The 71,315-nt window shown below is 43.4% G+C and overlaps 2 protein-coding genes, 1 long non-coding RNA gene and 1 other non-coding gene across 6 annotated transcripts; 2 read left to right on the forward strand and 2 right to left on the reverse strand.

Annotated features, from left to right (window-relative positions):
• Positions 1 to 368: 368 nt before the first annotated feature.
• Positions 369 to 19,337, reverse strand: PABPC1 (poly(A) binding protein cytoplasmic 1). 3 transcript variants are annotated; one of them, XM_003903031.4, is made up of 15 exons: positions 17,726 to 19,337; positions 14,445 to 14,638; positions 14,131 to 14,246; positions 11,861 to 12,000; positions 9,511 to 9,605; positions 9,082 to 9,219; positions 8,794 to 8,889; positions 5,880 to 6,152; positions 5,553 to 5,643; positions 4,321 to 4,431; positions 4,085 to 4,239; positions 3,027 to 3,111; positions 2,355 to 2,485; positions 1,743 to 1,836; positions 575 to 817 (listed from the first exon to the last, which is right to left on the reverse strand). In XM_003903031.4, exons 1-14 carry the CDS (start codon positions 17,916 to 17,918, stop codon positions 1,744 to 1,746), a joined length of 1,911 nt encoding a protein of 636 aa, XP_003903080.1. In that variant the 5' UTR covers positions 17,919 to 19,337; the 3' UTR covers positions 575 to 817; position 1,743. The 3 variants fall into 3 exon arrangements, 2 of the variants coding, with proteins under 2 accessions (XP_003903080.1, XP_009211699.1); XR_002523913.2 differs by lacking the exon at positions 2,355 to 2,485 and having other exon boundaries at positions 369 to 817; XM_009213435.2 differs by lacking the exon at positions 575 to 817 and having other exon boundaries at positions 1,559 to 1,836; positions 17,726 to 17,918.
• LOC103887007 (translation initiation factor IF-2-like) lies at positions 18,325 to 26,221 on the forward strand. Its single transcript, XM_031669694.1, has 2 exons — positions 18,325 to 20,077; positions 25,874 to 26,221. Exon 1 carries the CDS (start codon positions 18,360 to 18,362, stop codon positions 18,996 to 18,998), a length of 639 nt encoding a protein of 212 aa, XP_031525554.1. The 5' UTR covers positions 18,325 to 18,359; the 3' UTR covers positions 18,999 to 20,077; positions 25,874 to 26,221.
• A 1,448-nt stretch (positions 26,222 to 27,669) lies between these two features.
• On the forward strand, positions 27,670 to 28,734 carry LOC108587461. Its single transcript, XR_001906052.3, has 2 exons — positions 27,670 to 28,038; positions 28,415 to 28,734. It is a non-coding gene; the product is annotated as an uncharacterized LOC108587461 (long non-coding RNA).
• A 7,583-nt stretch (positions 28,735 to 36,317) lies between these two features.
• LOC116268756 lies at positions 36,318 to 36,441 on the reverse strand. Its single transcript, XR_004175923.1, has one exon. It is a non-coding gene; the product is annotated as a U6atac minor spliceosomal RNA (small nuclear RNA).
• Between the last annotated feature and the right edge of the window lie 34,874 nt (positions 36,442 to 71,315).

Below are 71,315 nucleotides of genomic sequence, written 5' to 3' on the forward strand. Positions count from 1 at the left end.
TAAACTGGCAGGCCAGGCATGGTGGCTCATGCAGGAGGTCACCTTGAGCCCAGGAATTCAAGACCAGCCTGGACAAAACAGGAAGACCCCACCTCTACCCGCAAAAAAAAAAACCCATAAACTGGTTTATCTTCAAAAGCTGATGGGTGTCAGTCTTGTAGATGAAATATTAAGATCATAATCCATATGGAAACCTTAACTCATAAAATGCACTACAGGAATTGTCTTGTGCCTTTTACATAAAACCAATAGACCCCTTGAACTTAACAGTACATTTTTCAAAGATTCTTATGTCAGCTCAGCACCATTAAGATATTACCTATTTATGCATGGCAATTATAAAGACTTTGAAAAAAAGCAAAACCGTGCACTGTTTAAGGAATTTTTATTAAAGCAAGAATTTTATAATCCAAATTACGTTTCCTTGCTCAGTTATCAATTCTGTTATTTAAAACAGAACTGACATTTTGAGCTATTCCACAGTAAAGAATTACAAAATTAAAGAAAGGAATGCTTTAAATTTTTGTACTTTGCTGAAAATTCTTTTTCCCAGGGTCTATAAAACATTAATTTGTTTTTATATTTTACTATTTTTTTGTGTTTTTTTTTTTTGTTTTTAAATCAATAAGTAATCTAGGACTAGCATTATGTTTGCTAGACCTGGCATTTGCTCGGTACATAAGGTTCAAAGTTTCCTTTCCTTTTTTTATTTATTTTATATTTTGCAATGTTTTTTTTCCATAATATTTAAGTTTTTCGATGTTTAGATATTTTTCTTCGGTGAAGCACAAGTTTCTTTTCGTGGTCCCTGATCAATCTGTAAATGTTAAAAAAATAAATTAAGACCAGGACTATCACTTGTCAGTAGCAAATTAAAGCCCTTAGCCAAATCCAATGTAGCTGCCTGTTTTTATCTATAGTTTTATTGGAACACAGCCATAACTGTTCATTTGTATATATACTGTATACGGTTGTCGTGACATGGTAACATTGGAACAAGATCATTTCAGAGATAACATGGTCCTCAAAGCCCAAAATATTTCCTATCTGGCCCTTTACAAAAAAGATTTACTAATCCCTGGTCCTGATCCCGGCTGCACTACTCAATTTCTTGGGAGTAATGAAAGACAGCAGTAGAGACCCAAGGACATCACCCGAAAAGGAAAGGTGTAACTATGAAAGCCAACCTGTGACAGGCCATTTAATATATATTACTATACAAAATCTGGCAGGGCGCAGTGGCTCACGCCTTGTAATCTCAAGACTTTGGGAGGCAGAGATGGGCAGATCACTTGAGGTCAGACGTTTCAGACCAGCCTGGCCAACACGGCAAAACCCCGAGTCTAGTAAAAATACAAAACTTAGCTGGGCATGGTGGCATGGGCCTATAATCTCAGCTGCTTGGGAGGCTGAGGCAGGAGAATTGCTTGAACCTAGGAGGCAGAGGTTGCAGTGAGCCGAGATCGCGCCACTGCACTCCAGCCTGGGTGACAGAGCGAAACTCCATTTCAAAAAAAAAAAAAAACCTGAAAGTGCTGGGACTTTAAGAATCCAACAGTTAACGGCTAAAATTCCTTTAATTCCTCTATAGTTAGTTCTACTTTTCCTTGAAAAATTAGCAATACATTTAAATGACCTGTAAAATGATCTTTTACTACGTACATTTCAAAAATATGCTCAACAAACTTAATAAAAGATGAAGAAAATAAGCTTAAAACAATAAACCAGAGGGAAAAGCTCACTTTAAACAGTTGGAACACCGGTGGCACTGTTAACTGCTTTCTGGGCAGCCTCTTTAGCTTGGTGGGCTTGTAGTACAGCTACAGCTTCATCAACCTAAGAAAGGTGCAAACAGATAAACTGGTTCAGGAAAGGAAATAAAGAGTTTCATATTGGTAACATACCAATTCCCAACAAAGATAAGTTTCTTCCCTCAGATGAAAGTATAAATTGTTACGTTAAACTATATACATTCAATTTTGAGTTCCATTACACCATTATTCTAGAATTATGAATCGCCCCCTTGCACTTCTCTTTCCTTGTCCTCCCCATGCTCGAAAAATATTTGTCTCCACTAGAGAAAGCAGCAGCAGTTGAGAGTATGACTGTTGGAGCTGATGGGATTTGAAGCCAGGTTCTGCCACTTAAGAGCTGTGTAGGCATTTGGCAAATTACTCAGCCTGTTTCAGTTTCCCTATCTATAAAATGGGGATAATAGCGCCACAGGTTATTATGCAGACTTTACAATTGTACATGGCTTATATATAACATAAGTGTTCTGTACAATTAAGTCCCCATAAAAAGCCATGTAATAACTGTGTAAAGAGGCAACATGGTAAATAAATTTAAATCACCTTAGAACGGAGTGACTCAGGAGACTCGAGCATATGAAGAAGTTCTGAATTATCAATCTCCAACAACATGCCAGTGATTTTACCAGCAAGAGTAGGGTGCATGGCTTGAATAAGAGGAAACAGCCGTTCACCTAGGAACAGAAACATTCAAAAACTCCCTTCAATAAAAAAAAAGTTTTTAACTGCTTTGAATTACCACATTAAACTGGGGTTTAAGAACCATACTTCTGTCTTACGTATATAATAAACCATAATCCACAATTTCATTATGTCTTCATGGGAACAACATAGTTAAGAAAATCAGCCACGAGGCAATTAACTCTTGACATTATCGGCTTGCCAATTAAGCAATGTTACCATTAGATTGTCAAATCGGTGTTCAGGCAAAGTCACAAATTTTCTTCTCATTTGCTTCCAAATTCCTTATCTCAAAAATGTAGTGAGGGCCCACGGTGACTAATGCCCTACTACCCTATTTATTACTAACAATACATTTTCTTATTGGCTTTCCAGTGGTTTTAATTAGGCAGACCAACTGTGTATCATAATCATTCATGCCAATTCAGATCAATTCCCCTGCCCTAGTTGTCAATTTTAGGTACAAACGGTGCCTAAGTGATTCCTATATTTTCTAGTCTCTTTAAACTGGCAAGGTGAGACGAAAGTACTCACCCAACATTTGCTTTTGCTCTTGAGGAGGGGCAGATGCCAACATGGAAGCAGTCAAAGGTTCCTGACCTTGTACATGAACAGCAGGCTAGACAGAAAATGAGAACTTAAGTTTAAAGCACAGAAAAAAAGGCAAATACAGTCATCAATGGACATCTGCTGAAGTGGTAGACTTCCATCGAAACATGAGGTGGAGAAGTTGAGTGAGTGAATCAGAGGCCAAAGTAGTTATTATATATCATATACCATAGATAGATATATATATTTTTGAGATGGAGTCTCGCTTTTTCGCCCAGGCTGGAGTGCAATGGCGCAATCTTGGCGCACTGCAACCTCCGCCTCCCGGATTCAAGCAACTTTCCTGCCTCAGCCTCCCCAGTAGCTGGGATTACAGGCATGTGCCACACCACGCCTAGTTAATCTTTCTATTTTTAGAGCTGGGGTTTCACCCTGTTGGCCAGGCTGGTCTCAAACTCCTGACCTCAAGTGATCCACCCGCCTCAGCCTCCTAAAGTGCTGGGATTACATATAGGTGTGAGCCACCATGCCCGGCCCATAGCTACTTATAATAGTTGTTTTAGACCAGGCATGGTGATTTAGGATGTGAATTTCTGGCTGCTTGTCCAATTCCTGAAGCATAACACATCTTACGTACTATCACATTAGCAGGATGATCCAGATAGGCTAAGCTCTCAAAAATCTATCATGCAGGTGTCTTCACATTTTTTCTTTTGAGACAGAGTCTTGCTGTCACCCAGCAGGGATTACAGCTTGCTGCAGCCTCAAACTCCTGGGCTCAAGCAATCCTCCTGCCTCAGCCTTCCTAGTAGCTGGGACTACAGGCATGTGCCACCACATCCAGCTAGTTTTCTTTGTGGAGACAGGGTCCTGCTATGTTGCCCAGGCTGGTTGGTCCCAAACTCCTGGTCTCAAGCAGTCTGCCTGCCTCAGCCTCCCAAAGTGCTGGGGTTACAGGTGTGAGCCACTGTACCCAGCTGTCTTCACACCTTTGATTTCACCCAAGAAATGTGATTTTTATTAAGAAATCATTAAATCCATACCTGTTGCATTGTAACTTGTGGCTGTGCATTAAGATGTTGCTGAGGATTGCGAACTCCTGCAGCATATTTATACTGTGGAACGGTGCGGACAGCAGGAGTAGCTGCAGCAGCTGCAGCTGCAGGACGTGGACCCATTGTCTGTGTTGATGTGTTAGCTAAAAAATAAGAACGTTTTGTATTTTTATCTTGCTCTTTCAAATTGGTGATCAATTTTTAAAAGAAGGATTAAGACTCACCAACACGCTGTGTTGACATGACTCGTGGAACCTGTGAAGAAGCTGGTCTCATAGTACTAAATGGTGGTCTAGGAGCAGCTGGGCGGATAGCACCGGGCATATTTTGGAATGCTGCATTTTAAAGATTTGAATATACATTAACTGGGAAAATTTACTGACTGAAAAGTGTTCATGCTATTTTCTTCGATCTGAGGTTTGCATAAAAGACTAAAAAGTGACAAAGCTTTTTAAAGCTGAGTCTTACATCTGCCATTTTCCCAGACTCAAGAGCATCAGTAAGTAAAAACATTAATTCATACAGGATGAGTACTTATAAATATACTTGGAACAAAATCATGATAAAATTCTAAGTGCTCCCAGCCGGGCCAACAGGGCAAAATCCCGTCTCTACAAAAAATTTAAAAAATTAGCTGGGTGTGGTGGTGTGTGCCTGTAGTCCCAGCTACTTGGGAGGCTGAGGCCGGAGGATCACTTGAACTCGGGAGATGAAGGCTGCAGTAAACCAAGATCATGCCACTGCACTCCAGCCTGGAAGACAGAGTGAGACTCTGTCTAAAAAAATAAACTCTAAGTGCTCTTGGAATATAACGTACTGTTCCACAGGACAAGACTTAAAATGCCACGACTCTGATTCTCATATATGATTAAATGGAACGAGACCTTTAAAACTGTGGCCTAATAAAATACGAAACTGGCTGGGTACCACAGCTCACGCCTGTACTCTGAACACTTTAGGAGGCTGAGGTGGGCGGATGACCTGAGATCAGGAGCTCGAGACGAACCTGGCCAACATGGTGAAACCCCATCTCTACTAATAATGCATTAAGTTAGCTGGGTGTGGTGGCGGGCACCTGTAATCCCAGCTACTCCAGAGGCTGAGGCAGGGAGAATCGCTTGAACCTGGGAGGTGGAGGTTGCAGTGAGCCGAAATTGAGCCACTGCACTCCAGCCTGGGGCAACAGAGCGAGACTCTGTCTCAAAAATAAATAAATAAATAAATAAATAAATAAATAAGAGCTGTACCTATTCCCAAAACTCTTATAAAAGGAAATCAAACCACTGTAGACATTACTATCTTAGCACTGTTTTTAAATGCTATAAAAATGAACATCCATAACCACAAATTACGTGAAATGCAATAGTTAACCTAACATTGATATAGAAGAGCTGTTTTACCCAATGCGTATTTTTAAACTCAATCCCCAACCTTAATTAAAAGAAAAAATACTTACGATGAGGTCTGGCACCCTGAGCAGTCCAGCGAGGACTTGGTCTTAGTTGAGCAATTTGGCTAGGAGGATAGTATGCAGCACGGTTCTGAGTCTGCAGGGGAAAAAAAGCACATGAGTTTATCAGTTAAAGAAAAAAGCAAATAATGCAATAAATTATACGTACTTTTTCAAAACATTTACCAGGCCTTCACACTCAAGCATTTTTTCCAACTCAATCATAATTCACCTTTCTTAATGTTTCACATTTGGGGGGCATGGGGCATAAAAAACACTAGAAATGACCAAATATGAAATCCTTCATGGTTCTGGTTGCCTCCTAAAACCTACCTGTGGGATAGCTGCCATGAAGTAACCTGAAGGAGGTGCTGGCTGGTAGGGGTTGATTACAGGGTTGGGCACAGCTCGTACACTTGCCATTCTCTGCATATACTGGTTAGTGAGGTGAGCCTGGCGCTCTTCTTTGCGCTGAGCTAAAGCTACATACAATGGCTTTGTGGCCACAATTCTACCGTTCATTTCTGTAACTGCTTTAGTGGCTTCTTCTGGGGAGGAGAAACATACAAAACCAAACCCTTTGCTGCGACCACCCTCCATCATAACCTATTAAAAGGAAAAAAAAAAAAGTTAATGCAATGGTAGAATGAGGCACATAAAAAGAGTATTACAATTTAGACAATGATAAATCACCGAATCAAATAACTAAACCGTATTAATGCTTAATCTTGTATTCACCCATTGAGTTCACAATTTTTCCTTAATACCCAAGTTACTAAGGGCAAACTACACATATGCACTACCCTAGTCAAGCCAAAGTGAAGGCCGCACAGAAACTTTTAAAGATTTTAGATACTGAATTTGATTGTATCTTCAATATTAAAATTATCTAAATAAATACATCCCAGGTCTACTAAATGGGCTTTTGGGCACCACTGGAAGCATTTCCCAATTAAATTGTGACTACTCTAACAATTCAAGCTGACAAGATGCTTTACTATGCCTTTGAGAAAAAAAGTAGTTGCATCTTACAATACCCACATCTTAAAGTTTTCACATTCAAGAGCAGAGGATCCATAAATATTACACTACAAAGAACACTCAAGAGGAAGGTTCCTCTAAAATTGATTGCAAAGACCTTTTAAATGAGAAATGAAGACTTGCAAAGAACCACTCGCTAGGCCAGCAATATATATACGCGTGCTATAAAACTAAATTAACAGTATGCGAGTGGCACAGGAACAAATGGTAATAAAATAAGAGTTCAGGAATATACCCAAGCAATTATGGGAATTCACTGTGTTAAAAGTTAACATTTTAAAGTACTGGGGAAAAAGGACTTTGGGCTACTCAATGCATGATACACTGGGACAAATGAAAAAATGTAGAACTCTTATTCACATTACATTGAAAAATCTTAAATGCCAGGTAGATTCTGAGTCTGAATGTAAAATGTAGAAATAGAAAGCCTTTCTAAGATCTCACACACACACACACACACAAACTGAAGTCCATAAAGTGGAAAATCCGAAGAAAACATTTCCAATATAAAACAAATGTTCGGCCGGGCATGGTGGCTCATGCCTGTAATCCTAGCACTTTGGGAGGCCGAGGCGGGTGGATCACCTGATGTCAGGAGTTCAGGACCAGCCTGGCCAACATGGAGAAACCCCGTCCTTACTAAAAATACAAAAATGAGCCAGGCATGGTGGCAGGTGCATATAATCCCAGCTACTCAGGAAGCTGAGGCAGGAAAACTGCCTGAACCCAGGGGGTGGAGGTTGCAGCGAGCTGAGATCGTGCCACTTCACTCCAGCCTGGGTGAAAGAGCAAAACTCCGTCTCAAAAAAATAATAAAACAAATGTTCCCTCAATCAGTAAAAAGACAATCAGCCAGGCACGGTGGCTCGCGCCTGCCCAACACTTTAGGAGATCACCTGAGGTCAGGAGTTGAAGACCAGCTTGCCCAACACGGTGAAATCCCATCTCTACTCAAAATGCCAAAAATTAGCTGAGCGTACGCACGTCTGTAATCCCAGCTTCTCAGGAGGCCGAGGTAGGAGAATCACTTGAACCCGGGAGGCGGAGGCTGCAGTGAGCCGAGATTGCACCACTGCACTCCAGCTCAGGCGAGAGTGAGACTCATCTTTAAAAAAGGCAAAAAAATAAAAAATAAAAAATAAACCCTCCTAAGTTTAAGCATTTGCGTTGTGCCACATTAAAAGCACTCTTGGGCCGCATGTGGCCTGCAAGCAGCAGGCTGGACAAGCTTGGCATAAGCCCAGGAAAGGCTGAGGCTGCAGTGAGCTGTGACTGTGCCATGCCCCTGCACTCCAACCTGGGCAACACAGTAAGATCCTGTCTCAAGAAACAGAAAAACATGCATGCTTCATACATTCAAAATATGCTGATGCACAACGCTCAATTTAAACAACATCCAGGGAACACACTGAAGACAAAAACATTCAGGAATAAATTATATCATACTCTAAGTACTCTTACATAAAAAGCATAATCTGAAACACAAGACAACCATAGGACTTCCATCTTACTTGTATTCACACACCTTTCCCCTAACATTTCCTCACTCTCACAGAAGCTTCCTCGGGCTTGCCAGGAAAAGCTGACTAGAAAGATCAGCCACAGCGTCATTCCAGTTCAGTTGAGTTGTAATTTTTTCTATGCACTCTTCCCCAACCCCAGCAGAATTACATATGCACAAAACTTTGCATATAGAGGGACTCTTGGCCCACGGACACTAGACAAAAACATCTAGAAGAAAACTTCTTAAATCAAGATTTCAGAATCTGTACTAGAATACTACTGTTGTGTTTCTTAATCTCTCATTTCAAGTAAAAGAAAATATGATCTCTATTCTTACTGCTAGGGGGCAGGGGAAGGAATTGGGGCTTGACTACCCAGAATGAATTGTAGACATGAACAAACAGATCAGAACTATACTAACAATTATAAGTCCCTAATAAATTGCTTTAGTAAAATGACTAATTGTTGGAATACTGCATATCATGTGAGGATTATCAGTCGACCTTAGCAAAGAGTTCAGCACTTGCCATTTATAAGTTAACCCTTAGGCTACGACAACTACTTCAAATGTGAATATAAGTTTTAGAAGTAACGAAGCAAACACCTCTCTAGTGGCTATAATTAATGCAAAATTTATATACATATATCTACATGTATGAATTTTAATCAAACCTCAAAAAAACTGCACCATATGTTTTCTTACCTTTGCACTAGTGATTGTACCAAATGGAGAAAACTCTTTCCGGAGACGTTCATCATCAATACCATCATCAAGATTTTTCACATAAAGATTAACACCCTAAAAAGAAGAAAAGAAAACTATAGAAAAAGAAAACCATGGTGGTCCCCAATTACATCTCCTATTATTTTATCCCATGTTTCTTCTCCTATTCCCCTCTCAAACCCTCCAGTTACCTGGGAGTAACTGAAATCAACGTAAAATAGGTTTCCTCATCCCTGTCTTATTTTGCTTGTTCAATTAAAAATGAACCTGGTATCTGGTGATCCTATCTTGCTTCATCTGTTCAAATTTGCGCTTAAGTTCCGTCTGCCGTTCCACCTTTTTCTGAGCTCGACCAACGTAAATTTGTTTTCCATTGAGCTCCTTTCCATTCATCTCATCCACAGCCTTCCAAAAAAAAAAAAAAAAAAAATCACAAAACTTTCAACTTATAGTTCATTTCCTTAACAGTTAAGACGAATTTGTTAAGTCACAAAAGCTAAAGACAAACCCATCCCAAAATCTCAAGGTTTTGGGACAACATAGGTTACCAATTTATACTCTCAAAGCTAATGCATAAAATGCAAATAACTGAAAATATAAGAACATGTAAAATAGCTATTAGTATGCACATAAACTTCAACACAAGAGCAACTCAACTTTGCACCCCCTTCTTCCTGCTGAATACAGACCACTTACTTTCTGTGCATCTTCATGCCTTTCAAAGCTTACAAATCCAAATCCTTTGGATTTTCCACTTTCATCAGTCATTACTTTCACACTTAAGGCAGGCCCTAAAAAATTTTTTTAAATAAATCAAAAATATTCCATACAATATTCATGTTATACATTTCAAATTTCAATATGCAAAGACAAAGCCACGAAAAAAATGAGATAAAATTTCAAAACTCCATAAATTGACTCCTCCCTCCCACCTTGAAAGACCCTTTATTATTAAGAAGGTAAATACCTTCCCTCCCCTGAAGGATTCCTCCTTCCATTTAAGGAGGTTTACTTTAAATGGCTGTAGAAAGTTTCATTCTCAGCTCTAGCACAAAACAGAGTTGCGTTTTTTACCCAATAATTTGAAGCCTTCCCTTTTCTATATAGTATCTCATTCCATCACCCAGGCTGGAGTGTAGTGGCACAATGAATAAGCTCACTTTAACCTCAACTCCTGGGCTCAAGTGATCCTCCTGCCTCAACTTACCGAGTAGCTGGAACTACTGGCCCACATACCACCATGCTTGGCTAACTTACTTTTTGTAGAGATAGGGTCTTGCCATGTTGCCCAGGCTAGTCTCAAACTTGTGGCTTCAAGTGATCTTCCTTCCTTGACCTCCCCAAACGCTAGGGTTACAGGCATCAGCCACTGTGCCAGACCAATTTGATTTTCTTTGTATCAATTAAGACACAAGTATTTATTAAGCCTTGGCCTACCTGACTTTCAATAGGGAGTGGAGGGAATACATGGTTGGACTCTTTGGTAAGACACAGGTGATTTAGGAATTTGAAAGACAGGAAAAAAAATTTTTTTTTAAAGACACAGGTGAATTACCTGGAGGAGAAAGCATTTATTTCTGAAGACATGTTTTCCCCTAACTCCCTCTAAAGTGGGAGAGATAAGTAACTGAGGCAGGTGATCTCTCAAGCAAGTGGGGCAGAAAAGGTTAAAAATCACATTTGATTACAAAAATTTAGAAGACGTATGGGCCAAGGCAGATTTTCTTCTGAATGTGCCTCTCTCCTGAGGCCAAAGAAAATACGACATATTCACATATTTGTGGTCAACTTATGCAGCATTACTCATGGGATAGGTAGTTAACATCAACTTTTACAAATAGCTTCTAATTAAAAGATATTAAGAAACACGATAGTTGAAATATATAAAAGACAGTAGCTAAAGACAATTTGGGGGTTGAGCTGTGAAACATGATGTCACTTTCTACATTTTATATTATCTTTGTGCAAAATGGTATGTTTTTTGCTCTAGTGGAGGGCTCAATGTGATATGCTAGCATGGCAATAAGCTATTACATTTTCTGGCCAGGCGCAGTGGCTCACATCTGTAATCCCAGCACTTTGGGAGGCCGAGGTGGCTGGGATCACTTGAGGTCAGGAGTTGGAGACCAGCCTGGCCATCATGGTGAAACCCCGACTCTACTAAAAGTACAAAAATTAGCTGGGCATGGTGGCGCACACCTGTAATCCCAGCTACTCAAGGAGGAGATAGGAGAATTGCTTGAACCTGGGAGGTGGAGGTTGCAGTGAGCCAAGATCACGCGACTGTGCTCTCCAGCCTGGGTGACAGAGCAAGAGTCAAAAAAAAAAAAAAAAGTACTAGATTTAGTATTATATTTCCAAATTCTTTATTATTTGACATACTAAAAAAAGCAAGCCACCTCTAAGTTCAACAAAAAGTGCAAAGGGCAGGGTCAAGCAAATCATCTGCACGTGTACGCTTAAAAGTTATTTTCTGTTACACCCCTACCTAAACTAAGGCTGGTATGTGCTTCATTAATTTCAAGTTTTACGAAGTTATTTTTAAATGCAGGAAATAAGTATTTTAAATCCCAAGGAATCACTGGAAAATCTGGATTTTTGGCTTCATTGCTGAAAATCATTGTTTTAAACTGCTTAAACATGATGTTACTTAAACTGACCAGCTTTATTGTCCTATGAGACTGCATTCCACTGTAAGCTGGCTGTGTCAAATGTATGCTTCTGACGACACGGGATCTCTAATCACACACACGTGCACACACACATATATATATCTCCAGCCTCTTAATGTAAAATATTTTAAAATCTGTCCTAATTACTTAGTCATATCTTACTGTGCGAATCTAATGCTATTAACCTTTAACCTGGATAGAATTCTATTTATGTGTAATAGATGGCCAGCAGCTTAATTCTAATAACCACAAATATTTTAAAGTACCACGTAAGTCTAATTTTATTGCCTTTTTTAGTATAAAGTAATAGCTAAAATTAACATTGAGCACTAATTCAGAACTTTGTGTGTAAAAATTTAATTAAGACACATTACCAAACTTGCCAAAGAGATCCTTAAGGCGCTCATCATCCATGTCTTCTCCAAAATTCTTGATGTAAACATTGGTGAATTCTTTTGCCCTAGCTCCAAGTTCAGCTTCTCGTTCTTTACGAGACTTAAATCGTCCAACAAATCTAAGATATACAAGGACTATAACATTAGATACTATTTTATAAAGTTCAAATTAATTAAGCCTGATGGTTGGTTTTGTTATTGTTACTGAGAATATTCAGAATCCCTAATAAAGAGCACTCTACAAAAGAGAAATGGGGCCATAATTTAAGATATGACACCATGAAATACATGAATAAACCTCTAACTACAATCACAAAAAAGGAAACTTTTAATACACACTTCTCTAGCTACCCCAGGGTTAAAGGGATCACTCCCATCAATACAAATGAGTGGAAGTGCATGTGTACCGTGCCAATAAGAAGACCTCTATCAAATTAAAAAGCTTTCATCGTCATTTCAAAGTGGCCGTTGCGCTTTCTCTGCCATCTCCTAGAATAAAAATTTAAACTTCCCAATCCTGTACTCTAACATACAACAGCCTGACATAACTGCAGCATTTTCAACAAAATGACACTAAAATTTAATTTTTCCTGAATGTAACAGTAGTAATTCACAACAAGGATCACTGGGCTAGGCAGTGGCTCACACCTGTAATCCCAGCACTTGGGGAGGCCAAGGTGGCATAATCACTGGAGCCCAGAAATTCAAGTTCAGCCTGGCCAACATGGTGAAACTGTCTCTACTAAAAATACAAAAATTAGTTGGGTGTGGTGGTGTACACCTGTAATCCCAGCTACTTGGGAGGCTAAAGTACGAGAATCACTAGAACCCGGGAGGCAGAGGTTGCACCACTGCACTCCAGCCTGGGCAAGAGAGCAAGACCATGTTTCAAAAAAATAAAAATAAAAAGAATAAGTATCACTGAAGAAGAAAAGGTAGCACGTGTGTCATAGCATATTGTAATACACAGCAAAACAGAAGGAAAAACCATCTTCCATAATCTAACCCTAGTCATCTAAATCTCCTTATCTCTAACCTAGCTTTGGAATAAAAAGTAAAATAAAAATAATTGCCTTATCTCCCCACAAAATATGGTTGGTCTTCACTATGCTGTTAGTTTCATAAATGTTCTCAAAGGGAGTGTATTTCATTGTGGGCATCACTTTCTGCTTTGTAAATAAAGCTGCAACTTTTTTAAGAGACAAGGTCTTGTTATTTTGCCCTGGCTGGAGTGTAATAACTGTTCATAGGCACAACCACAGCACACTACAGTCTTGGCTCAAGCATCCTGCCTCAGCTTCCCAGTGGCTGGGAAGAAAGGCACACTGCAGTAAAGCTGAAACTTTATGAAAGACACTTTGTGTACTTCTTCTTAGGACAGTTACAAATTTCCAAAAGAGTTATATCACTTTTACTCCAAACAGCAATATAGCATTCTTTTCTGGATCCTGCCAGGGTTGGGCTTGCTTTTTTTTCTCCTAAAGCACTGGTGACAAGCATTTGTGAGTACTAATTTTTTTTTTTAGACAGAGTTTCAATCTTGTCACCCAGGCTGGAGTGCAATGGCGCAATCTCAGTTCACTGCAACCTCCGCCTCCTGGGTTTAAGTGATTCTCCTGCCTCAGCCTCTCGAGTAACTAGGATTACAGGCATGTGCCACCACGCCCGGCTAATTTTGTATTTTTAGTAGAGACGGGGTTTCTCCATGTTGATCAGGCTGGTCTCAAACTCCCAACCTCAGGTGATGGGCACGCCTCAGCCTCCCAAAGTGCTAGGATTACAGGCATGAGCCACCGCGGCCAGACTTGTGAGTAACGTATGTCTCTCATTTTACAGTACTTAAGAGCAAATTATTTTGAGTTTCCTCACCTATAAAATGGGCTAATTTAACCAGTACCTCAAGAATTATATTAGGTCTGAATTCCTCATTTTTCACTAATACACTGATTTTGAAAAAGCTTCATATTTCTGTTTACCTATCTTCTGTTTTCCTTTTGGCATGAATGTTAATTATACTAAACCTGTTATTTGTATGTTATACCTATTGTGTAAAAAATTCAATTATAAAAATCAAGATTAGCTTATTTTCACTCCAGTACAACTGTATTCAATTTTCTTGTTATTCATCTTTATTTTTATTCTTTTGTCTTACGTGTATCTAACTTCTCCCTGACAAATATTAACTTAAAATGAATGATTTAGAATTATTAAAAATAAGATTCAAAATATGATTAGTTACTTATACTTACACTTTGCGATCATTTAGGAGCATTCCATTCATTTTTTCAATAGCTCGTTCAGCTGCTTCCTGCGTCTCAAAGTGTACAAATCCATAGCCCTTGGAACCATTTTCATCACAAACCACCTAGGGAAAAACGTATACCCATTTTTCTTTATTTGCTATTGATTTAACATTTGTTCAGTGTTGAGAAACAACCTGTTAGCCATCTAACCTGGATATTTGTGAAATAAAGATATCCATTACAGCACAGTTCCTATTTCAAGCACTAAACTAAAAGTAGCTCAACAATATAAACATGTTTACCGGACATTTTTGGCTTACCTTACATGAAAGGATGTTACCAAAAGCAGAAAATGTATCATACAGTGCTTTATTATCAATGGATTTGTCCAGATTTTTAATGAATATGTTGCCTACTCCACTTTTGCGAAGTGATGGATCACGCTGAGACCACATGATGCGTACTGGTTTGCCCTTTATAACATCAAAATTCATGGTGTCCAAAGCACGCTCCGCTGCAGGAAAGACATTTTCAGAGTCAATATTATTTTTGCTGGCTACTTTACATAAACTATGGTGAGTGGAGTGGGTGGACACATGGTCTCACAGTTGAACACTTCCTCTTTAAGCTTCAAGATGGCTAGACCTTTTCAAGTATCACACACTAGTGTAGGACCTAAATTGTATAAAGCAAAGACAAATACCAGAAGCCCCCGAAATTTCTCACATATAAAAGGATGCCATATTGCTAATAATTAATGAGTTCCTGAAGCAATCTCTTGCCTTAATTGCCATTAAATCTAGAAGTACTTTTTTTCCCTAGTTAACAAAATCCAAATTCCTTCACATATGACCCATTTAATAGTATAAGACATTACCCAATAGATTTATCTACAAGCTGGAAGTAGTTTACAGATTTAAATAGTTTAACTTCTTCCCAACTACTTGCTAAAATTGATCATTTCATTGCTAATGACTAACAATATTATACGAAAACCAGCCCATTTCCTAAAAAATGAAAGTTTCTTAATTATTGGGAGGAGGGAGGATTTCAGTGATTCATGGCACAACTTCCATTTAAGAAAATGAAAGGCTAGACCAAGATTTGAATCATGCTTTCAAAAGCTAATGTGAAGTTGGACATACTCGGTTTCATAATCACAGAATTTTAAAAACACCAGGTCTGCAATATTCAGAAATCACTATTAACGCTTTCTTGACACATAAAATCAATTTCACTTTAGATCGCTGATTTTCTTAACAATTGATTTAGTTATTTCTGAATAGTGCTAGAAAATTTCAAAATCTACAATTACTTTCAGGGTCTATAAAGGATTGAATTGGATGTATTCCTGTACCATTAAAGGCTCTAAATGAAATAACACATCCTTAAATGAAAAGACTGGTCCCCCAAGAGAGGAAAAACAGTCCCTTTTAAGTCCTGAAACCATTTCCACAAATTCCATGCCAATGTAAATTTAAAATTATTCACAGGACGAATTTTCCAGCCACCTTTTTTATAAATGAAAGTTCCAGTTTCTAGAATATAGTGATAATCAGCTGTTAGCTCATTATCAAGTGACCACACCTACTCAGCTTCCCTAGTTTTTTTTTTTTTTTTAGCTGACTTTGCTTGAGCTATTTTTCAATGAGTCACCTCTTCCTATGAAATTGAAAACTGGTCACTTTCAGAAGCTATTCTGCCTATCAATGTAGCAATAAGGTTTTAAAAAAATAAGAACAAGAAATCCACTGAATTAGTTGGATGGCAAATTGTACACACAGAACTAGACAAATGGAAAACTGCCATATTCTTTTCAGTAGTTAGGGTACTGGTCTTACTGGTACAGACTGATAATATATACTGTACACTGTAACCACGGCAACCTGAAGTTCAACTCTTCGAACCCCAAGAAACGTAAAAACTGTTTTTTGGATTTAAAAACGTCAAGTTGAGAAAGAGTAACACTTTCAAGTTACCATTTTACGGTCTCTAGAATTCATTCCCGTCTTTTCTCTACCAACTCTTAGGTTGTGATAACCTGTCCCAAAGTTATCTACCCGCATCTGACACGCATTGATACATCCTGCCTAAAGTTGACAAGAACTGTTATGAAGTGACATTTGGAGTTACTGCTTACAGAGCAAAAGGGCAGGAAACCTGTAGTGCAGTTTTACAACTTCTGGCTCTGTGTCACTCAATATTCGCTTCCAAAATCAGTATCAATTTTACACAGTGAAGAGCTGATCAGTAACCTAAGTTCTACTGAATGAATGTTAATAGAAGCGTAAATTCCACCCTTAAGGCATTTTCTACTAAAATAAAAATGAATTCTTATTTCTATTATTTGACACATATTCAAGTGGCCAGCCTGTAGGGGGGAAAAAGGCAAAATTGGGCTGTAAAATGGAATGAAGCTGACTTCTCAAAGCCAATTGATCTAAAGACAAATCCTAGCAACTCAACAGACCATCATAGATATTATCTGTTTACAAAATTGTATTTCTGTTAACTGTTTAGCTTCCAAATAAAAGCACAAAGTTAGCTGCATTTCCCCCCCATAAATTTCAAGCTCAATTTAATCTCTGTTGGTTTGTACTCAGTCATTTCCCAAGATCTACAAGTATCATGGGCCACTTTTTTTTAAAAAAAAGAGAAACTTGAAGTTCTTGCATGCTACAGGTAAGACTGGTCCAGTTGGAATTAAAGTAATATTTTATAGCCAAAATTGACTATTTTATAAAGAAAAGCCCCTCAAAACGACAAGAACTATTTCAGAAGGTAACATATAATATACTCGAAAACTACCAGTATTGTGAATCTAAGGTAAAATTTAACTAAACATGGTCTAAGTTGCCTGAGAAAACTGGCCTTCAAAGTGGTCGGCTCCCACAACCCCTCCTCCCACTCTGCCCTTTTAATGTTAAAGAAATGCTTGATCTAGGGGAAACCCCCAAATGCACGTCTCCAGTAAATTCCATTTCTAGATCCATCAGTCACTGATGAGTTCTGGGGAGTGGACTCACAAGCCTGAGGACCACCACCACACCACACATCGCCACAGGAACTTTATTCTAAGGCCTGGTGGCTCCCCCAGGCGACTGGGCCAGGAGCAGGAGCAGGCCTCGGGCCTGCGAGGTTACAGGGTTCAACACGTGGTATTTTTTGAGCACCGAACTGCACTTCCTCCCAAGGCTGGGGCGCCGGCAGGAGCTCCGGGTGGTGGGAGCGCCTCCACCTCTTACCCACGAAGGGAGCTCAGCGCTCAACGTCCCAGAATCCCGGGGCCACCGGCGGGAGCGCGGCGGAGGAACCGAATCTACCCACCCTCCCGGCGCGTCATCACCCTAAAGTTTGAGAGCGTCTGAGGCCGAGAAAATGGTCGCAAAGGAGGAAGTAGCCGGGCGTGCGGCTGCCGGCAGCGCGAGTCCCCGCCGGTTCGGGGAACGTGACTCCAGGGGCCCCGGCGCCTTCCCGCTGGCCGTCGCGGGGTGACATGCCCTCCCGCCCCCCGCCCCGGGCCCGCCGGCCTACCCCGCCCGCCGCCGCCGCCCGAGCCTCATGGCCGCCCGCCCGCCCGACCGCGGAGCCCGGCGCTCACCGTCCGCCGGCTGCTGGAAGTTCACATACGCGTAGCCCAAGGAGCGGCGGGTGATCATGTCCCTGCAGACCCGGATGGAGAGGATGGGCCCGGCCGGGCTGAACTTCTCGTAGAGCATCGCCTCGGTCACGTCGGGGTGGAGGTCCCCCACGTAGAGCGAGGCCATGGGGTAGCTGGGGGCGCTGGGGTTCATCTCGGCACGGCTGCCCGCAGGGCCACAGGCCGCGACCTTTCCGTGAGAGGAGGAGAGCGAGTGCCGGGGCTGGGGGCCGGAGCCGGGGGGAGGGGAGCGGGAGCAAGCGCAGAGGGACAAAAATCAACCGGAATTGAAAACTACTCAACGGCCGCAGAACGGGGTCGATCCACTGCCGCTGGCTGCCGGCTGCCGGCGGGGAGGGAGGGTGGCGGTGTCGGGTCCGGGCAGCGGGAAGGCCTCGGTCTCTTGGTTCCTTCTTGGAGCTGCTGCGGGGCCGCGGGCGGGCGGGTCGGTCTCGGCTGCTTCACCGGGTTATTTTATAAAAGAGGAAGAAAAAAAAATAAAAGTCTCCGGCGGGGGAGACGCGGATTTTTTGTAAATTTTTTTGGGGTTTTTTAAAAGATTTTTTTAGATTTTTTTTGGATTTTTTAATAATAAATGTGTGTTCCGAGCCCGGAGCACACACTCCGCACTCTCAGCACTAACCGCCGGGGAGAAGGGGAAGCACCGCCTCCTGCACCCTGTACTTATACCCCCCGCCGCACTCGCCCCGCCCCCGCGCGTCTGACGCCAGGGCCCTACGCGAGCGTCAGCGCCGAAGGAGGAGGAGACGCGGAGGCCAGGGGGAGGAGGGAAGAGAAAACAGCAGGAAAGAGCAGAGAGGAAGGGAGAGGTGGCGGCGGCGGAGGCTGCGTTGTGGGGGTGGGGCTGGGGCGAAGGGGCGGGGCTTCTGCGCAGGCGCCGCGGCCGGGGAAGCGGAGCTCGCGCTGCGTCGCGTCCGTGGGGGAGGGGAGGGCGGCACGCGGGCGGTCCTCGGGGGTGTCGGCTGAGGCGGCCCCGCCTTCCGCCCCGCCCTCCCCCGCCTCCACCAGGAGGAGCGTTAACCCGTCACCGCGGCGGTGGGCGGTGCAAGGGGCTTCCGGGTTCCTACGCGCTAACCACCCCCCACGTGCGCGGCCGCTTGGGGCCTCTTCCCGCCGCGGCCGGCCCGGCTTCTCTCGCCCCAGCTCCGAGGGACGCCGGGCACGGGTGAGCGGGCGTGGTCCCCTCCGGGCCCGGTTTCCGAAACGTGCGTAGATGGATCCGGGGTGGCTCCCCGCTCTCTCCTACCCGGACCGCACTACGAGTCCCAGCGGGCACCGCCGCCACGCGCGTCGGCCGCAGAAGCGGTGCCTGCTGGGAGCTGGAGTCCCCAACGGCCGCGGCGCTCGCTGACCCCAACTGGCTGCGGGGGTCGTGGCCGCCCGCTCCGGGACCCGCAACCGTCCTGCGCGCCGGACCCCGGCGCCAACCCGCGAAGCTCCCGGCGGGGAGTTGGGTGGGGGGAGGGAGAGAGAGGGGAGGGCCCCTCGGGTTCCTCGTCCTCTGCTTTTCCAGCCCGATCCTCCTCCGTGTCTTCACTGGAGATTGTCGTTGGTCAAAGTGGATTTAATTTGGGATAGCTGTATTGGAGGTCTTTGATCACTTCTTACCTTAAGGTGCTAGATTGGAGTCAGTGATTTGTGCTGCTTCTGCCAGACATTTCTTGGCGATAGAAACCAGGAGTGGAGAAAAATGAATGTTTTTCCTGAAAGTATGGGTTTGTCATAATCACTACTATATGGCACCACAGCCCTGCAACCAGACAAAATTAGGAATAGTCTAAAACAACCTCATTATAGATAAATAAAACAATTCTGCACATTAGTAGTGGGTTTTAATAGGAATGCTAAATTTAACGAATTGATAGTAATAAAAATCGGCTGTAGGAATGACATTAAATCAACATACAAATTCCACTCGAAAGTAGTAAAGTGCTTTTACAGTTTTTAAAGCACTTGCGTAAACATACTATCATTTGTTCCTGAGAGCAATCTTGTGTGGGAGGTGGAGCAAGTAGTAATAATTTTATTTTACTGTTAAGGGAACAGTCTCAAAGAAGTTAAATGACTGTCCAATTTATTCTTTAATTCAATAAACTTTAATGGATGCCAACTGTATTGCTAGATGTGGAATTAAGTACTTTTTGTTCTCATTTAAATAGAATTTAAACCAGTGGAATCCCACATAAATACTATTTTGCTCCTATTAGGAAGAAGATAAAATGTGACCGGGCATGGTGGCTCACGCCTGTAATTCCAACACTTTGGGAGGCTGAGGCATGCGGATCACTTGAGGTCAGGAGTTCAAGACCAGCTTGGCCAACATGGTGAAACCCCGTCTCTTAATACAAAAAGTAGCCGGGCACGGTGGCTCATCCCTGTAATACAGCACTTTGGGAGGCTGAGGGAGGCAGATCACGAGGTCAAGAGATCGAGACCATCCTGGCCAACATGGTGAAACCCTGTCTCTACTAAAAATACAAAAATTAGCTGGGCATGGTGGCGTGCACCTATAGTCCCAGCTACTCAGGAGCCTCAGTCAGGAGAATCGCTTGAACCCAGGAGGCGGAGGTTGCAGTGAGCCAGGATCGTGTCACTACACTCCATCCTGGTGACAGAGTGAGACTCAAAAAATAAAAATAAAAACAGTAGTTAGGCTTCCAGAGCAGCTTGACAGGCAATGATGCCCTGGATGGTAAGTGGAAGCATTCTTATCACTAGAAAAGGATATTAGTGCTTTGTAGGAGAATACGTAGTTTGGGAAGGGAGTCAGTCATTAGGATGTCCGTGCAGCTGTGGCTCTTGGGTTTAGTAGATGTCATTGTCATATTTTATGGAGGTACAGTTGAGTAAGTGCAAGGGAAAGTAGAAGCAAAGTCCATCCCTGGGGAAAGGCAACTGCTATTTAATAGAATAGGAGAGAGAGTCAGAGCCCAGGAGGAAACAGGAGTGGGATCTGGAACTGAAACCAAGAACCTGTTCCCTTGATCCATCCATCACCAGCCGGCTCCTTTCGCTCAGATCAGAAACTGGTCAATTCGGATCAAAAAGAAAACAAACCAATCTTCTCTTAATGACATATTCCTCTCTCATTCACTTTTTTTTTTCATAGCCAAGCTTTTCATTTCTACTTTATCTCTCCTTAGTTCCTCAACACTACTGTATGACTTCCAGCTCCACTCAAATTGCCCCGTCAACAGTTGCCAATGATCCCTTTCTATTTGACGAATCCAGTGGACTTTCTTCAGGTCAATTTTACTGGACATCTGCAGAGTTTGACACTGTTTTCCTCCCTCTCTTTTGTCACACACACTCTTGGCGTGTGGACTACACTCTCTTGGTTCTGCCTCTCAGACTCCTCCTCCTCTCCCCCAGTAACCATTCCCTGACCACCAGGTAGGATTGGGCACCCCTCCTTCGGTTTTTCCCCTGCCCTCCCCACACCCTGACACTACATTTACTACATTATATCAAAATAGTCTGTTTATGAGCTGTCTCCCAAAATAAGTTGTAAGCTCCAAAAGAGGGCTTATGTCATGTTTATCTGCATCCCTATCATCTACCATGAAGCTTGGCACACTGAGGGTGTATTTTTTCTTTTGAAACCTAAGAGGAGAGGTTCTTTTCAAACCTTCAGGAGAGGACCAGCTAGGCCTTATGGACTGACCATATAGGATGAGGAGGGGGTTAGTTGGGAGGTCTCAACCTGATGGTCACGTGGGCACCTAGGGCCGTGTTCACCTCCAGACTCCTTGGCCTGCCGCAGCATGTTACCTCTCAACTCCACGAGCTGTTTCAGGGAGTGCTTCCTGACATGCCGGTTGGGCTCTCATTTCTAGTGCTGGAAGTAGTGGACTTTTAGTACTCAAAATCAGGCAAGGAGGGACAAGCAAGGACTCCTGGACAAAAGGAGTTTCTGGACCTCCAAAGCTGAGGACACTGTATAGTGGTAATCCCACTAATGTTCTGAGACCCCCTTTTTGATGTTAGCAGTCTGATTGCTTGTGATAGAAGTAATTAAGGCTACGAATAAAAGGCAGAAGATGAAATATTTGTTGATTCCTTCTGCCTTTTTGATTCACTACTCTCATTTTTATCTCCCATCATTTTTTTTTTTTTGTCTTAAAAAATGTGCTGTCTATGTTTATCTGGCTTGCCTGTGTTTATCTAATTTTAGATTGCAAGCTGTGGGACAGAATAATGTCTTTATATGTGCAGCATCTCACTGTGGGTGCCTAAGAATATCTAATGACATTAAAGTCATTCAATTAACCTGTTTTTATTTAATGAGTAAACTGTAAAGTTCTCCGGAGAGCTTATTCACTTGAACTTCACTAGCAATTTATAAGTAATTTTCAGGTTATATCCAGGATATGTTCAGAATATATCCAGGGTAATTTATAGTATCTTGTGTAATGTAAGATAAATTAAAGTTGCCTGGCCTTGTAAGAGCTTTAGGTAATATAGAAAGATATATTTGAAATGGATAATAAGTGAATAGAGCAGATCCCTCTCAATTGAAGGGGTATACTTTCTATAGATCCTTGACATAGAAAAAAAATATTATATGCTGTCTGTGATAAAATCAAAACTCTGCAGTGTTTCAGAAGATGAGCTACCCACTTAATTGCTTTGCCGGGTTGGTGAGGAACATAACACCTACTCAGATTTGCAAATTGTCAGGCCCATGATCGGAGGAATTCCTGAAATGAGACTCACTTCGAGTTTATGTTTTCTTCCGTACTCATTACATGTTTTTCTCATACCAATCAAGAACGAAGGAAGGAATTTATATGAGTTTGAAATGGGGTCCTGTTTCTAGATTGTGTGTCTGATGTTGTAACCTGACATTAGTTCTGAGAAAATGGCAATTAGACTGCTAACATCAAAGAGGGGATCTCAGAACATTAGTGGGATCACCGCCGTACAGCGTCCTCAGCTTTGGAGGTCCAGAAACTCCTTTTGTCCAGAAGTCCTTGCTTGTCCTTGCTTGCCTGACTTTGGGTACCAAAAGTCCACTACTTCCAAGCTAAGCACTAGAAATGAGAACCCAGGCAGCATGTCAGGAAACACTCCCTGAAACAGCTCCTGCAGTTTAGAGGTAACATGCTGCGGCAGGATCAAGGGTCATAAAGTCAAGGGTCATAAACACAGAGTCATAAACACAGAAACAATATTGGGAAAAAATGTGGTTAATGATTTTGTTGTAGAAGAGAATAAGAGAAATCTCAAAATACTAGGGTTTCTTACAAGGTGCTTTTCTAATGGCATAGCCATCTATGTTAAACCAGTGTAGTTGTTATAATAATCATTTAATCTAACAGGGATACTATGGCCAGGAGTGGCAGCTCACACCTGTAATCCCAGCACTTTGTCAGGAGTTCGAGACCAGCCTGGCCAACATGGTGAAACCGTGTCTCTACTAAAAATACATAAAATTAGCCAAGTGTGGTGATATGCTCCTGTAATCCCAGCTACTCAGAAGGCTGAAGCATGAGAATCTCTTGAACCCAGAAGGTGGAGGTTGCAGTGAGCCGAGATCACACCACTGCACTCCAGCCTGGGACAGAGTAAGACTCCATCTCAGAAACAAAAACAAAAACAAAAACAAAACAAAACAAGGATACTATTACCTACCTAATAGGATTCTTGTAAGACTTGAGTAAAATATTATATGTAAACCTTTTTTTTTTTTTTTTGAGACAGAGTTTTGCTCCGTCCCCCAGGCTGAAGTACAGTGGCACGGTCTCTGCTCACTGCAACCTCCGCCTCCCAGGTTCAAGTGATTCTCCTGCTTTACCCTCCCAAGTAGCTGGGATTACAGGCACGTACCACCAAGCCTGGCTCATTTTTGTAACATGTTGGCCAGACTGGTCTTGAACTCCTGACCTCAGGTGATCCACCAGCCTCAGCCTTCAAAAGTGCTGGGTTTACAGCGTGAGCCACCACGCCTGGCCTATATGTAAGCTTAAATAGCATAATATACAGTGCTACCACTTATTGAGTACCTCATATCTCTCTATTACCACACATCAATTGATTTGGTAGATACCGAGTTCAAATATATGACAGAAGTATTAAATAGAGACATACATGGGGGGGGGGGGGGGCAAAAAAAAAAACAAACAAACATACACATGCAGACACATGAAAGAGATACAACTGTTGGCCGGGCGCGGTGGCTCAAGCCTGTAATCCCAGCACTTTGGGAGGCCGAGACGGGTGGATCACGAGGTCAGGAGGTCGAGACCATCCTGGCTAACATGGTGAAACCCCGTCTCTACTAAAAATACAAAAAACTAGCCGGGCGAGGTGGTGGGCGCCTGTAGTCCCAGCTACTCGGGAGGCTGAGGCAGGAGAATGGCTTAAACCCGGGAGGCAGAGCTTGCAGTGAGCTGAGATCCGGCCACTGCACTCCAGCCTGGGCGACAGAGCGAGACTCCGTCTCAAAAAAAAAAAAAAAAAAGAGATACAACTGTTACTGTCCTGAACTAATTTAGAGAACAGAAAAATGCAATGACCCCATTGAGACAATATTAAATATTAGATGCATAACAAAAAAACTAACAAGAGGGGTCAAAGTGAGAATATTCTTGTGATGGGTCATATTCTAGGATCACTGTTCTTAAGGCACAAATACTTTAAGAACATAGGTTAAGATGTAAAGTATTTGGGGCTGGGCATGGTCACTCATACCTGTAATTCCAGTACTTTGGGAGGCCAAGGTGGGCCCATCACTTGAGGTCAGGAGTTCGAGACCAGCCTGGCCAGCATGGTAAAACCCCATCTCTACTAAAAATACAAAACTTAGTTGGGCGTGGTGGTGCATACCTGTAATCCCAGCTACTTGGGAGGCTGAGGCAGGAGAATTGCTTGAACCTGGGAGGTGAAAGTTGCAGTGAGCTGAGATCATGCCACTGTGCTCCAGCCTGGGTAACAAAGCTAGACTCCATTTCAAAAAAAAAAAAGAAGATATAAAATATTTGGCCAGGCATGGTGGCTGGCTCATACCTGTAAACCCAGCACTTTGGGAGGCCGAGGTGGCACAATTACTTGAGGCCAGGAGTTCAAGACCAGTCTGGGTAGCACAGTGAGACCTCATTTCTACAAAGTTAAAACAAAACAAAACAAAGCCAGGTGTGGTGGTGTGCATTTGTGGTCCCCCCTACTGGGAGACTGAGGCAAGAGGATCACTTGAGCCAGGGAGGTTGAGGCTGCGGTGAGCTATGATTGCACCACTACGCTCCAGCCTGGGTGACAGAGCGAGACCCTGTCTCTAAACAAACAACAAGAAGATATAAAGAATGACAAAAATACTTTTCAGATAAATAGAAGAAATTTTAATTTTATTAACAGCTAATATTAATGGAGCATGGATATTTATTGAACCTGGATAATTTTCTTTTCTTTTTTTTTTTTGAAACAGAGTCTCGCTCTTGTTGCCCAGGCTGGAGTGCAATGGCACAATCTCAGCTCACTGCAACCCCTGCCTCCTGGGTTCAAGCGATTCTTCTGCCTCAGCCTTCCGAGTAGCTGGTATTACAGGCGCCCGCCACCACGCCCAGCTACTTTTTTTGTATTTTTAGTAGAGCTGGGGTTTCACCATATTGACCAGGTTGGTCTCAAACTCATGACTTCGGGTAATCTGCCTGCCTCAGCCTCCCAAAGTGCTGGGATTACAGGCATGAGCCACTGCTCCTGGCTGAACCTGGATAATTTTATTGCCTCCTCACAGAATCCTAACAGGCAGGAAACTACAGTATTGCCAATGAGGAAACTGAGGCTTCAGTAGTAGAACAACTTTGATTCAAACACAGGCAGTGCAAATTTCAAAGGATGTCTTTGATGTGGGAATGACGGGGGGCAGACCAGCACTTGGAGTGAGGAAAGGGCATTGTAAGGTGGAAGAAATAACCTCAGGAATGTGGTGGAGGTGGAAATAAGCAGCATGTGTTGAAGGGATGATGAACCCTTGGCTGAAACGGTGAATAGGAGGGCGTAAAGGCAGGCGGGAGAGGGGGCAAGTACGATAAACAATAGATTAGGGCTTGAATGAAAAGGGAACACAGGATCTAAACTTTTGGCTTTCAGGTTTTTTCCAAAAGGTAATTCCAGCGGTGGTGTAAAAGTACTGGATTGGAAAGATGAGAGCCAAAGGAAGACCAGCTGAGATATTCTTGGAATAGCCTCACTTTCATCTTCCTGGAAGTCAAAGAAACAAGTTCCTAACTGTCTAATGAAAAGCAGCACAACAGTTTTATTCAGGAAGACTAATTTTTTTTCCTATAGTAAATCTTCTAAAGAACTTACTGTGTAGCTCTTTAAAGACATTGAATTATGTAAATCAATTATTCATTCACTACAGATCAAATGCTTTTTAGGCCTACAGCATGTGTTGTTATAAATGTTGTTATAAAACATTAAAACCACTAAAGTGTCTGCCCTTATGGAGCTTACTTTCTAGAGAAATTGTCTAGGGCAGTTGTCTTAAATAGTGATTTTTGTTTTTATTTGTTTTTATATTCTATTTTTTCTGAAACAAAAGCCACATTCAAGTGACTATTTTTAATGCAAGAACAATTTTTTTGTCAACTCTTTCCTTTTTCTCTCTCCCCTTTCCTTTCCTTTCCTTTCCTCTTTTTTCCTCTCCTTTCCTTTCCAGACAGGATCTCACTCTATTGCCCGGGCTGGAAATGCAGTGGCACGATCTTGGCTCACTGCAGCCTCTACCTCCCAGACTCAAGTGATCCTCCCAACTCAGCCTTCTGAATAGCTGAGATTACAAGTGAGTGCCACCATGCCCAGCTAATTTTTTATGTTTTGTAGAGACAGGGTTTTGTTATGTTGCTCAGACTGGTCTCAAACTCCTGGGCTCAAGCAATCTACCCTCCTCAGCCTCCCAAAGTGTTGGGATTACAGGCATGAGCCACCATGCCCAGCCTCTTTTGTCAACTCCTAATAATGGCATATCACCAGCTTCGCTAACATGGTGAAACCCTGTCTCTAATAAAAATACAAAAATTAGCCAGGCATGGTGATTCTCGCCTGTAGTCCCACCTACTTGGGAGGCTGAGGCACGAAAATCGTTTGAACCTGGGAGGCAGAGGTTGCAGTGAGCCGAGATCACACCATTGCACTCCAGCCTGGGCAACACAACGAGACTCTATCTCCGAAGAAAAATAAATAATGGCAAATTGTAATGTACTAGTGGCATTCCTGTTGAGAACTAAATTTAACATAAAGCTTACGAAATCTACAGAAACTGATGGTGGTGCACCCTTTAGGCAACATATCTCAAATATCAGTGATTTTATCTGGGCTTTTTAAAAGAGCTGGAGTTGGGCACTGTTGCTCACACCTATAATCCCAGCACTTTGGGAGGCTGAGGTGGGTGGATTGCTTGAGCCCAGAAGTTCCAAACTGTCCTGGGCAACATAGTGAAACCCCATCTCTACAAAAAATACAAAAATTAGCCAGGTGTGGTGGTGCACACCTGTAGTCCCAGCTACTTGGGAGGCTGAAGTGGGAGGGTTGCTTGAGCTCAGGAGGTGGAGGTTGCAGTGAGCCATGATCACACCACTGCACTCCAGCCTGGGAGACGCAGTGAGACCCTGTCTCAAAATAAAAAATAAAGCCGGGCGCAGTGACTCACGCCTGTAATCCCAACACTTTGGGAGGCCAAGGTGGGTGGATCACTTGAGGTCAGTAGTTGGAGATGAGCCTGGCCATCATGGTGAAACCCCATCTCTACTAAAAATACAAAAATTAGCCGGGCACAGTGGCGGGTACCTGTAATCCCAGCTACTCAGGAGGCTGAGGCAGGAGAATTGCTTGAAACCGGAAGGCGGAGGTTGCAGTGAGCCGAGATCACGCCACTGCACTCCAGCCTGGGCAAAAGAGTGAAACTGTCTCAGAAAAAATAAAATAAAATAAAATGAAAAATAAAAAAAATGATAATAGTCACCACTTAAGGAGCCCTATTGCTTAAAACAACAGCTCATGGAGCCTAGTGAGGCCCAAATAAGGTCGGCTCACAGCCAGACACAGGTCCAGGCTCACTAGCAGTGTGCTGAGTGGTAGCACTGCCTTCTCTGGGATAGGCCATGACAGAGGTGCCAGGCAGCTCTTGTGAGTCATAAATGACCTACCTATCAGATTAAATGACAAAATCAGTTCCAGCTTTGTATTACTAATTATGGGACAGCTCCTGTAACTATGGTTCGTTGGTTTGTTTTCTCTTCTAGGAAGCCAACCAGGTATGAATAACTTCCTTCTAGTAATCTTTCTTTTGGCTCCTTCACAGGCTGAACAAGAAAATATGTTTACGCTGAATGGTGGTAATGGCCTATGTCCTGACAAGTGTGTGTCGAATGATTGTCATGACAGAATGTTGTGTGTAGGTACCTGTCCAGTGTGTCTCTGTCTTGCAAATCTATAGTTGTATTGTCTGAATGATAACCTACTGTTAATTAGAATTACCTCAGGTTACCTACATTATACCATTTCCTTGTCATGAATAATTTTGGAACATTGTTCATTTCCTTCCATATAAAAATCTATTTTTAAAAGATAATGTGAAGGTAGCCTATCTGCCATTTAACTATTGATAAGATAATTTGCATTTTTAAAAAGTCCTAGCCTCTGAAGAGGAAAATTGAGACGCTGAAAGCCATTCCCGTCTAAGAACTCAGAGGTGTCAGTTGTTTGCCTGCCAGTGCTCTCATGTGAACTAAGAGGATGGAACCGCACATTCGTGAAGTATTCAGTAAGCAAACAAAATGAAGACTTCTTGTGAGGGACAAAATCATTGGTTTGGTCATCCTTAGTGAGATACATTATAAGAGAAAAGCAAATAATTTGAACGTTATTCAGTATTTTACTGTTAGTGTTAATAATTGCATTACTATTTCATGCTTTTTTATATTGCCAAATAAAAGAAGGGATTATGCTAACTTTGTTAAGAATTTAACATTTTTATTTAGAGTGATAATTCATGTTTCATTGAATTATAAAGAAAGAGAATTACAATTATAACTTGGAAGAAGAATAAAAAATTGGAGTAGACATGCAGTAACGTAAGAACTAAGTTGAAAATATTAATACAAACTAATAACATTTAATAGAATATGTCTTTTCTAACTTTGTTCAATGAAATTGTCAAGGAGCAATATTACACCACCAACGTGAGCCTGATCATATGCACTCCTGCTGGCTAAATTTTAAGGTCTAAAACCATTTTTCACTTAAAAGAACCAACATACCTCAGAAAAATGGCTGATTCCATGTCTGGGTCTAGGGAAGCACAGGTGAGTCTTGGAACCTTTTGTTTGGGCCAGAAAGCAAGTACTTTCTGAAAGTAATGGTGTTGGGGCCTGGTATGGTGGCTCACGCCTGTAATCCCAGCATTTTACAGCACGCCTGTAATCCCAATCCCAGGCTGAGGCAGGAGGATCATTTGAGGTCAGGAGTTCGAGTTCAGACTAGCCAACATGGCAAAACACTGTCCTACTAAAAATACAAAAATTAGCCAGTTGTGATGGTGTGTGCCTGTAGTCCCAGCTACTCAGGAAGCTGAGGTGGGAGGATCACTTGAACCCAGGAAGTGGAGATTGCAGTGAGCCAAGATCATGCCACTGCACTCCAGCCTGGGTGACAGAGCGAGACTCCATCTCAAATAAATAAATAAATAAATATAAAAATAAAAATAACAGTGTTGAAAATAATGGAAGAATACGGAAGCCAGTTTAATGGGACACCCATTGACTAAATTCTGTTAAACTGTGTATCAAAAGGAAAATGATGGCTATAGTTAGTTGAAATGCTTTAAGTAGGGAGGTGATGAATTCATAATGATAGCAAAAATGAGAAAAGTCGATGAATTGTACTAAAGAAATTGAATATAATCAATCTCATTATTTACCCTGTTATCATGTTAGTACTACTGACTCATTTATTGAATCAGTGCAGAATACCAAATTCAGTAAATAACAAGTATGTTAGTTTTAAGTTTACATTGAGAAAAATAGTTCTTTAACTCTTAGGCCATAACTACCTGTGTCTACTAGTGCAAACTGCTTTTTTGTAGTGATGAAATTATTTGTGTATGTAGGCACCTTCCCAGGGTATCCCTGGCTGCCTTTGAAATTGAGTACTGAGGGTTTTGATTACACCTCAAAATGTCATTTTAGTGAATCATCTCAGGAAAATTGGTGTTGGAATATATTCGAATTTGTTTCAGTTAACTAAGTTTTGTTTTATTTATGTATTTATTCTGAGATGGAGTCTCGCTCTGTCATGCAGGCTGGAGTGCAGTGACTCACTGTAACCCTTACCTCCTGGGTTCAAGTGATTCTCCTGCCTCAGGCTCCTGAGTAGCTGGAATTACAGGTGCATGCCACCACACCTGGCTAATTTTTGTACTTTCAGAAGAGACTAGGTTTCACTATGTTGGCCAGGCTGGTCTGGAACTCCTGACCTCAGTTGATCCACCTGCCTCAGCCTCTCAAAGTGCTGGGATTACAGGTGTGAGCCACTGTGCTCAGCCTGTCAAATAAATTTTAAGAGGTAGTTTGTAACCCTGGTGGCATTTTGTTTAAGTATATAGCAGGCTGTTCAATAGAACTTTCCATGATGATGAAAATATTGTATATCTGGGCTGACCAATATGGTAGCCATTAGTCACATGTAGCTAATGGTTACTGAACACTGAAATGTGGCTACTGTGACCAAGAAACTGAATTTTTAGTTTAATTTCATTTAATTTAGATTTAAAGTAAAATAGACACATGTGGCTAATGACTAATGTATTGGACAGTATACATCTAGATTTTAAGCCACTTTTAATTTTTTTTAGAGACAGGATCTCACTCTGTTGTCCAGGCTGGAGTGCAGTGGTGTGATAATAGCTCACTGCAGCCTCGAACTCCTGGCTCCAGCAATCCTCCCACCTCAGCCTCCCAAGTAGCTGGGACTACAGGCTTGTGCCACGATGCCCAGCTAATTTTAAAATTGATTTGTAGAGATAGGAGGTCTTGCTATGTTGCCCAGGCTACTCTAGAACACTTGGCCTCAAGAGATGCCCCTAAAGCTCTGGGATTATATGCCTGAGCCACTGCACTGTTCTATTAAACTTCCTTCAAATTAGACGGTTTTTCCTCAGTGTGGCCTCCTGAGGAAAAAAACAAAAGAAAAAGAAAACATAAAAACAAAAAAATAGATGGTTTACCCAGTGATGCAAATTTCTTCTCATCAATTCTGGAACATTGTCCATTTTCTTTCAGATAAGGATCTATACTGAAAAAATTTAAAATTTAAATTTTTTGTTTGAATAGGTAAATTCATACTGTTTCAAAACACTAAAACAACAGAAAGATGTATAGTAAGAATTCTCTCCCATCCTATCCCTCAGCAACCCAGGTCTCTTCAGCACAGGTGTGACCGATGTTACCAGTTTCTTATATATCCCAGAGATACTTTATGCATTTACAAGTAATGTTAGCACATCATTGTTATCCACAGGGCATTTTTAATTTCTCTTAACATATTTTAAGGGTTACTTTATATCAGTTCATCAACTGTCTCCTTCCTATGACTGTGTAGTCTTAAGAATCTGTTTTAAAAGATACCTGAAGGTGGCTTGTCTGCCATTTTGACAGTCAACGAGAGAGCTTGCATTTGAAATGTTAAAAATCCTAATTTTGACCGGGCACAGTAGCTCACTCCTATAATCCCAACACTTTGGGAGGCCAAGGCAGGAGGATGACTTGAAGCTAGAAGTTTGAGACCAGCCTGGACAATGTAGTGAGACCCTGTCTCTCCAAAAATAATTTCAAAAAATCATAATTTCATAATACAGGTGATAATAACAGCAAGTAGAGCCTATGACAGCCGCTCCTCAGTGCACCCTGCCCATATGCAGGAAGCTCGCATTTCAAAATACCTTGTCCTTTTTCTTTTCAAAACTTGTGTTTTGGGAACTGGGCATGGTGGCTCACATCTACAGTCCCAGCACTTTGGGAGAATAAGGCGGGCAGATCACGTGAGGTCAGGAGTTCAAGACCACCCTGACCAACATGGCGAAACCCCATCTCTACTAAAAACACAAAAATTAGCCGGGCCTGGTGGCAATGCCTGTAATCCCAGGAGGCTGGTGCAGGAGAATCACTTGAACTCAGGAGGTGGAGATTGCAGTGAGCAGAGATTGCACTGCCGTACTCCAGCCTGGGCAACAGAGCTAGTCTCCATAAAAAAAAGAAAAAAAAAAACTTGTATTTTGAACAAAATCTAGTTAAGTTTTGTGAAGTGACCCAAGATATAATAATAAATATGACTGTTTAAAAAATAACACAATTTAAATTTCAATACTATGTAATTTCCTTTAGTGGTTTTCCATTGCACAAAGAATAACATCCAAACTCCTCCCTAAGGCTCACCGAACTTTGTGTGATCTGGCTCCAGACTTCTTAATCAGGAGGCTCCAGCCACATAGACCTCTTAGCACAGCCAGCTCTTTGCTGCCCTAGGGCCCTTGCACTCACTCTTCTCTCAGCTGGCACGCTCCCTCCTGGGCTCCTGTACCTCTCTACTTCATCCTCCATCCTGGCTGGCATGGTGGCTCATACCTGTAGTCCCAGCACTCTGGGAGACCAAGGAGGGAGGATTGCTTCAGCCCAGGACTTTGAGACCCACCTGGGCAATATAGCGAGACCTCGTCCTTACTAAAATTTGGAAAAATTAGTCTGGGCACAATGGCTCACACCTGTAATTCTAGCCAAGATGGTCACATCACTTGAGGCCAGGAGTTTGAGACCTACCTGGCCAACATGGTGAAACCCCATCTGTACTAAAAGAATACTAAAATTAGCTGAGTGTGGTGGCACACACCGGTAGTCCCAGCTACTCAGAGGCTGAGGTGGGAGGCTCACTTGAGCCCAGGAGGTGGAGGTTGCAGTGAGCCGAGATCGCACCACTGCATTCCAGCCTGGGTGACAGAGTGAGACTCCATCTCAAAAAATTAAAAAAATTTCTTAAAAAGTTAGCTGGGTGTGGTGGCACATGCCTGTAGTCCCACCTACTTGGGGGACTGAGGCAGGAGAATCACTTGAGCTTGGGAATTTGAGACTGCAGTGAGCCTTCATCATGCATGCCACTGTATTCCAGCCTGGATGACAGAGTGAGACCCTGTCTCTACAAAAAAGGCACCCTCATTGATGTCTTCCCTAAATATGCCATCCATAGTCCTTCCCACCCAGTCCCCATTCTGCTTTCTTCATAGCACTTAACTATAATCTGTAATTATTTTGTTTATTTAATGCTACTTATCTGATTGAAATATAAGATCCCTGAGAACATAAACTTGAACTGTCTTCACTGGTATGTCTCCAGGGCCTAAAATAGAGCTTGGTATATAGTTGGTATACAGCTAATATTTGCTAAAGCAAAAAAGGTTGAATAAGCAAATTTGAATGCCTTTCAAATATAGGATCAGAACTTGGGGGAATTTGGACAAATGTTATGCTTTTCAAGTAGTCCCTCATAATTGAATAAATATAATGAATTACTTTCATAGAAACAGTGATTTATGTGAGGTTTTTGATTCATTAGCCTCTATCTGGAGTCCCATTAACTTGTTTTGTAAGTCATAGACATTCAGTATGTTTGAATCACTAGGCTGCTTGCTGTGCTGTGATTGCAGTTTATGAAGTGATGCTGCTTATGCCATAATGTATGCTCTTCATCTTATAATCTCGTTGAATCACTAAGTTGACACGTATCTGTCTCTTAGTCAACATTTGTTAGTCAAGTGCTTACCTTGTCATTACCAAAAAATACGTGGTAGCTCACACTGGAATCCCAGCACTTTGGGAGGCTGAGGCAGGAGGATCACTAGAGTCCAGGAGTTGGAGACCAGTCTGGGCAACATAGTGAGACCTCGTCTCTACAAAAAATAGACAAAATTAGCTGGGCATGGTGACATAAGCCTGTAGTTCCAACTCCTCAGGAGGATCGCTTGAGCACGAGAGGTTGAGGCTGCAGTGGGCCGAGATCATTCCACTGCACCCCGACCTGGGTGACAGAGCAAGACCCTGTCTCAAAAAAAAAAAAAAAAAGAAAAAGAAAAGAAAAGAAAACAAAGGGAATGTGCATTTGTTGGTGCTTTAAAGTTTGTAAAACATTTTTCTTTTTCTTTTTGGAGACCTGAGTTGCCCAGACTGATCTCAAACTCCTGGCCTCAAGTGATCCTTCTACCTCAGCCTCTCAAAATTCTGGGATTGCAGGTGTGAGCCACTGTGCCCAATCTGCAAAGTTTCTATTGATGTCAATTTATTTGATCTTCCTAAGCCCCCTACTCTGTAAAGCATTTTGTGGCCATTTTACTGGTGAGGTTACTGGAACTTAGGAGGGATTAAATTTTTCTGGTAAAACTCTTCTCTAAAAACTTTATATAGCCTTTTTTTTTTTTTTTTTTTTTTTTTCCTTTTTGAGACAGTCTTGCTCTGTCGTGCAGGCTGGAGTGCAATGGCATGATCTCGGCTCACTGCAACCTCTGCCTCCTGGGCTCAAGCAATCCTCATGCCTCAGCCACCAGAGTAACTGGAACTACAGGCACTTTTGTATTTTTAGTAGAGATGGAGTTTCACCATGTTAGCCAGGCTGGTCTCAAACTCCTAGCCTCCAGTAATCCACCTGCCTTGGCCTCCCAAAATGCTGGGATTACAGGCACGAGCCACCGTGCCCAACCAAAAACTTTATATATTCTTTTAAGGAAATAATACACATGTAAAACCAAAGACATTGTTACAGAATAATATAAACACATGGAAATTAATTACAGAAATGTATACTGATGCCAGGGAGATTGTGAATTGTTTATAGCCAAATGAGATCTATTATAAAGCGTGGGAAGAGGTGAGTGTTTAACAAGATTTGGAAGGAGAGGAAGAAACCAGAGTTGAGGGGTGGAAATCAAGAGGGGTCATAGTTTTCCGGACAGAGGAAATGGCCTGTGCAAAGATGTGTGTGTAGGCACAACGCCATTGGAGAACGGGACCAGCAAATTAGCTTGACTAAAACAGAGGGGTCCCATCAAGAAATAACAAAAGATGAAGATTAAGAGTACCCCTATTGGTAAAAACGTTTGGATAGCAAAGGGAGCTTGGGTTTTATTTGACAGACATTGGGGAATCCATAAAAGCTTATGCAAATAAAAATTAGAGATGAAAACAAAGTTTGATGGCTCTTGTGGGAGCTCTGTGTGGAATGAACTGCAGCAGGAGAAATTGACAGAAGACTGCGGCAGTAATCTTGGCATGAGGTAACATGGCCGAAGCTGATGGTAGTGACTAAGGATATTGGAGCAAAGTGGGCCCAGCGTGAAAGCCTCATCAGGACTGACTGATGGATTTAGAGTAAAAGAGAAGGAGAGGAAAGAGTGAAAAAATGACTGCAAGGCGACCAGCCTGTTGTGCTGGGCTGATTATGGTGTAATAAACACATTATTTATGACAGGAAGCCTTTTGGCTGAGGCCAAGAATAGAGAGATGGGGCTGAGGAAGTGATGAGCTAAGTTTTTGAAATGCAAAGTTGAAGATGAAGCAAGGTTGTTCAATTGCAGGTCTGTAGGCAACTGGAGAAACAAGTCTGGAGAGAAGGTAAGAAGTCAGAGCTTGTGTTGTGTCATTCTGATTAGCCTCTGGCTCGCTTTCCCAACTCTGCACACTTGCTGCCTATTCACCCAACTCAAATACACTTTTCTTGTACATTTACTATTACAAAGAATTTACATTTGTAGATTCAGATATTTCCTAGTGAACTTTCTCTATGGTAGCATAAAAAAGAAAGATAAAAGACTTTTTAAAAACTCATTAGGACTTTTCACCCTGAAATGATTATTTAGAAGTTACTTAGGGGCCAGTTGCAGTGGTTCATGCCTGTAATCCTACTTCAGGAGGCTGAGGTGGGCAGATCCCTTGAGGTCAGGAGTTCAAGACCAGCCTGGCCAACATGGTGAAACCCCATCTCTACTAAAAATACAAAAAATTAGCTGAGCATGGTAGTGTAATCCCAGCAGCTCAGGAGTCTGAGGCAGGAGAATCTCTTTGAACCCGGGAGGAGGAGGTTGCAGTGAGCCGAGATTGCGCCATTACACTCCAGCCTGGGCGACAGAGCGAGACTCCATCAGAAAAAAAAAAAGTTACTTGGGGCTGGGCATAGTGGCTCACGCCTGTAATCCCAGCACTTTGAGAGGCCCAGGCAGGTGGATCACTTGAGCTCAGAGTTTGAGACCAGCTTGGGCAACATGGAGAAACCCTGTTTCCACAAAAAAAAAAAAAAAAAAAAAAAAAAAAAGCCAGATGTGGTGGCGAGTGCCTTCCGTCCCAGCTACTCAGGAGGCTGAGGTGGGAGGATCACTTGAGCCTGGGAGGTGGAAGTTACAGCGATCCGAGGTCCACTCCAGCTTGGGCGACAGAGTGAGACCCTGTCTCAAAAAAAAAAAAAAAAAGGGTAAAAAAGTTACTTTTTTTTAAATTATTTTTTAAAGATAGTCAGATGCCATGAAGTATGTGGCAATGCCTTAACTGTATGTGTGTTGTCAGGCTTGAGGGCCTCTTTCATCCTTGTCAAGAGGTGTGCTAACTTTCTCTCCTTTCATACAACACTGCTTGGGTTTTTAAAAATTAATATTCACTACTTTCACATTTAAAATCTCAAGCTTTTCCCTTAAACATTTCAATATTATTATGCTATTTAAAAATCAAACCATGTCTGAGCCACTTGGTTAATCATTTTAAACATTTTAAATTGCATTTATTAATTTAAAAATTTGATTATTTTTTCAAATACATCAATTTTCTGATTAACACACTTTTCCAAATTCTTAAGTAATTCTCATTAAACAAATACATTAAACTAATACATACAGTAAGTTGTAATTTCTCTTAAAATTTCCAAAATAGGGCCGGGCGCGGTGGTTCATGCCTGTAATCCCAGCACTTTGGGAGGCCGAGGTGGGTGGAGCACAAGGTCAGGAGATCGAGACCATTCTGGCTGACATGGTGAAACCTTATCTTTACTAAAAATACAAAACATTAGACGGGTGTGGTGACGGGCGCCTGTAGTCCCAGCTACTCGGGAGGCTGAGGCAAGAGAATGGCATGAACCTGGGAGGCAGAGCTTGCAGTGAGCCAAGATCGTGCCACTGCACTCCAGCCTGGGCGGCAGAGTGAGACTCCATCTCAAAAATAAATAAATAAAATAAAATAATAAAATAAAAATTAAAAAGTTCCAAAATAGTACATAAACTTTTAAAAGATTTTAAAATTATAACAAAAAATCTAAATCAGCAAGTTATATACTTTAAAGCAGCATTGCAAGGTTAATTTTAATTTTTTAAAAAAATGGGGTCTTGCTGTGTTTCCCAGGTTGGTCTCAAACTCCTGGGCTCAAGCAATCTCCCTGCCTCAGTCTCCCAAGTAGTAGGGACTACAGGTGTGTACCATGATGCCTGTGCAAGGTTAATTTTTGGACACTTTAGTAAAAAATTAAAAGTATGTCTAGGCAGGAACAGACACTTCTCAAAAGAAGACACTAATGCAGCCAACAAACATATGAAAAAAAGCTCAACATCATTGATCATTAGAGAAATGCAAATTAGGCCAGGCATGGTGGCTCACGCCTGTAATCCTCACACTTTTGGAGGCCAAGGCGGGTGTATCACTTGAGGTCAGGAGTTTGAAACCAGCCTGGCTAACATGGTGAAACCCCACCTCTACTAAAAATACAAAAAATTAGCTGAGCATGGTAGCATGTGCCTGTAATCCCAGCTACCCAGGAATCTGAGGCAGGGGAACTGCTTGAACCCAGGAGGCAGAGGTTGCAGTGAGCCAAGATAATGCCATTGCACTCTAGCCTGGGCAACGGAGTGAGACTCTGTCTCAAAACAAAAAACAACATGAGGTTTGATTGCCTTCGTTATATCTCTATGTAATTCTAAATCTTCCCAGGATTAAGAGATGCATATGCACTAAGAAGACAATTATGTCATCCCAAGCAAATCTAGGAATACCTTCCCAAGGAATGATTTGGTTTACCTTCTTGGCTGGAGGTTTCTCTATGGTCAGATTTCCTTGGCCTCTGTGTCTCTGATTCTAGATTCTAGCTTCTTCTCTACTGGGCATCCCAAGGGAAGGGGGCTCAGCTTTCTCTATGCGAGTGGAATTGGCCAGACTCCAGTTCTGCACCTTCTTTCCCACCGCCTCCTTAGAGACTTCCCTCGGGATTCCAGTGTGCTCACGAAGCCTCTGGAGGCCCTGACCTCCTGTCAAAGGACCTGTTCTAGGTCAAGTGTAGTTGATGACCCATTACAGCCTGAACCTCTTCCACCCTTCATCACCTGTAGTGGGGAGAAAAAGTATATGGTTAAGATTAAAATCTGCCAACAGAACTCCTCTTAGGAGAACGGAACTCCTCTTAGGAGAAAGAACTGTCTTTACCTGAAGAACTAGATTTAGCAAAGCACTCTCACTGGCCATGTTGATTGTCCAAAGGCAGTCCTCAGGGGATGACAGGAATAAGTTAGGAGTAAAATAGCGGACGCAATAAATTATCAATTCCAGAGGACAGTCTGAGAGGAAAAGGGAGGAAAATTAGAGTGAATGGGGAGGGAGAGAAGTCAAGCTCTGAGGATAAGGTAGGTGGGTGGACTCCATGGGAGGGGCGCATGCCGATTCCCTGGTGATAGGCTTGGTGCCTGTGCATTATAGTTTGTTCTGCAGTGTACCCCTCCCTGTCATGACTATAGTGGTGTCTGATGAAAGTTAATCTGAGAGTGATGCGCTACGGTTTGGATCAGAGCTAGGAGATACTTGAGATTAGAACAGTTAGGAGACACAGTTGACCAGGAATGAAGACTTTAGTTATTGTGGTGTCAACTGGAATAGAAGGGAATAGAAGTGACAGATGGAGGACAGACTTAGGGATATCAGTAAGAGTAGTAAGAGTAGGAGCCACGGTAAAAGAAAATAGTGGGACCAATCACAGAAGGAATGAAGTTAAAACATTGGGGGCAGGTGGGCAGGAGGAATGATGGGGTAGAGAGCGTGGGGTAGCGACGCCGAATGCTGTGCGCTGGGGCCTTCAAGTGGATTCTGTGTCTGGAAGATAGGCCATGGTTGTGATACTTGGGACAGTGAATGGAATACATTTCCGAAGGACTGAATTTAGAGAGGAAAGCATGGACTCTGCACAGCAGGATGGTTTGAGAGCTCTGCACACTGGAATTAGGGAGATGGGGAAGGGAGAAAAGAAACCCTGGGGAAAACTGAAAGAAATGATGTGAGGCCAGGTGCAGTGGCTCACACCTGTAATCCCAGCACTTTAGAAGACTGAGATGGGAGGATCACTTGACGTCAGGAGTTCGAGACCAGCTTGATCAGCATAGCAAAAATAAAATAAAATAAAAATAGCCGGGTATGGTGGTGCACACCTGTAGTCCCAGCTACTTGGGAGGCTGAGGCAGGAGGATTGCTTGAGCCTAGGAAGTTGGGCTTCAGTGAGCCAAGATCACACCACTGCACTCCAGCCTGGCCAACAGAGTGACAGTCTGTCCCCCCGCTCCCCCCACGAAAGAAGAAAGAAAGAAAGAAATGGTGTGAGAGAGAGGAGAATTTGAATATTGCTGAATCATAGAGAGCTAAGGAATGGAATAAATGAACTGATTCCAAACACATATAAAATATGCACTTCAGTTTAGTTCATTAGCTATTCTTTTTTTTTTTTTTTTTTTTAAAGACAGATTCTGACTCTGTCGTCCAGGCTGGAGTGTAGTGGTGCAATCTCGGTTCACTGCAACCTCCCTCTGCCTCCCGGGTTCAAGTGATTCCCCTGCCTCAGACTCCTGAGTAGCTGGGACGACAGGTGCATGCCACCACGCCCAACTAATTTTTGTATTTTTAGTAGAGCCAGGGTTTCACCATGTTGCTCAGGCTGGTCTGGGAATCCTAAACTCAGGCAATCCACCTGCCTTGGCCTCCCAGAGTACTAGGATTACAGGTGGGAGCCACCAAGTTTGGCCCATTAGCCATTCTTAAATACTTCCTGTGTGCTAGACCCAGAGAATACATAAAACGAGGCCCCTGACATTGTCCAGGGTAAAGCCACGTTCTAGCATCAGGAGGAACCCATCCAGGAAGCAGGTCTGCCTGGCTATGGGTCAGGGTGTGCCTTGTGAGGAGGGCCCTGGACTCTGCCCTAGATCAGTGATTCTCAAATCCAAAAACACTCACCTCGAGGGTTTGTTCAAACAGATTGCTGGGTCCAACCACCAGAGTTTCTGATTCAGTAGGTCAGAAGTGAGGTGCTGAATTTCTACCAAGTCCCCTGCAGTGCTGATGCCACTGATGTAGAGATTGCACTTGAGATCCACTGAGGTTGAGATGGTGGGGTGGGGCTAGGTATGGATGCACAGAATAAACCGTGCTGGCCAGCGTGGTGGCCTATAATCCCAGCACTTTGGGAGTCCCAGACGGGTGGATCACTTGAGGCCAGCAATTCCAGACCAGCCTAGGCGATATGGCAAAACCTCGCTTCTACAAAAAATACAAAAAAAAAAAAAAATTAGTGAGACTGTCTCAAAACAAACAAACAAAAACACCAAAACAGCACTATTCCTCACCTTCCTTCTCTATAGGCCTCAGGGTCTGATCACTGAGCTTCCATCACTTCCCTATGTTCTTTTCACCACAATTTTACTGCTGTGGCAACTTCTAACCCTAACAAGTTGTTAAAAGAGCTGCAGCTCTTGAAAATTGTGCTGGAGTGGAGATAGAGGAGAGGAATCATTGCCTAAAATTTTCCCCAAGAGCTGGGTGCAACGGTTCATGCCTGTAATCTCAGAACTTTGGGAGGCTTAGGTGGAAGGATTGCTTGAGCCCAGAATTCAAGGTCAGCCTGGACAACATACTGAGACCCCAACGCTACAAAAATATTTTTAAAATCTAGCCAGGTGCAGTGATTGGAGCCTGTAGTCCCAGCTACTTGAGAGGTTGAGGTGGGAGGATCACTTGAACTCAAGAGTTTGAGGCTACAGTGAGCTGTGATTGCACCACTGCACTCTAGCCTGGGTGATCGACACCATGAAAAAAAAAAAAAAGAAGAAAGAAAAGAAAGAAAGAAAGAAAGAAAGAAAGAAAGAAAGAAAGAAAGAAAGAAAGAAAGAGAGAGAAAGAAAGAGAGAAAGAGAAAGAGAAAGAAAGGAAAGAAAGAAAGAAAGGGAGAGAGAGAAATAGAGAAAGAAAGAGAAACAAAGAAAGGAAGGAAAGAAGGAAGGAAGGAAGGAAGGGAAAGAAAGACAAAAATTCATCTCTTAGCAGTGGGCTCAAATTAACTATTTTCTTGAAAAATGTGTAAAGTCTCCAGGGACAGTGGCTCACGCCTGTAATCCCAGCACCTTAGGAGGCCAAGATGGGCGGATCATTTGAGGTCAGGAGTTCGAGACCAGCCTGACCAACATGGAGAAACCCCATCTCTACTAAAAATACAAAACATTAGCTGGACATGGTGGCGCATGCCTGTAATTCCATCTACTTGGGAGGTTGAGGCAGGAGACTCCCTTGAACCCGGGAGGCAGAGGTTATGGTGAGCCGAGATTGCGCCATTGCACTCTAGCCTGGGCAACAAGAGCTAAACTCTGTCTCAAAAAAAAAAAAAAGGGGCCAGGCGCGGTGGCTCAGGCCTGTAATCCCAGCACTTTGGGAGGCCAAGGCAGGTGGATCACGAGGTCAGGAGATCGAGACTATCCTGGCTAACACGGTGAAACCCCGTCTCTACTAAAAATACAAAAAACTAGCCGGGCGTGGTGGCGGGCGCCTGTAGTCCCAGCTACTCGCGAGGCTGAGGCGGGAGAATGGCGTGAACCCGGGAGGCGGAGCTTGCAGTGAGCCGAGATCACGCCACTGCACTCCAGCCTGGGAGCACAGCGAGACTCCGACTCAAAAAAAAAAAAAAAGAAAAGAAAAAAGAAAGAAAGAAAAATGTAATGCATGAAGCAGGATATGAACAGATTAATTTAAAAAAGAATGATAATTTTCTTAAAACTGTAATACTGGAATGTGAGAGACTAATGCACTCTTTCCCTGCAAACAGACTTACCCTTTTACTAAAGTCAATGCAGTTGGCAAAATAGTGATAGTCATTATTGTTATAAATAGCAAACAGACCTACCCATGGAGATAAATGAAAATCAGAACAATGGAAGCTGAGTAAATCAAGCATTTGGTGGAATCGGGGTGAAAGTTTGATGCCTCTATCTCTGCGTCAGGAATGGGTTCGCCAAAGGGACGATGATATCAGAAGACAGTTCATTTGTGTCCCCTCATCCCAGGCTGAAGTCTGGATAATCACTACCCATGCTAGTTTATGTGACTCCCTTTTTACTTTCCTGGCCTACCAAAAGTCACTCCCCAAACCCTGGCCTGGGTGCCTCTTGCTCATTAATCCTTTAATGTAGCTACTGAAGAACCTGTTAGTAAAAGCCATCCTCTCAGCTTGTACTTTGATCCTTAAAGTCATCAAGATCCTTAAAGTCATCATTCAAGAGCTGAACTGTATTTCCAAGCTCTTGTTGAAGGCCTCTCTGTAGCAGCCAAATAGAAACTAGAGGCCGAGTGTGGTGGCTCACGCCTGTAATCCCAGCATTTTAGGAGGCCGAGGCAGGTGGATCACTTGAGGTTGGAACGAGTTTGAGATCAGCCTGACCAACACAGAGAAACCCTGTCTCTATTAAAAATACAAGATTAGCTGGGCATGGTGGCGCATGCCTGTAATCCCAGCTACTTGGAAAGCTGAGGCAGGAGAATCACTTGAACCCGGGAGGTGGAGGTTGCAGTGAGCCAAGATTGCGCCATTGCACTCCAGCCTGGGCAACAAGAGTGAAACTCTGTCTCAAAAAAAAAAAAAAAAAAAAAAAGAAAGAAAGAAAGAAACTAGAAACTTTCACATGTATCTGTTATTATCAGAAGCATGGGGTGAGAGCTGTGCAGGGAAAGTGGGGTGAGGAGTGGAGATATTGCGGAAAACTTTATTTCCTGAGAAATACCTCCCAGGCTAATGGGCTCCTCCTACCTCAGCCTCCTGAGTAGCTGGGACTACAGGCACGCATCACCACGCCTGGCTAATTTGTTCTTAAAATGCTGATGAAATCAGATTTCTGAGTCAGCTAGGAAATATCTCAGCAGACAGGCTGCCAGTCTTCTTGGAATTTATTATCACAAGGTACGATGACAGGTAGCCACAATCCTGCCTGAGGGTTCAGGGGAGGATTCTTGGAGATATTAACATCTGAATTGCTTTTTTTGTTTTCTCTAAGATGGAGTCTTGCTCAGACGCCCAGGCTGGAGTGCAGTGGTGTGATCTCGGCTCAATGCAAGCTCTGCCTCCTGGGTTCAAGCGATTCTCCTGCCTCAGCCTCCCAAGTAGCTGGGACTACAGGCACTCCCCACCACGCCCAGCTAATTTTTTTTGTATTTTTAGTAAAGACAGGGTTTCACCATGTTAGCCAGGATGGTCTCCATCTCCCGACCTTGTGATCCACCCACCTTGGCCTCCTAAAGTGCTGGGATTACAGGCGTGAGCCACCCCGCCCGGCTGATAACATCTGAATTTTATCTTAAAAGGTGATAAGGTTTTCAGGTAAAGGGAGGTAGGCAGGGCATTCCCAGCATAATCCAAGGCACAGAGAAGAGAATTAGCACAGCAAAGTGGGAGGACAACTAGTGAAAATTGGGGGGTGGCTGAGAGATAGGGATCAAATCAAGGAGATCCAGACGTCTGGAGGGGAAGAAAGAGTCATTCAAGTTTGTGTGTGTTTGTTTGAGACAGAGTCTTGCTCTGTCATCCAGGCTGGAATGCAATGGCTTGATCTCCGCTCACTGTAACCTCCGCCTCCCAGGTTCAAGCGATTCCCCGGCTCAGCCTCCCGAGTAGCTGGGATTACAGGTGCACACCACTATGCCCAGCTAATTTTTTTATCTTTAGTAGAGATGGGGTTTTGCCATGTTGGCCAGGCTGGTCTTAGACTTCTGGCCTTAAGTGATCCTCCCATCTCAGCCTCCCAAAATGCTGGGATTACAGGTGTGAACCACCACACCCAGCCTTCCCCAGGCTCTTAAAAGCAGAGAAGAGTTGTGGAGGAACTGGGCTCCTTTCCTTTGTCACTGTTCAGTCTGTCCCACTCTGCTCCAGACCTCAGCCAGGATCCATTTATCACCAACACGGAAGCCAGCTCTTCCGTGAGAAGGGAGGTATACTTAGCCTTCAGGCTTGAGCTGATCTTGGAAGTCCTGTCCCAGCCTGAGGGGTCTGACCAGTCGCTCAGGCTCTTTTTAAGTTTAGTGATTAAAACTTTTCATACTTAAAAGAGTGGGAAGTAATGGAAAACACACAAGAGTCACCAATGGGCTTTTTGTTTCAAGTATGAAAGACGTGACTGGGTATGGCGGCTCATGCCTGTAATCCCAGTACTCTGAGAGGCCAAGGTGAGCAGATCGTTTGAGCCCAGGAGTTCAAGACCAGTCTGGGCAATATAGCAAGACCCCCATCTCTACAGAAAACAAAAAATTAGTCAGACGTGCTGGTGCACGTCTCTGGTTCAAGCTACTCAGGAGGTGGGAGGATCGCTGGAGCCTGGGAGTTTGAGGTTGCAGTGAGCCATGATGGCACCACTGCACTCCAGCCTGGGTGGCCGAGTGAGTCTGCTTTAAAAAAAAAGACTTGAGCAAACCTGTGAGAGAAGAGAGAGTCAATGGACAAAGAGAGATTCAAGATAGAAGAGAGAAAAAACTAACGATGAAAGCAGATCCTGGAGGAGCAGGAGGAGGGTTGCAATGGAGATCAACTGCAGAGGGGCTGACTCCAGACAGGAAGAGAGAGACTCCTCGGGGACCTGCAGATGCTGATGCCACAGAGTCGGGTGTGGTCGGTTATGGAAGACACCCCCGGGGGAGGTCATCTGAATTTTACATAAATCCAAAGTCATTTAACCATGAGATGACTACTTGTTGAGAGCCATTCACGTATATCATTACATTTAATCTTCACAACAACACTGGGAGGTAGGTATTCTTTGATTTTATACTAGAGAAAAGAGCTCAGAGAAGTTAAGCAAGATGTCCTAGGTCACACAGTTTTCAAGAAGTAAACCTGGGGTTTGAATCCAGGCTGTTTAGCCCGTGTTCTTTGAATGACCCCATATGATACCACACTGCCTTAGAGCAAAGGAGATGGAGTTGTGCCTGTCATAGAAAGCCCATGTGGGTGATATCGGAGGGGAGTACATCTCTTAATCTCTGAAACCACCGCCAGGGTGTTGTCTGTCTAGACGTTGAGCTTGTCCTGAAATCCTGATTTTCTAGTTTGTCTAGAAACTTGTCTAACTGCAGCAAATGGCATAGGCCTTTCTAGGGCCTGAAAGGGCTGGGGAATAGCCTGGTAAGAATTTGAATTAAAACTGGTAAACAATCTTCTGATTTTTTATCTTGTATTCATTACACAAGTCTTTGTGATAGTTGAACATGTGGGAAGGGCTGGAGAAAATATTTGCAGCCTGAAGATTCTGATCCAGTAAGCATGAGTGAATCCCATGAATGACATAATCATTTATCAGGTTGGTAGTAGTAGTTGCCTCTAGGAAAAGGGACCTAAGGGATCATCCAGGGAATATTGACCTATGTATATATGTTATTGAATCAAATACATTTAAAATCATATCTCTACATGATGGCATAAACTTACTTGTTAAATGCAAAGTCCAGGTCGAGCACGGTGGCTCAAGCCTATAATTCCAGTGCTTTAGGAGGCTGAGGTGGGAAAATCATTTGAGGCCAGGAGTTCAAGATCAGCCTGGGCAGTATAGTGAGACTCTGTCTCTATAAAAAATAGAAACAATTAGCTGGACATGGTGGCATTCACCTGAAGTCCCAGCTACTTGGGAGGCTGAGATGGGAGGATCACTTGAGCTCGGGAAGTCAAGGCTGCAGTGAGCTGTGATCTCACCACTGTACTCCAGTCTGGGTGACAGAGTGAGATCTTGTCTCAAAAAAAAAAAAAAAAAAAAAATTGGTCAGAGGAAAGGATTTTTGCTTCCTTTCTCTTGATGAGTATAGACTTGTAATTTGAATCAGCCACCTTTCCCCTAATCTTATTTAAAAATAGTTGGTGCTTTCTTTGTGCTGGGCTCTGTTCTAAGTTCTGGGAAAATGGCTGAATAAGAAGGATAAAGTAGCTTCTCTTTACTTTGGTGATGCAGGCAGTTAGAAAATAGAAAGTATTGGGGGTTATAGTGAGAGTGACCAGCTGGAGAGGACTGGTGGGCTCTTTCTGACGCTCAGCAAAGGCCCCTCTGCAGAGAGGAGGTTCAAGCTGAGACCTGAATGAGAAGAAGGAACAGGCAGCTAAAGATCCGTGGGATGAAGGCTCGAAGGCTGAGGGAACAGCAAATGCAAGCTCTCCCTAAAGTGTGAAAGGACCTGGCATGTTTGAGAAACAAAAAGAAGGAGCGAGTGGGAGAAGTGTCGAGGGGGAGAGGTGTCAACGGGGAGAGGTGTTGGGAGAGGAGGTTGAAGCATGAGTTCCAGCTGGGGTGAGGAGTGTGGGTTTTATTGTAAGGGTAATTGGGAGCCATTGGAGGTTCTAAGGCAGGGGACCGACATGATCCTCTTTATGTGTCAGAAGCTCTCTTTGGCCATGACGTGGAGAAGTGATTGTATAGGGCAGAGAATGGAATCAGAGAGATCAGTTAGGAGGTTATTGTGGTATAATCCAGGTGATAGGCTTGAACCAGGGTGGCAATGGAGGAAGAGCAGGAGAACAGGTGAGATCCTGGATACATTTCAGAGGTAAGGTTAACAGAGCTTGCTGATAAGTTGGGTGTAGGAAGTGAAAGAGAAAGGACTGTTTCTAGATTTAGAACTGGGCAACTGTGCGGCCAGGCATGGTGGCTCATGCCTGTAATCCCAGCACTTTGGGAGGCCGAGGCAAGCGTATCACCTGAGGTCAGGAGTTTGAGACCAGCCTGGCCAACATGGCGAAATCCCGTCTCTACTAAAAATACAAAAATTAGCAGGGCATGTGGTGTGTGCCTATAATCCCAGCTACTTGGGAGACTGAGGCAGGAGAATCGCTTAAACCCGGGAGGTAGGGGTTGCAATGAGCCGAGATTGTGCCATTGCACTCCAGCCTGGGCGACAAGAGAGAAACTCCATCTCAAAAAAAACAAAAAACAAAAAACAAAAAACAAAAACTGGGCAACTGTAGATTTTCCCTTATTTTCTACTGTTACTGTGTCCCTTATGAAAACTTAATTTTTTAGTATAAAAGCAATATATATTGATGTAGAACAATCTAAAGCATACAGAAAATATAAATGAAGAAATATAAACTATTCATGAACCCATAATTCACTTCACAGGAAACTACTACTTACTAATCTGTGGGTTCATTTAGTTCTTTTTTTTTTTTTTTGAGACCGAGTCTTGCTTTGTCACACAGGCTGCAGTGCAACGGTGAGATCTTGGCTCACTGCAACTTCTGCCTCCTGGGCTCAAGTGATTCTCTTGCCTCAGCCTCCGGAGTAGCTGGGATTACAGGTGCCCACCACCATGGCTGGTTAATTTTTGTATTTTTAGTAGAGATGGGGTTTCCACATTTTAACCAGGCTGGTCTCAAACCCCTGACCTCAAGTAATCTGCCCACCTCAGCCTCCCAAAGTGCTGGAATTATAGGTGTGAGTGACTGCGTCCAGCCAGATTCATTTATTTCTTTTTTTTTTTTTTCAGAAAAAACTTCCTAGGTAGCAATACATGTTATTTAGGAAAAATCCAGAAAAAATAAACTTGGAAATTAAAATCACCCCGCTACAAGTAGAATCAAAGTTTTTGTGAATTACATATACATATATATTCAACTCATTTTGGACATTGTTAATATATGGCTTTGTATTCTGCCTTTAAAAAAATTTGCCACAAACTGCCTCATTTTCATAAAAATTATTTTAAAACATGATTTTATTGGCTTGTAGGCCTATTCTTTTCTTTTTTCTTTTTTCTTTTTTTTTACAGTCTCATTCTGTTGTCCAGGCTAGAGTGCTGCAGTGGTGCCATCAAAGCTCACTGCAGCCTTGAATGATCCTCTAGCCTCAGCCTCTCAATTAGCTGGGACTACAGGAATGTACCACCATGCCTGGCTAATTTTTTAAAAATTATTTTTTGTAGAGATAGGGTCTCCCTATGTTGCTCAGGCTGGTCCTGAACTTCTAAGCTCAAGTGATCTTGTATTTACCTGTTTCCTATGCTCCCCTACGAGTCTCCCCACTTTCTTTTTTTTTTTTTTTGAGACGGAATCTCGCTCTGTTGCCAGACTGGAGTGTAGTGGCGTGATCTCAGATCCCTGAAACCTCCAACTCCCTGGTTCAAGTGATTCTCCTGCCTCAGCCTCCCAAGTAGCTGGGGTTACAGGCACATACCACCATGACCAGCTAATTTTTGTAGTTTTAGTAGAGACGGAGTTTCACCATGTTGGCCAGGATGGTCTTGATTTCCTGACCTCATGATCTGCCCGCCGTGGCCTCCCAAAGTTACAGGGATGAGTCACCGCGCCCGGCCATTTTCTTTTTTTTTCTTTTTGAGACAGAGTCTTGCTCTGTCGCCCAGGCTGGAGTGCAGTGGCCGGATCTCGGCTCACTGCAAGCTCCGCCTCCCGGGTTCAAGCGATTCTCCTGCCTCAGTCTCCCGAGTAGCTGGGATTACAGGCACCTGCCACCACACCCGGCTAATTTTTGTATTTTTGGTAGAGACAGGGTTTCACCATCTTGGCCAGGCTGGTCTGGAACTCCTGACCTCGTGATCCACCCGCCTTGGCCTCACAAAGTGCTGGGATTACAGACATGAACCACCATGCCCAGTGAATCTCCCCACTTTCATCTTGGCCTTGCCTTTTGGATTTGACTCTGAAGCAGCAATTCTGGCTTCCCAGAACCTGGCCACCTCTCTGGACTAGATTTGGCCTTGGAACCTTTTGAATCCAGAGCTGGCACTGGGTGGGGCTTTGGACCATGTAAAACCAGTGAGAACAGACCAAACCTAGAAACTATACACCAAATGGAATGATTCCTAGTGGAGTCTAAAAGTCCCTCTTCTCGTTTTTTGTTTGTGCGTGTGTGTGTGTCTTGACACAGAACTCACCACTTTGGGAAGAGGAGGGAAGAGGGAGAAGAAGGGAACAGGCTGGGGACGGGTGGTCCTGGCAATTCTGCTGGAGCTGAATTCAAGGAGCCTCCCCTGAAGTCTTCCTTTCCTAGTGAAGGTTTCCATCAATAATCCTTTCATAATCTCAGCTCAGTAGCCTGAGCATTCTCCCCATGGCCAAACTTTCCCACTTCCCATTCTGCCCTCCTTCCTCTCAGCACTGCAGGATGTACAAGTCATATGGCTGGTTTATCAGGAAAGAGGATAACTTCTGGCCTTAGAGCCATCTGAAAAATTCTAAGGGCCCTAAAGTCAGAAGTCAAGCAGCAGTGCATTTGCTCGGAAGAGGAACAGAGAACAAGAGAAGGCTTGTAGCCTGGAGCCAAGGAGGGCAAGGGCGGGAGTTCAGTACACACATGCTGAGAGCCCGTGGGCATTTTTTTTTTCTGTAGAGATGGGGTCTGTTATGTTGACCAGGCTGGTCTGGAACTCCTGGCCTCAAGGGATCCTCCTGTCATGGCCACCAAGCTGCTCAGCACCCCCAGGCGTTCTTTTCGTTGTAAGGGTTCAGAACAGACTCTTACAGGGGCCTTTTCTAGGTTAGTGAAAACTTTTTGCATGCCCATTTTTGTAGTTTCTTATTATTATCTATTAATAATTATTGCCAATTACTGAGGACTTTTACTTCCCATATATACATTTCCTTGAATCCTTAGAATACCTGTTCAAAGTAGATGCGATTCTCTCCCTTTTTATTTATATTTATTTATTTATTTTTGAGACAAAGTCTCCCTCTGTCACCCAGGCTGGAGTGCAGTGGCGCATCTCGGCTCACTGCAACCTTCACCTCCTGGGTTCAAGCAATTCTCCTGCCTTGGCCTCCTGAGTAGCTGTGATTACAGGTGCCCACCACCATGCGTGACTAAATTATTTTTGTATTTTTAGTAGAGATGGGATTTCACCATGTTGGCCAGGCTGGTTTCAAACTCCTAACCTCAAGTGATCCCACCCACCTTGGCCTCCCAAAGTGCTAGGATTACAGGCGTAAACCACCGCGCCTGGCTTGTCTCCATTTTTGGAAATAAGGAAACTTATTTATAAAATAAAAGCCAAGAGGGTCAAGGAGTTTTTACAAGATCAAACAACTAGTGTAGTGGAGGTTGGATCTGCAGGTGGGTCTGTCAGACACCACGCATACTGGCTGTACAGAAACACGTTTCCGAGGCTGGGTGCCGTGGCTCATACCTGTAATCCCAGCACTTTGGGAGGCCAAGGTGGGCAGATCACTTGAGGTTAGGAGTTGGAGACCAGCCTGGCCAACATAGTGAAACCCAGGAGGGTTTCAACATGGTGAACCCAGAAGGCGGAGGTTGCAGTGAGTGGAGATCACACCACTGCACTCCAGCCTGGGTGACAAAGCGGGACACCATCTCGGAAAAAAAAAAAAAGAGAGAGAGAGAAAAAGAAACAGGTACCCAAGCCAGTTGTTAGGTATACGTGGCTCTACCAGCCACTCACTATGTGAATGTGAGGTTTAAAACTTCATGTTCATATTTTATAGAAAAGGGATAATAATAATACTTACCCCATAGGACTACTGTATGTGCATTCTGTTAACTCTTGCTGTTATCCCTTTTGTGTGTAGGCTGTGAATTCTTTTCTTTCTTTTTTCTTTTTTTTTTTTTTTGAGACGGAGTCTTGCTCTGTCGCCCAGGCTGGAGTGCAGTGGCCGGATCTCGGCTCACTGCAAGCTCCGCCTCCCGGGTTCACGCCATTCTCCTGCCTCAGCCTCGCGAGTAGCTGGGACTACAGGCGCCCGCCACCTCGCCCGGCTAGTTTTTTGTATTTTTTAGTAGAGACGGGGTTTCACGGTGTCAGCCAGGATGGTCTCGATCTCCTGACCTCATGATCCGCCCGTCTCGGCCTCCCAAAGTGCTGGGATTACAGGCTTGAGCCACCACGCCCGGCCTCTTTTTTCTTTTTTTTGCTGGTTCACCATAACATGTCTTCAATCTGTCCACACCTATTTGCACTAGTAAATCTTGCTTATACTATAAACAACAGAGGGCAGGTCCAGGATTATGTCATTCTTTTGTGTGGCATTTTTTTATAGTCACTTTGATGAAGACAATGATGAACATGTTGCTAAAAAAGAAAACTTTCATCCTGGCATTCGGCCAGTTCCTTTTTCAGGCCAAACAGCAGCGTGCTGGCCTGCTGACTGTGCAGAGGTCCCTTTTTGGGGAGGAGAGGCTCTCTTTCAGTTAGGGTGAACTCCTGGCCTCTCTGGATTTATGCACATCCAATATGAATTTATAAGCACGGAGGAACTGTTCGCAAAACATCCTGCTCCCACTTGGATGCTACTTTCATTTTTTGTGTGGTTTGCATATACTTTTGCACAATTAATTGAAAAGTAATCTTTGGTTAAGTAAATTCGTTTCTTAGCCCTGAGCTACTAGACATTACAGTTTGGTGGATTACAAAGATTTTTATCTCTAGTGATTGATGCAGAATTGATGGTTGTTTCTGTCTTAGTCTCTCAGGTTTTAACTGGAACTGGGTGGTCTTGAATTATACTGGTTTACATTACATAACTAGAGGATTTGCTCCAGTTATGAGCAGTTTTATGAAGACTGGAAGAGTCAGAAAGACCAGGCACCTAGAAAATATGGGGAAAAGGATAGTCTGGGACTAGTATCACCAGGATTAGGGCAATTGAGGGAAGAGTTCAAGGGTATCTCTAAACTGACTGAGTGCCCAACTCTATCCCAACTCCCAACTGATCCTTCCCTTCCTTTCTCCCTCCCTCCCTTCCTCCCTCCTTTCTCTTTCTTTCTTTCTCTTTCTTTCCTTCCTTCCTTCCTTCTTTCTCTTTCTTTCTTTCTCTTTCCCTCTCTCTCTTTCTCTCTCTCTCTTTCTCTCTCTCTCTCTCTCCCCCTCTCTTTCCCTCCCTTCCTTCCTTCCTTCCTTCCTTCCTTCCTTCCTTCCTTCCTTCCTTCCTTCCTTTCTTTCTTTCTTTCTTTCTTTCTTTCTTTCTTTCTTTCTTTCTCTTTCTTTCTTTCCTTCTTTTCTTTTCTTTTCTTTTCTTTTCTTTTCTTTTCTTTTCTTTTCTTTTCTTTCTCTCACTCTGTTGCCCAGGCTGGAGTGCAGCGGTGTAATCTCAGCTCACTGCAACAACTGCCTCCGGGGTTCACATGATTCTCCTGCCTCAGCCTCCCAAATAGCTGGGATTATAGGCACACGTCAGGATACCTGGATAATTTTTGTATTTTTAGTAGAGATGGGGTTTCACTATGTTGGCCAGGCTGGTTTCAAACTCCTGATCTCAGGTGATCCGCCTGCCTCAGCTTCCCAAAGTGCTTGGATTATAGGTGTGAGCCACCACGCTGGCCGCCGCCTTCTTTTTTTTTTTTTTTTTAAAGAGAGAGACAGCGTCTCACTCTATTACTTAGGCGCTGGAGTACAGTGGTGCAATCATAGCTTACTGAAACCTGAATTCTGGACTCAAGTGATCCCCCCACCTCAGCCTCCGGAGTAGCTGGAAGTACTACAGTTGTCAGTTGTGCACCACCACACCCACTATTTGTTGGGTTTTTTGTTTTTTTGTTTGTTTGTTTGTTTGTTTTTGAGGCAGAGTTTCATTCTTATTGCCCAGGCTAGAGTGCAGTGGCACAATCTCGGCTCACTGCAACCACTGCCTCCCAGGTTCAAGTAATTCTGTTGCCTCAGCCTCCCGAATAGCTGGGATTACAGGCACGCTCCACCATGCCTGAGTAATTTTTTTTTTTTTTTAGTAGAGACGGGGTTTCACCATGTTGACCAGGCTGGTCTTGAACTCCTGACCTCAGGTAAGCCACCCACCTTGGCCTCCCAAAGTGCTAGGATTACAGGCATGAGCCACCGTGCCCGGCTTTTTTTTCTTTTTTTTTTTCTCACAGAGACATGGTCTCACTACGTTACCGAGGCTGGCCTTGAACTCCTGGCCTCAAGCAGTCTGCCTCAGCCTCTCTAATTGCTGAATTACAGGTGGGAGCCACAGTGCCCAGCCCACTAACTGATGCATTTTCTGCCCTTCTCTGCCTCGCTTTGTGCCTGGAAGGCTGATGTCTGTGTGGTGCACTACCTAGGCTCCCTTGCTGGAAGGCTTGGGTTAAGTCAATGGGAGGCACCAGTGGGTGGCAGGAGGCTAGAAATAGAGAAAGGTCAGAATATGTATTCCTCTCGCTCTCTCCCTATGATTCTCCATTATGAATCATAGTGACTGTGTCCCTTTGTGGTCACAGCTTCCATGGAGCAGACACTTTTCCGGGGCTCCAGTTATTTATTTATTTATTTATTTATTTATTTATTTATTTATTTTGAGACGGAGTCTTGCTCTGTCACCCAGGCTGGAGTGCAGTGGCATGATCTCGGCTCACTGCCACCTCTGCCTCCCAGGTTCAAGCAATTCTCTGCCTCAGCCTCCCCAGTAGCTGGGATCACAGGCGTGTGCCACCACACCCAGCTAATTTTTGTATTTTTAGTAGACACGGGGTTTCATCATCTTGGCCAGGATGGTCTTGAACTCCTGACCATGTGATCCACCTGCCTCGGCCTCCCAAGGTGCTGGGATTATAGGCATGAGCTACTGCACCTGGCCTATTTATTTATTTTGAGACAGAGTCTCGCACTGTCACCCGGGCAGGAGTGCAATGGTGCAATCTCAGCTCACTGCAACCTCCCCCTCCTGAGTGCAAGTGATTCTCCTACCTCAGCCTCCTGAGTAGCTGGGATTACAGGCACCTGCCACCACACCTGGCTAATTTTTTGTATATTTAGTAGAGACGGGATTTCACTATGTTGGCCAGGCTAGTCTCGAACTCCTGACTTCATGATGTGCCCACCTCGGCCTCCCAAAGTGCTGGGATTAACAGGCGTGAGCCACTACACTTGGCCTTTTTTTTTTCTTTTTTTTTTTTTTTAGGCTAGTTAAGTGAAGCAGTGGGAGTGGAGAAGGAACAAAGGAATCAGTAGCTGGTTGTGATAAATTAGTTGTAAATACCACTGCACTTGGTGTTTACACCAGGGCTCCAGTTTCTAAGCTCTGGTAATAGCAATTTTTGCCCCTGACTCTTGGCATTGGTAGTGATGTCTTCCAGTGTTCTTGGTCCCTAGGTGCTTTGCTTGGTTATCTTGACTCTGCCCTCACTCAGTGAGTCATCTTTTCATTAAAAATCTCTTTTTTTTTTTTTCGGCCAGGCACAGTGGCCCATGCCTATAATCCCAGCACTTTGGGAGGCCAAGGCAGGTGGATGACTTGAGGTCAGGAGTTCGAGACCAGCTTGGCCAACATGGTGAAACCCTGTCTCCACTAAAAATATGAAAATTAGCCAGGTGTGGTGGCACCTATGGTCCCAGCTATTCAGGAGGCTGAGGCAGGGGAATTGCTGGAACCCAGGAGTCAGAGACTGCTGTGTGCTGAGATCACACCACTGCACCCCAGCCTGTGTGACAGAGTGAGACTCCATCTCAAAAAAAAAAAAAAAAAAAAGGAAAGAAAGAAAAAAAAATCACTCTTTTTTTTTTGCAAGTTTTGTTTTTCAAGAGATAGAGTCTCATTATGTTGCTCAGGCTAGACTTTAATTCCTAGGCTCAGGGGATCCTCCTGCCTCAGCCTCCTGAGGAGCTGGGACTACAGGCACACACCACCACATCCAGCTCAAAATTCTTTTTCTATTGCAGCTGTGTGGACCATCTGCCTCCCCCCATGTCTGAGACTTACAGTACCCACATGAATCCAGAAAGCATACCTGGTATCAAGCTGCGTGAGAGGAATACTCATTGACTTGTTATAGTCTACATTTTGTGATATTTTTCTCTCTTTCGCCTCATCTGGATGTCTCTTTGAATGTTATACCCTTCAAACAGGCGTGAGATGACAAGGCTGGTATCTCCTGCTCATTTGGGGGAGGTCGATAAGCAAATGTCTTTTGTAAGCCCAGTGCCTCCTGGAGAGAGGTACTCTGTGCCTGCTTCATGATTGATTGATTGATTGGTTGCCTATGGATTGAAAGACACATCCTTTTCATTGAAATCATTATAATTACTTTCTTATAATTGGCAAAGAGTGCCACAGTTGTTATCCTGAAGAGGATACGGTTTATTTTTAGACATAGATGAATCTGAGTTTTTAAAATCGCTAGCGTCTGAGCAAATGCCAGGAGTAAACACACTTCAGCTGCATCCGTCTGAACTGCTGCTGGCTGGAGGGCTGACGGGTAAAAATACTTTATATTTGTACCACTCGATACGTGTTTTTACGCTCTCTCTCCCAAATTATCACATTTGCTCATTACAACAACTTGTTGAGACAAGCAGAGTTGATATTTTTATTTCCATTTTAAAAGCTCCATTCATCAAATATTTATTGATCCTCTTTCATATACCTGTCCCTCTGCTGGGCATTGGTGATACCGAGAAGATGATAATATAATTTCTGTCCTCAATACAGTGCAGTGGGAGATGCGAACATAGTAACCAACTAAAGTATGGTGTGGTGAGCAGTGTGTAGGTGGTAAGAGTGAAATGCTATGGGTGCCAGGAGGAGGGAGTAATGAAAGGGGTGGGGAGAGTACATGTCATTGAGTGCTAGCCAAGTGCCAGGTGTTGGGCTAGGGCCCTGCCCTGCTACTCCAAGTGTGGTCCGCGGACCCCCAGCAGCTGCATCACCTGGGAGCTTGTTAGAAATACAGAATCTCAGGCCCCACCCCAGACCCACTGATTGAAAATCTGCATCTGGCTGGGCGCCGTGGCTCACGCCTGTAATCCCAGGACTTGGGAGGTCAAGTTGGGTGGATCACCTGAGGTCAGGAATTTGAGATCAGCCTGGCCAACATAGTGAAACTCCGTCTCTACTAAAAATACAAAAAATTGGCTGGGTGTGGTGGCGGGCACCTGTAATCTCAGCTACTTGGGAGGCTGAGGCAGAAGAATTGCTTGAACCCGGGAGGTGGAGGTTGCAGTGAGCCAAGATTGCACCACTGCACTCCAGCCCGGGTGACAGTGCGAGACTCTGTCTCAAAAAAAAAAAAAAAGAAAGAAAAGAAAGAAAAAAGAAGAGAATCTGCATCTGAGCAAAAGGTTCAGGACATATTTATGCATATTAAAGTTAGAGAAGCACTAGGCTAGGTGGTAGACAGATTTATTTTATTTTATTATTGTTATTATTTTTAGAGATAGGGTCTTGCTGTCATCCATGCTGGAGTGCAGTGGTGCCATCATAGCTCACTGTAGCCTCCAACTCCAGGGCTCAAGCAGTTCTCCTGCCTCAGCCTCCTGAATAGCTGGGACCACAGGCACGTGCCACCATACCCAACTAATTTTTAAAAGGAAAGTTTTTGTAGAGACAGGGTCTTTCTATGTTGCCCAGGCTGATCTCAAACTCCTGGCCTCGAGTGATCCTCCTGCCTTGGCCTCCCAAAGTGCTGAGATTATATACCTGAGTCATGGTGCCCAGCCGATGTATAGATTTCGTTTAATTCAAAACCTGGTAAGTAAGTTGCTATTATCGTCGTGTAGGATAGGAGATGGAGTTAGGGACTTCTCTCCATGTCACATAGCTACGTCATGAAGCTGGAATTTTAACTCAGGCCTGACAGACTCCCAGGCTCCATTCACTACCCCAGACAGCTTCCTCTCTGGGGACCGCAGGGAAGCTTCACAGAGGAGAAGGTGTCTGAGTTAGGCTTGGAAAGACCTTGTCAGGAGGAAGGAGGGCGTTCCTGTCAATATACCACTTGAGCAAATGCTCGGAATGGGAATGGAGAAGGGCCTGTCTTGGGGAGTGGTGGGAAATAAGGTGAGTGAAGAATATTGCAGTCACATTATAAAGGGCCTGGAATGCCATGCTAAGGAAGTTGAATTTCTCCTGTCAGTGGATTTTGCAATGCACTGTGGATTTGTGAACATGGGCAGATTGCTTGTGTTTGAAGCCCAGCTTCCCCTACTCATGGGCTGGGCTGCAGGTTGGGTTCTTTGCAGGCAGACACTGGAACACATTTGGAATGTAAGATGTTTATTAGGAATTAACAGCTATGAGAGGAAGAAGGAAGAAGCAGGGTTGGGCAGAGGAAGTCAAACAGCAGGCCCAACAAAGTCTTGGCCAACCTGATGGGAAATTCTGGAACGAGTATGGCCTGCCAGGGTTGACCTGTATCAGACTGAAATGGCCAGGCCTTTATAACCCTGCCTTGCTCCATCACCAGACACAGGCTGCCCCAGGTGGGGCCAGGCCTCAGGTGATGTCTACAGCAGTGGAGACCCTGCAGGAGGAAGTTGTCTGCTCACTGCAGTCCCCGTAGCTGGGTGAAGTGCACGGGCTCTGAGCAGCACATGTTGGTACCTACCACAGGTGGTCTACTTACTTCTGCATCTCTGTCTCTTCAGTGGCAAAATGGAAATATTAGTAGTAGATCTCTTGCAGGGCAATTGGAGGATTATATGCCTGGTATCTAAGCCAAAGGATACTAGGTATTATTATTCTCTGCCCTGATGATGAAGTCACTATATACTTTCTACTTTGAGAACGCTTGGATTTTGAAAATCCCTCACCATGGCCCAAGGAATAAAAGAGGGTCATGCCCGTCCCTCCCACCCCAGCTGGCTGCCTGGAATTCCTTCCCTTCCTCACAATGCTTCAGGTTAATGTTTGCCAGGACATCTTGGTTGCATCAAGCTGTGCTGGACAATAGGAAAGATTTGAAGAATTTAATAAAGGAGAATGACATGTCAGATCAGTGGCTTAAAAGATAGTGTAAGCTGGGCTAGGCATGGTGGCACACACCTGTAGTCCCAGCTAATCAGGAGGCTGAGGCGGGGGGATGGCTTGAGCCCAGGAGTTCAAGGCTGTAGCTATGATTACACCTGTGAATACCCACTGCACTTGAGCCTGGGCAACATAGCAAGATCCCATCTCAAAACAAAACAAAAAGATAGTGTAAGTTGTATCATGAAGGATGATCTAAGGGGTATATTATTTGGGTATAGGCTAAACTTTTATAACATTGAGATTCAAAGTAAGGCCCAAACAAGAGTTTCATGTAACAGTGTAAAAGTGAGTGGTCAAGAGCCACAGAAGGGACACGGCTCTGTGAGGCCACTCAGGGGTCCAGGTTTCTTTTACCTGATTACTTTGCTACCTCTTAAGAGAGTGGCTCTCAAAATGCAGCTGCTGGAGCAGCAGCATCAGTATCACCTGGGAACTTATTAGTAATGAAAAATTTCAGGCCTCTCCCAAGTCCTAGCAAATCAGAAACTCCAGGGGTGGGGCCCAGCAATCTGTGTTTTTTTCCCTGGGTGTTGCCATGGCAATGGTAAACTGACATGAGCAATCTGTATTTCAACAAGCCCTCCAGTTGATTTAATTAATTAATTAATTTTTTTGAGACAGAGTCTCGCTCTGTCACCCAGGCTGGCGTACAGTGGTGCAATCTCAGCTTACTGCAACCTCCACCTCCTGGGTTCAAGTGATTCTCCTGACTTAGCCTCCCGAGTAGCTGGGACTACAGTGTGTGTCACCACGCCTGGATAATTTTTTGTGTTTTTAGTAGAGACGGGGTTTCACCACGTTGGCCAAGCTGGTCTCAAACTCCTGACCTCAGGTGATCACACCTCAGCCTCCCAAAGTGCTGGGATTACAGGCATGAGCCACGGCGCCCAGCCACCTCCAGGTGCTTTTGATGCACACTCAAGTTTGAGAAACACTAACCTAGGATTTTATCCTCATCTGTCCTGTTAGGACTATGGGAGCAGCCTGTGGAGAGGCAGAAAGAAAGGAAGAAGAGAAAGGAAGAAGGAAACCATTTCCTTTTTCCAGAAAGTACCTGGAAGTTGAGTGTATCACTTTTGCTCACAGTCTTCTGGTTGGAACTTAGTTATGTGGCCATGTGGTCCTGTGGCTTAACTATCTGTAAGGAACCTTGGAAAATCTAATCTCTAGCTGGGAAGCCTTCTATACAGCTCAAACTGGGCTTCTGTACTAAAAGAAAAATCAAAGGAATGAATATTGGCAGAAAATTAACAGCCTCTGCCACCATTGTAATAGAATAAGACAGACAAACAGTGAATGACAGAACTAAAGCAGTGGGTGTGTGTCAGAGAGGAAGAGATATACTTCAGAAATAAATTCTGTTCTGATGACTGCTTTGATCTTGTGGTGAGGGAGAGGAAGGAGAAGTGGACAACTCCTAGGTTTCTAGACAATTGGATGGTGATGGTGTTAACTGGTAGAGAGTCTATTTTTTTATTTTTATTTGTTTATTTATATATGACAAGGTCTCACTCTGTCACCCAGGCTGGTGTGCAGATCTACATCATAGATCACTGTAGTTTTGAACTCCTGGGTTCAAGCGATCTTCCCACCTCACCCTCCCTAGTAGCTGGGACTATAGGCGTGTGCCATCACACCTGGCTAGTTTTCTTTTTTATTTTTAGTGGAGATGAAGTTGCTATGTTGCCCAGGCGGGTCTCAAGTTCCCAGCCTCAAATGATCCTTTTGCCTTGGTGTCCCAAAGTGCTGGGATTACAGGTGTGAGCCATCACCCCTGGCCTGCGGTAGAGATTCTAGAAGAAGAGAGAAGAATATGAGCTCAGTACTAGACTTAATGAATCTGAGTTGACTGCAGAATATCCAGGTAGGGCCGGGAGCGGTGGCTCATGCCTGTAATCTCAGTGCTTTGGGAGGCCAAAGCAGGAGGATCACCTGAGGTCAGGAGTTTGAGACCAGCCTGGCCAACATGGTGAAACCCCATCTGTACTAAAAGTACAAAAAAAATAGCCAGGCATGACGGTGTGTGCCTGTAATCCCAGCTACTCAGGAGGCTGAGGCAACAGAATCGCTTGAACACTGGAGGCAGAGGTTGCAGTGAGCTACGGTTGCGCCACTGCACTCCAGTCTGGGCAACAGAGCAGGACTCCGTCTCAAACAAAACAAAACAAAACAAAACAAAACAAAAAACAGAATATCCAAGTAGAAATGTCCAATCCTGTGGGTAGTTGCAATATCTGTCCAAGGACCCTGAAAATGGTTGAAGTTGGAGACAGAAATTTAGAAAACGTCATGGTAGTCAGAGCTTGGATGTGAACAGGATTGCCCAGAGTATGAGATGGGAAGAGGGAGCACTGCCACTTAAGAGGTGAGCACTGGAAGAGAAACGAATGAAGCAGATGAGAACGAGGGGTCAGAGTAACTGGGAGAGTCAGAGAACACAGGGTGAGATAAGTCAATGGAAGAGGCAAGGCACTTAAGGCCAGGGTGGGTACCAGTGTCAAATGCTGCAGAGATGACACATAGGACAAGCACTCAGGAAGGTCTTTGACAACAAATGAGAAAAGCTGAGATCCAAACAGCTTAAGGAACATGCCTAAGGTTCCACAGCTAGTAGGTGGCAAAGCCAGGACTAGCCCTGTCTTCTGGCTTTAGTCTTCTCTTCCCATGAGAAGCTGCCAAGGAGCCCTTGTTTGCTCTTCTGATACCTCTGTGCCTACGCAGGAGCCCTTAGCACTGTCTCCCACACCAGGCTGGGATAGAACTGCCTCCTGGTTAGTATCTGTCTGTTTGTAGGACTTGTTTCTAAAATTATCAGGGATCTGTCTTCTTCCTATTTGCTTGAGCAGACCCACCTTGAGTCTAATTGACACACCAGGTGGGTTTATGGGCTTCTCCTTCCTCCCAAGCATCCCACAGCCACGTTGCCTATTGTCTTCGTGGCAAGTCTTGCCCAGCAGCCTAGCTTCAGAGCAATGAAAGTGGTTGCTATTATACCTTTCTGCCCACCATGTGCTGGAAAGAGGAGCATCATGACTAAAAGGCGTGACTCATGTTCTAATCCATGGCACTACTGATCCTACTTTTCTGCATTTTAAAGTACAAACAGCTGGATATTGCTGAAGATGGCTCAGGAGGTCAAGGACAAATTTCACCCATGTGACCTCATTCTCCAGGTTGCCTGTTTATGCTGGAGGTTGATCTCGGACTTGGGACGATATAAGGTTGCCTATCTTCAAAGTGCTTAGCTTGGCTTTTTAATTCTGTACTCCTAAATCTTTGACAACTGTGCATCAACAAGCTTTCAAGGTAACTGAAGCCTATGGCAGCTTTCAGCCCTCTGTTAGTGGTGAATGTTTTTGCCTGTTGGAAGGACGTTGCAGCTACAGGCAGACTCCCACCATCCACCAACGGCCTTCTTGTCAATCCATGGTCGTGTGCTGACTGCAAAGTGGCCCAAGTTTTTTGCATATCTTGTGAGATCACTATGGGAACACAGTCATTATAATACAGCAATTCCTGTCTTGAGGACTTTTGATAGTTTTATTTCTTACAGTTTCATTTCCTATTGATACAAAAGTGACTCTTGGTAACCAAAAATGAATAAACCGGAAATGTCAGATTCTTTGCTTCATATATGAACATGATTTTGTAATGTAAATTGAATAAGCCCAGATCTATTATGCAACTATATACTCTCGGAACAAGTGAGTCACAGAAGCCTCCGTCAACACTGACATGTTGATGACCTTAAGAAGTTAGTGATTACCTCTGATGTAGAACAAACAAGGCTGGTAGCTGCCAGCAGAAACTAGGCATAACTACTTCTAGTAATTACTACTACTAGTTCTCAAATTTAAACGAAATCAGCTCACACCTTATTTTGTGCTGCTACCACTAAAATCCAAGCCACCATGACACTATCACTAACCCGGACTACTAACTCATCTTCCTGCTTTCACTCTGACCCCCTCCATTCATTTTCCCTGGTGAAGCCAGTGTCACCTTACAAGTAAATCAGATCATGCCATTCATCTGACAACTCATCTGCCTTCCATCTCACCGCAGGATAGAATCCAAACTCATCATCATGGTCTGTGACACCCCCTGTGATCTGGCCTGGCTGACTCTCCGATCTCATGGCATTACCACTCCCCTCCCTCTTGTGAGGAGCTGTCCACATTGACTTTGCTGTTTCTCGTGCATGGCCCACCATGTGCAGACATGCAGGTTGTACCCTGCATAACTCCAAGAGAGGCATTCAGTAGGCTGTAGGGTGAATGATGCCCTATGGAAGTATGTAGTGTGGTGACCCTGCTCACATGCCCAGCTCTTTCCTACCACAAAGCCTTGGCGCTTGCTGGCCTTTCTGCCTGGACATCCATCGAAGATTTTTTGCATGGCTGACTCCTTCTAGTCACTCCCTTGACAAATATTCCACCAAACACTACTCCAAACCAGGGAGGCTCCATACCAGGCAGGACCAGCTATATACTTTGCAGGTCCCAGTGCAAAATGAAAACCAGGGCCCCTTGTTCAAAAAGTATTAAGAATTTCAAGACGGTGACAGCAGAACATTAAACTAAGCATGAGGCCCTTCTCAGGGTGGGGCCCTGTGGGACAACACAGGTCACACCTCCACCAAGGTGGCAAGGTTGACGTATTCATGAACTCAACTGTATTTTAAAGTTTAGTAGAAATTGCACAATTAATAACTGGCTAGTGTATATTTACCTCTGCCTTTGGAAGTTAAAGTTTTTTTTTTTTTTTTAATGAACTAAAAATTCCTTAAGTGTAATTTCATCCTTGAAAAGTCAAAGTTTTGTTGTTTTGGCACATTGTCAAGTTTTTAAAATTTAAAATACAGTTAGCAGCTTTCATTCGTAAGACATTTATAAATATTGGGTTATAAAATTCCACATTTAGTATTTTACTCAAAAAAAAAAAAAAAAAGGACGCCTGTAACAACTTCTTTACATATAAGACCTTCTCACTTAGTCACGGGTTTCTCATCCTCCTAGAAATCCAATATTCTAAGTCTAAATAACAACAGGAGAGGCAAAAAGTTTAAGGCTCTGTGACAGTGAGATAAGGCAAGAACGTGTCTTTCTCCGAGGGAGTGCCATTGCTGCCAGCTCTCCTGAAGCCGTCTGGGGGATCAGATACTATTTCTGTAGTGGGTTACTCTTGGGTTAGTGCCAGGAGCTAAGTAGTTGTAAAAATGCGAACAGTCTGAAAGCACTTGTAACCAACCAAGGAAGAAAACATGTTTCTGCCCCAATTTTTGCTAATTTTGTAAGTGACCATTAAAAAGAAGAAAGAAGAAAGAAACAATCCAAGGAATGATGTGCATTTATATTTGTGTAATGTAAAGAACAAAAGCAAAAGGTAAATGCCCAAGACTAATTTACGATGTAAGCAAACTGTGACTTCCTGCCTACCCACCCCACTTGCTCTCTGAAAAGTAGCTGATAAACTCATTTATATTAAGGTATAAATGACCAATAAGGATTAATTGCTCATCTTCTACAGGAGTATTTGCTTTAGAGCAGGGAAAAAGCATCTTTGCCAAAGGGCTGAAAGTTTTAGTGGCTGAATTTCTGTAAAGCTCAAAAACCAACCACAGATAAATTGTTCTACCTTGAGAAAATTGTGATATTTGCTGCTCCCTTTTGATCTCCTCCCATTCTCTTTCTCAATGTTTTGTTTTGGAATAATTTTTGATTTATAGAAAAGTTGCAAGGGTAATTCAGAGAACACCCACATACTCCTGACCGAGTTTCTCCCAGTGTTAACACTTTATATTACTATGCCACATTTATTTGTTAAAACCAAGAAACTACGATGGAGACATTGTCAGAGGCATTTGAACCAGAGCAACTCCATCTTTTTTTTTTTTTTTTTTTTTTTGAGACAGAGTCTTACTCTATCACCCAGGCTGGAGTGCAGTGGCGCCATCTCACTCACTGCAACCTCCGCCTCCGGGGTTCAAGTGATTCTCCTACCTCAGCCTCCCGAGTAGCTGAGACTACAAGCGCATGCCACCACGCCCAACTAATTTTTGTATTTTTAGTACAGATGGGGTTTCACCATCTTGACCAGGCTGGTCTTGAACTCCTGACTTCGTGATCCACCCGCCTCGGACTCCCAAAGTGCTGGTATTACAGGCGTGAGCCACCGCACCTGGCCACGCAACTCCATCTTGAATAGGGGCTGGGTAAAATGAGGCTGAGACCTACTGGGCTACATTCCCAGGAGGTTAGGGCATAGATAGGAGGTCAGCACAAGGTACAGGTCATAAAGACCTTGCTGATAAAACAGGTTGCAGTAAAGAAGCCGGCTAAAACCCACCAAAACCAAGATGGTGACGAGAGTGACCTCAGGTCGTCCTCACTGCTGTACTCCCACCAGCACCCAGAGAGTTTACAAATGCCATGGCAATGCTAGGAAGTTACCTTATATGGTCTAAAAAGGGGAGGCATGAATAATCCACCCCTTGTTTAGTATATTATTATAATAATAATAATAAAAACATAAAACTGGGCAATAAGCCAAGCCTGGCCAACGTGGTGAAACCCCATCTCTACTGAAAATACAAAACTTAGCTGGGCTTGGTGGCAGGTGCCTGTAATCCCAGCTACTCGGGAGGCTGAGGCACGCAAATTGCTTGAATCCCAGGGGCTGAGGTTGCAGTGAGCCAAGATCGTGCCACTGCACTCCAGCCTGGGTGACAGAGCGAGACTCCGTCTTAAAAAAAAAAAGAAAAAAGAAAAGAAAAAGAAAAAGCAACAAGCAGCCCTTGGGGATTCTTTGCCTGTGGAGCAGCCATTCATTTATTCCTTTACGTTCTTTTGTTTTTATCTTTATTTTTTTTAGATGGAATTTGGCTCAGGCTGGAGTGCAGTGGCATAATCTCGGCTCACTGCAAACTCTGCCTCCCGGGTTCAAGCGATTCTCCTGCCTCAGCCTCCCGAGTAGCTGGGATTACAGGTGAGTGCCACCACCTCCGGCTAATTTTTGTGTTTTTAGTAGAGACAGGGTTTCGCCACGTTGGCCAGGCGGGTCTTGAACTCCTGACCTCAGGTGATACACCCACCTCGGCCTCCCAAGGTGCTGGGATTACAGGCATGAGCCAGCCTGCCCAGTCTATTCCTTTACTCTCGTAATAAACTTGCTTTCACTTTACAGACTTACCTGAAGTTTTTCTTGCTCAAGATCCAAGAACCCTCTCTCGGGGTCTGGATCAGGACCCCTTTCTGGTAACAACATGACTATTCACTAAGCTCCAGATTGTATTCGTATTTCACCAGTTTTCTCACTGTTTTGATCCAGTCCAGGGTACTGCATTGTATTTGGCCTATTCTCTTTTAAACCCAACCTAATTGTGCTCTCATCTTCAGAACTCTGCAAAACAGCTCCTGTCAAGGGCATCCATGGCCATCATGCTGTCAAGGGCAGTGGCCTTTTCTAAGCAAGGTAGGGTGACTGATTTCTCTGGGTTCTTCAGGGACTCTCCGGTTTGAAAACTGAAGATCCCTTTATCCGGGCCCCACTCCGCTCCTGGCAAACCAGCACAACTGGTCATCCTTGCGTGGGATGAGGGTGTGGGCGTATGGGGATTTGCGACATTTAATATAAAGGTCAGAGAAGGCCCAAAGAAGACATCTGGACAAAGGCTTGAAGGAAGTGAGGGATTGAATTTGTCACTCCTTAATGTTGTGTGATTCCTTGGGGGCCTGGCTGCAGAATCCACTGAGCACAGATAAAGGAAACTTCAGTGGTTATATAAACATACACTTTTAGACATCGTTTTTAATAATCAAACTCTCAGATTTTAAGAGATCCACAAAGAATACGAGTCAAGGAGACTTTAGAGTCAGACAAATTTATAGTCTTGGCTCAGCTGTGTGACCTCACAAGTTACTCAATTTCTCAGAGCCTGAGTTTCCTCATCTGAAAAAAGACATTATAAAAACCAGCCAGGAGTGGTGGCTCACACCTGTAATTCCATCACTTTGGGAAGCTGAGGACTCAAGGTTTGGAATTAAGACTATTTGATTCATATGAGAAACTTGTTCTACTAAAATACAAAATTAGATGGGTTGCAGGGAAAATCAGCCAGAGTCCCAGCCGCCCATACTAAGGCAGGAGAATTGTTTGAACTCCAGGAGGTGGAGGTTGCAGTACTGTCCCCACCCGCCTGCACCCAGCTTGGGCGACAGCAAGACTCCATCCTCATAAAAAAAAAAAAAAAAAAAAAAAAAAAATTATGAAAACCTCAGTGGTTATTGTGAAGATCAGGAAGAATTAATATGGTTGTTCACCCATCAAATCTATTATATCCATGTAATCCCTGTCAAAATACTAATGATATTCCTCACAGAAATGAAACTTTAAATTTCTATGGAAACTACAGTAAGACCCAAAATAGCCAAAGAACTCCTTGAGTTTAAAACAATAAAAGTTGAGGTATCACCACTACTAAATCTCAAAATATACGCGCGCAGAAACTAAAACAGCATGGTACTGGTGATAAAATAGATATGAGCAGACCAATGTCGTAACAGGCAAACCCAGAAATCAACTACGCAATCTAGAGTTTCAACTGATTCTTTTTGCTCTTTTGAGACAGAGTCTCAGGAGTCTCATTCTGTTGCCCAGCTGCAGCGTGCCACCCGGTCACCTTAATTCCCAGATTCAAGTGGGATTCTCCGCCTCTATCCCACGCAGCTCGCAACCTCACAGGTACGGGCCACCATGCCCACTCTTAACTTTTGTATTTTATTAGAGATGGGTTTCACTTCAGAGACAGCTGGCCCCTAACTCTGATCTCAAGTGATCTGCCTGCCCTGGCCTCCCAAAGCAAGCAGGATTATAAGTTGAGTCAAATTACATCCAGTCACTCTCAACTGATTTTTGATAAAGGTGCCAAGAACATACATTTGGGAAAGGATAGTCTCTGACAAGTGGTGCTGGGAAAATTGGATATCCATATGCAGAAGAATGAAACTAGACCCCCACCTCTCACCCTCTACAAAAATCAACTCTAAATTCATCAAATATTCAAAATGTAAGACCTAAAACTATAAAAGTTTTAGAAGAAAATATAGGGGAAACAATTCAGAAAATTGGTCTGGGAAAAGATCTTATGAATATGGCCTCAAAACCAAACAACAAAAGATAAAATAAACAAATGTGATTATATTAAACTAGAAAGCTTCCACATAGCAAAGGAAATAATCAACAGTAAAAAGATGACCTACTGAATGGGAGAAAATATTTGCAAACCATTCATCGGACAGGCGATTAATATCCAGAATATATAATGAACTCAATCATTTCAACATAAAAAAAATCTGATTTAAAAATGGGCAAATGATCTGAACAGACATTTCTCAAAAGAAGACATACAAATGGTCAAGAAATATATGAAAAAATGCTCAACATTGGGCCAGGCACGGTGGCTCATGCCTGTAATCCTTGCACTTTGGGAGGCCGAGGTGGATAGATCACCTGAGGTGAGGAGATTGAGACCAGCCTGACCAACATGGTGAAACCCCGTCTCTACTAAATACAAAAAATTAGCCAGGCATGGTGGTGGGTGCCTGTAATCACAGCTACTTGGGAGGCTGAGGAAGAAGAATCTCTTGAACCCAGGAGGCAGAGGTTGCAGTGACCTGAGATTGTGTTACTGCACTTCAGCCTGGGCAACAAGAGCAAAACTCTGTCTAAAAAAAAAGAAACAATGCTCAACATCAATAATCATCAGGGAAATGCAAACCAAACCACCATGAGGTGTCATCTGACCCCAGTTAGGATGGCTATTACCAAAAAGAAAAAATAAATGACAACTGCTGTCAAGGGTGTGGAGCAAAGGCAACTCTTATACATTGTTGGTGGGAATGTAAACTAGTAGTACAGCCACTATGGAGAACAGTGAGGAGGTTCCTTAAAAAACACACACACACAAAACTACCATATGTTCCAGCAGTCCTGCTACTGGGCATTTATCCAAAGGAAAAGAAATCAATATATCAAAGAGACATCTTCACCCCCATGTTTACTGCAGCATTAGTCATCATAGCCAAGATATGGAATCAACCTAGGTGTCTAACAACAGATGAATGAAGAAAATGTGGTGTGTGTGTGTGTGTATATATATACATATATATAAAATATATATTAAAAATATATATAAATATATGGTATATATAAAGCTTGTATATATATATATTTTAGATGGAGTTTCACTCTTGTTGTCCATGCTGGAGTGCAGTGGCACCATCTCCACTCACTGCAGGCTCCACCTCCTGGGTTCAAGTGATTCTCCTGCCTCAGCCTCCTGAATAGCTGGAATTACAGGCACCTGACACAATGCCTGGCTAATTTTTGTATTTTTAGTAGAGACAGTGTTTCACCATGTTGGCCAGGCTGGTCTTGAACTGCTGACCTCAGATGATCCGCCCACCTCAGCCTCCCAAAGTGCTGGGATTACAGGTATGAGCCACCATGCCTAGCGTATATGAATATATTTTTATAAATACATAAAATATATAATTATATATAATGTATATATATATAACTATATATAATACATTACATATATATATAACGGAATACTGTTCAGCCCTTAAAAAGAATGAAATTCTGCCATTTGAAGCAACTGGATGGAACTGGAGGACGTTATGTTACGTGAGTAAGCAAGGAACAGACAATTAAACACCGCATGTTCCCACTAATATGTGGAAGCTAAAAAAAAGTTGATCTCATAGAAGTAAAAAGTACAACAGGGAATACTAGAGGCTGGGAAATATAGGAGGAAGGGGTATACAAAGTGACAGCTAGATAGGAGAAATGAGTTATAGAGTTCCATAGCACTGTAGTATAACCGTAGTTCACAACGATATATTATACAGTTTCAAATAGCTAGAAGGAGGATATTGAATATTCCCAATGAAAAGAAATAATAAATATTTGAGATGATGGATATGCTAATTACCCTAATTCGATTACTGTACATACATTTTATGTATTGTAACATCACTATGTACCCCATAAATATGTACAACTATTATGTGTCAATTAAAAAATTTTTTTTGCAGGGCATGGTGGCTCATGTCTGTAATCCCAGCACTTTGGGAGGCCAAGGCAGGTGGATTGCTTGAGCCCAGGAGTTCAAGACCAGCCTGGGCAGCATGGTGAAACCCTGTCTCTACTAAGAATACAAAAAAAGTAGCCAGGCGTGGTGGGCCTGTAGTCCCAGCTACTTAGGAGGCTGAAGCAGGAGATCAATTGAGCCCAAGAGGTCGAGGCTGCAGTGAGATGTGATGGCACCACTGCACTCCAGCCTGGGAGACAAAACAAGACTTTGTCTCAAAATAAATAAAATAAATAAATAAATAAATAAATAAATAAATAAATACAAATATATATGAAGTGTTTGAAACCTTTCTGCCTCATAATAAACACTCAATTATTCTCTATTATTATTATTTTCTCTCCAGGTTTTTGGTGGTGATTGGTACAATGCAACGTAAGTGATGTTGTACGCAGGATATCAGGAATAATAAAGACCTGTGGAAAGGGAATTAGGGAGAAAAAAGTCCACAAAAAAGAAGGTCATGAAAAATAAAAGTTTGTATTAGCCCATTCTCACACTGCTGTGAAGAACTAAAGAACTATTTAATCTTAAGAACTAAAGAACTGCTATAAAGAACTGGGTAATTTCCAAAGAAAAGAGGTTTAATTGACTCACAGTTCCACAGGTTGTACAGGAAGCGTGGCTGGGGAGGCCTCAGGAAACTTACAATCATGGCAGAAGGTGAAGGGGAAGCAGGCATGTCCTACGTGGCTAGAGCAGGAGGAAGAGCGAAGACGGAGGAGCTACACACTTTTAAACAACCAGATCTCGTGAGAACTCACTCAATATCATGGGAACAGTAGCAAGGGGGAAGTCGGCCCCCTTGATCCAATCACCTCCCACCAGGCCCCTCCTTGAACACTGGGGTTCACAATTTGACATGAGATTTGGGCAGGGACACAAATCAAACCATATCAAATTTAAGTATTTATTTTAAAATTTTTTAAAAATTTGAAATAATTGTATATTTATATGCAGTTATAAGAAATAATATAGAGCAATTCCATATATCCTTTACCCAGTATCCCTCAATGGCATCATCTTGTATTACTACAGTACATCACAACCAGGAAACTGCTATTAATACAACCCATAGGAGGTACTTATCATTTTGATACTGAAACTAAGACTGTCATCTTCATGGGATTGAATGACCAATACCACTACCTTTGGGGCGGGAAGGAGTACTGGAGGCCAAGTAGCATAGGTCAGTAGCCCTTATCACTTCATTGCTGGACAGTTGCAGTGGGTACCTCTTCTTGCACTTTGTACTGCAATCCACGGTAAACCACACATTGTGCTTCTAATATATTTTTTTTTTTTTGAGACAGAATCTCACTCTGTTACCCAGGCTGGAATGCAGTGGCATGATCTCGGATGGCTGCAACCCCTGCCTCCTGGGTTTAAGCGATTCTCGTGCCTCAGCCTCCCGAGAAGTTGGGACTACAGGCACCCACCACCACACCCAGCTAATTTTTGTATTTTTAGTAGAGATGGGGTTTCACTATACCGGCCAGGCTGGTCTCAAACTCCTGACCTCATGATCTGCCCTCCTTGGCCTCCCAAAGTGCTGGGACTACAGGCGTGAGCTGCCACGCCCAGCCAGGATTATTTCTTAGTGATGTTCTTCTATTAATACCTTGAGCATAATCAAAGCTACCACTTACTGAATGTTTTCTATGACCAAGGGCTCTGTGCTAAAATACTTTTCCAGCATTGCGTCAGTCTTTACAATGGCCCTTTACAATACTAGGTAATAGTATTGTTCCCATTTAACAGATGATAAATCTGAGGTTTAGTAAGATTAAGTAACTTGCCCAGATCATATATCTAAAAAGTAGGATAACTGGGATTAAAACTGAGAACAGCCTGATTCCAAGGCTGTTTTTTTTTGTTTTGTTTTGTTTTGTTTTTGTTTTTTTTTTGAGACGGAGTCTTGCCCTGTGGCCCAGGCTGGAGTGCAATGGCACCATCTCAGCTCACCGCAACCTCCGCCTCCTGGGTTCAAGTGATTCTCCTGCCTCAGCCTCCTGAGTAGCTGGGATTACAGGTGTGTGCCACCACGCCCAGCTAATTTTTTGTATCTTTAGTAGAGACGGGGTTCCACCATGTTGGCCAGGCTGGTCTTGAACTCCTGACCTCGTGATCTGCCCGGCTCAGCCTCCCAAAGTGCTGGGCTTATAGCGCCCGGCTATCCAAGACTGTTCTTAACCACCCACCCATATCCTCCTCACACTTACAGCACAGTGTAGTGGAAAGGGCTGGATTGAACATGGCCAGTGAGAGGTATTTTCTTTCCTTCCTCAGTGGGTTGACATGTGAGTTAAGGAGGCCGAATATAAAACCATCAAT

Source organism: Papio anubis, chromosome 8 (assembly GCF_008728515.1).
Source record: "Papio anubis isolate 15944 chromosome 8, Panubis1.0, whole genome shotgun sequence".
Lineage (NCBI taxonomy): Eukaryota > Metazoa > Chordata > Mammalia > Primates > Cercopithecidae > Papio > Papio anubis.

Excerpts from the sequence above, each read along its gene's own strand:
- LOC103887007 (XM_031669694.1), top strand. The coding sequence starts at position 18,360 with ATGTGTGTTCCGAGCCCGGAGCACACACTCCGCACTCTCAGCACTAAC.
- PABPC1 (XM_003903031.4), bottom strand. The coding sequence starts at position 17,918 with ATGAACCCCAGCGCCCCCAGCTACCCCATGGCCTCGCTCTACGTGGGG. Across the intron at positions 2,486-3,026 it reads AGAGCAAAAGCAAATGTTGG|GTGAACGGCTGTTTCCTCTT; the intron begins GTGAGTACTTTC and ends TTCTGTTCCTAG. Across the intron at positions 1,837-2,354 it reads CTGAGTCACTCCGTTCTAAG|GTTGATGAAGCTGTAGCTGT; the intron begins GTGATTTAAATT and ends CACCTTTCTTAG.